At 48.1% G+C, this 72,089-nt stretch overlaps 2 protein-coding genes across 2 annotated transcripts; both read right to left on the bottom strand.

The window, feature by feature from the left end:
* Positions 1 to 9,118: 9,118 nt before the first annotated feature.
* Positions 9,119 to 10,117, bottom strand: LOC130358143 (olfactory receptor 52D1-like). The gene has a single exon (XM_056560971.1). It carries the CDS (start codon positions 10,115 to 10,117, stop codon positions 9,152 to 9,154), a length of 966 nt encoding a protein of 321 aa, XP_056416946.1. The 3' UTR covers positions 9,119 to 9,151.
* A 28,903-nt stretch (positions 10,118 to 39,020) lies between these two features.
* Positions 39,021 to 44,688, bottom strand: LOC130358142 (olfactory receptor 52K1-like). Its single transcript, XM_056560970.1, has 5 exons — positions 44,581 to 44,688; positions 44,291 to 44,470; positions 43,880 to 44,066; positions 43,682 to 43,824; positions 39,021 to 40,102 (listed from the first exon to the last, which is right to left on the bottom strand). The coding sequence occupies exons 1-5, from the start codon at positions 44,686 to 44,688 to the stop codon at positions 39,095 to 39,097; spliced, it is 1,626 nt and encodes a 541-aa protein (XP_056416945.1). The 3' UTR covers positions 39,021 to 39,094.
* Between the last annotated feature and the right edge of the window lie 27,401 nt (positions 44,689 to 72,089).

Below are 72,089 nucleotides of genomic sequence, written 5' to 3'. Positions count from 1 at the left end.
TGGGCAGTGCCTGGTTTCCTCCAGACATGATGCTGCCCCCACCATGATCACTGTAGGGATGGTATTGGGCAGGTGATGGGCAGTACCTGGTTTCCTCCAGACATGATGCTGCCCCCACCATGATTACTGTAGGGATGGTATTGGGCAGGTGATGGGCAGTACCTGGTCTCCCCCAGACATGATGCTGCCCCCACCATGATCACTGTAGGGATGGTATTGGGCTGGTGATGGGCAGTACCTGGTTTCCCCCAGACATGATGCTGCCCCCACCATGATCACTGTAGGGATGGTATTGGGCAGGTGATGGGCAGTGCCTGGTTTCCTCCAGACATGATGCTGCCCCCACCATGATCACTGTAGGGATGATATTGGGCAGGTGATGGGCAGTGCCTGGTTTCCTCCAGACATGATGCTGCCCCCACCATGATCACTGTAGGGATGGTATTGGGCAGGTGATGGAAAGTACCCGGTTTCCCCCATAAATGATTCTGCCTCCACCATGATCACTGTAGGGATGGTATTGGGCAGTGCCTGGTTTCCTTCAGACATAATGCTGCCCCCACCATGATCACAGTAGGGATGGTATTGGGCAGGTGATGGGCAGTACCCGGTTTCCTCCAGACATGATGCTGCCCCCACCATGATCACTGTAGGGATGGTATTGGGCAGGTGATGGGCAATGCCTGATTTCTCCCAGACATGATGCTGCCCCCACCATGATCACTGTAGGGATGGTATTGGGCAGGTGATGGGCAGTGCCTGGTTTCCTCCAGACATGATGCTACCCCCACCATGATCACTGTAGGGATGGTATTGGGCAGGTGATGAGCAGTGCCTGGTTTCCCCCAGACATGATGCTGCCCCCACCATGATCACTGTAGGGATGGTATTGGGCAGTGCCTGGTTTCCTTCAGACATGATGCTGCCTCCACCGTGATCACTGTAGGGATGGTATTGGGCAGGTGATGGGCAGTGCCTGGTTTCCCTCAGACATGATGTTGCCCCCACCATGATCACTGTAGGGATGGTATTGGGCAGGTGATGGGCAGAACCTGGTTTCTTCCAGACATGATGCTGCCCCCACCATGATTACTGTAGGGATGGTATTGGGCAGTGCCTGGTTTCCCTCAGACATGATGTTGCCCCCACCATGGTCACTGTAGGGATGGTATTGGGCAGGTGATGGGCAGTGCCTGGTTTCCTCCAGACATGATGCTGCCCCCACCATGATCACTGTAGGGATGGTATTGGACAGTGCCTGGTTTCCCTCAGACATGATGTTGCCCCCACCATGATCACTGTAGGGATGTTATTGGGCAGGTGATGGGCAGTGCCTGGTTTCCTCCAGACATGATGCTGCCCCCACCATGATCACTGTAGGGATGGTATTGGGCAGGTGATGGGCAGTACCTGGTTTCCCCCAGATATGATGCTGCCCCCCCCCCCCCATGATCGCTGTAGGGATGGCATTGGGCAGGTGATGGGCAGTGCCTGGTTTCCTCCAGACATGATTCTGCCCCCACCATGATCACTGTAGGGATGGTATTGGGCAGGTGATAGACACTGCCTGGTTTCCTCCAGACATGAAGCGGCCCCCACCATGATCACTGTAGGGATGGTATTGGGCAGGTGATAGACACTGCCTGGTTTCCTCCAGACATGATGCTGCCCCCACCATGATCACTGTAGGGATGGTATTGGGCAGGTGATGGGCAGTGCCTGGTTTCCTCCAGACATGATGCTGCCCCCACCATGATCACTGTAGGGATGATATTGGGCAGGTGATGGGCAGTGCCTGGTTTCCTCCAGACATGATTCTGCCCCCACCATGATCACTGTAGGGATGATATTGGGCAGGTGATGGGCAGTGCCTGGTTTCCTCCAGACATGATGCTGCCCCCACCATGATCACTGTAGGGATGGTATTGGGCAGGTGATGGAAAGTACCCGGTTTCCCCCATAAATGATTCTGCCTCCACCATGATCACTGTAGGGATGGTATTGGGCAGTGCCTGGTTTCCTTCAGACATAATGCTGCCCCCACCATGATCACAGTAGGGATGGTATTGGGCAGGTGATGGGCAGTACCCGGTTTCCTCCAGACATGATGCTGCCCCCACCATGATCACTGTAGGGATGGTATTGGGCAGGTGATGGGCAATGCCTGATTTCTCCCAGACATGATGCTGCCCCCACCATGATCACTGTAGGGATGGTATTGGGCAGGTGATGGGCAGTGCCTGGTTTCCTCCAGACATGATGCTACCCCCACCATGATCACTGTAGGGATGGTATTGGGCAGGTGATGAGCAGTGCCTGGTTTCCCCCAGACATGATGCTGCCCCCACCATGATCACTGTAGGGATGGTATTGGGCAGTGCCTGGTTTCCTTCAGACATGATGCTGCCTCCACCGTGATCACTGTAGGGATGGTATTGGGCAGGTGATGGGCAGTGCCTGGTTTCCCTCAGACATGATGTTGCCCCCACCATGATCACTGTAGGGATGGTATTGGGCAGGTGATGGGCAGTACCTGGTTTCTTCCAGACATGATGCTGCCCCCACCATGATTACTGTAGGGATGGTATTGGGCAGTGCCTGGTTTCCCTCAGACATGATGTTGCCCCCACCATGGTCACTGTAGGGATGGTATTGGGCAGGTGATGGGCAGTGCCTGGTTTCCTCCAGACATGATGCTGCCCCCACCATGATCACTGTAGGGATGGTATTGGACAGTGCCTGGTTTCCCTCAGACATGATGTTGCCCCCACCATGATCACTGTAGGGATGGTATTGGGCAGGTGATGGGCAGTGCCTGGTTTCCTCCAGACATGATGTTGCCCCCACCATGATCACTGTAGGGATGGTATTGGACAGGTGATGGGCAGTGCCTGGTTTCCTCCAGACATGATGCTGCCCCCACCATGATCACTGTAGGGATGGTATTGGACAGGTGATGGGCAGTGCCTGGTTTCCTCCAGACATGATGCTGCCCCCACCATGATCACTGTAGGGATGGTATTGGGCAGGTGATGGGCAGTACCTGGTTTCCTCCAGACATGATGCTGTCCCCACCATGATCACTGTAGGGATGGTATTGGGCAGGTGATGGGCAGTGCCTGGTTTCCTCCAGACATGATGCTGCCCCCACCATGATCACTGTAGGGATGGTATTGGGCAGGTGATGGGCAGTACCTGGTTTCCCCCAGATATGATGCTGCCCCCCCCCCCCCCCCCCATGATCGCAGTAGGGATGGCATTGGGCAGGTGATGGGCAGTGCCTGGTTTCCTCCAGACATGATTCTGCCCCCACCATGATCACTGTAGGGATGGTATTGGGCAGGTGATAGACACTGCCTGGTTTCCTCCAGACATGATGCTGCCCCCACCATGATCACTGTAGGGATGATATTGGGCAGGTGATGGGCAGTGCCTGGTTTCCTCCAGACATGATTCTGCCCCCACCATGATCACTGTAGGGATGATATTGGGCAGGTGATGGGCAGTGCCTGGTTTCCTCCAGACATGATGCTGCCCCCACCATGATCACTGTAGGGATGGTATTGGGCAGGTGATGGAAAGTACCCGGTTTCCCCCATAAATGATTCTGCCTCCACCATGATCACTGTAGGGATGGTATTGGGCAGTGCCTGGTTTCCTTCAGACATAATGCTGCCCCCACCATGATCACAGTAGGGATGGTATTGGGCAGGTGATGGGCAGTACCCGGTTTCCTCCAGACATGATGCTGCCCCCACCATGATCACTGTAGGGATGGTATTGGGCAGGTGATGGGCAATGCCTGATTTCTCCCAGACATGATGCTGCCCCCACCATGATCACTGTAGGGATGGTATTGGGCAGGTGATGGGCAGTGCCTGGTTTCCTCCAGACATGATGCTACCCCCACCATGATCACTGTAGGGATGGTATTGGGCAGGTGATGAGCAGTGCCTGGTTTCCCCCAGACATGATGCTGCCCCCACCATGATCACTGTAGGGATGGTATTGGGCAGGTGATGGGCAGTGCCTGGTTTCCTTCAGACATGATGCTGCCTCCACCGTGATCACTGTAGGGATGGTATTGGGCAGGTGATGGGCAGTGCCTGGTTTCCCTCAGACATGATGTTGCCCCCACCATGATCACTGTAGGGATGGTATTGGGCAGGTGATGGGCAGTACCTGGTTTCTTCCAGACATGATGCTGCCCCCACCATGATTACTGTAGGGATGGTATTGGGCAGTGCCTGGTTTCCCTCAGACATGATGTTGCCCCCACCATGGTCACTGTAGGGATGGTATTGGGCAGGTGATGGGCAGTGCCTGGTTTCCTCCAGACATGATGCTGCCCCCACCATGATCACTGTAGGGATGGTATTGGACAGTGCCTGGTTTCCCTCAGACATGATGTTGCCCCCACCATGATCACTGTAGGGATGGTATTGGGCAGGTGATGGGCAGTGCCTGGTTTCCTCCAGACATGATGCTGCCCCCACCATGATCACTGTAGGGATGGTATTGGACAGGTGATGGGCAGTGCCTGGTTTCCTCCAGACATGATGCTGCCCCCACCATGATCACTGTAGGGATGGTATTGGACAGGTGATGGGCAGTGCCTGGTTTCCTCCAGACATGATGCTGCCCCCACCATGATCACTGTAGGGATGGTATTGGGCAGGTGATGGGCAGTACCTGGTTTCCTCCAGACATGATGCTGCCCCCACCATGATTACTGTAGGGATGGTATTGGGCAGGTGATGGGCAGTACCTGGTCTCCCCCAGACATGATGCTGCCCCCACCATGATCACTGTAGGGATGGTATTGGGCTGGTGATGGGCAGTACCTGGTTTCCCCCAGACATGATGCTGCCCCCACCATGATCACTGTAGGGATGGTATTGGGCAGGTGATGGGCAGTGCCTGGTTTCCTCCAGACATGATGCTGCCCCCACCATGATCACTGTAGGGATTGTATTGGACAGGTGATGGGCAGTACCTGGTCTCCCCCAGACATGATGCTGCCCCCACCATGATCACTGTAGGGATGGTATTGGGCTGGTGATGGGCAGTGCCTGGTTTCCTCCAGACATGATCCTGCCCCCACCATGATCACTGTAGGGATGGTATTGGGCAGGTGATGGGCAGTGCCTGGTTTCCTCCAGACATGATGCTACCCCCACCATGATCACTGTAGGGATTGTATTGGGCAGGTGATGGGCAGTACCTGGTCTCCCCCAGACATGATGCTGCCCCCACCATGATCACTGTAGGGATGGTATTGGGCTGGTGATGGGCAGTGCCTGGTTTCCTCTAGGGCTTCTATCTGCTTAGATTGTGGAGGCTGCAGTGATGGTTCTGGACCTTCTGGAAGTCTCTCCCATCTGCACATCATCAGTGGAGGAGCGGTGCCGTTATAACAACTAATTAGATTGCTTTTTTTTTTTTTTTACTTTTAAAAAGACATGGTCAGTATGTGATACTTTTCCCTCTTCACGAGTACGCATGTCAACGTTGCATAGAATGCGATTGGGTGCACGCGATCAGCGCAGCCTGCCTCTGATTGACAGTACTGCTCTGACCTGCGCAGTTACTTTTTTGCCCCGCTCATTCAACGTGTTACAGTCCGCGATATGCTCTGTTGGGTAAGTGCTTATAATAACTTTGTACATTATGTATATACTTAAATGACGTAGATCTCAAGTATCCGCCCACATTCACCTGCACTGGGAGGAATCACTAATGAGGAATTATCGTCACCACCACTGGATCACTAATGTATGACGCACTGTTGTATACTATGTCATGCCCTATATTCACACTTATGTTAACCATTGTTGTAATTACTAAATGTATTTAAACTGCACTGAGGGGTCACTTAGTTGAGCTTGAGAAAGGCGACGAGGAGGTCGCAGAAACGTTGCTCTGTATGCACTGATGCAATAAAACCACAAACTTTTTTTGCACCGTATACCTTGTGTGCTGCTGCTTCTTTGGATTTGTTTCATTTTTAAATAGGTCTCTGAAAAATAAAAGAAGCAATCTGATTGGTTGCTATAGGCAACTGGAATACTTTTCATCTGTACAGGTTTGATAAATCACTTCCTTTGTCACTTGGTTCTTGGGAACTTTCAGCGCAGTATAAATGTTTTGTCCCCTTCTCCAGATCTATGGCTCCACACAATCCTGTCTCTGATCTCTACAGACAGTTCTTTCCCTCACATGGCTCGGTGTTTGCGCTGATATACATTGTCAGCTGTGAGACCTTATATAGACAGGGCTGTGTCTGAGCTCTACAGGCAGTTCTTTCTCCTCATGGCTTGGTTTTTGCTTTGATATACATTGTCAGCTGTGAGACCTTATATAGACAGGGCTGTGTCTGAGCTCTACAGGCAGTTCTTTCCTCCTCATGACTTGATGTTTGCTCTGATATACATTGTCAGCTGTGAGACCTTATATAGACAGGGCTGTGTCTGAGCTCTACAGGCAGTTCTTTCTCCTCATGGCTTGGTTTTTGCTCTGATATGCATTGTCAGATGTGAGACCTTATATAGACAGGGTTGTGTCTGGGCTCTACAGGCAGTTATTTCCCCCTCATGGCTTGGTGTTTGCTCTGATATCCATTGTCAGCTGTGAGACCTTATATAGACAGGGCTGTGTCTGAGCTCTACAGGCAGTTCTTTCTCCTCATGGCTTGGTTTTTGCTCTGATATGCATTGTCAGATGTGAGACCTTATATAGACAGGGTTGTGTCTGGGCTCTACAGGCAGTTATTTCCCCCTCATGGCTTGGTGTTTGCTCTGATATACATTGTCAGCTGTGAGATCTTATATAGACAGGCCTGTGTCTGAGCTCTACAGGCAGTTCTTTCCCCCTCATGGCTTGGTTTTTGCTCTGATATGCATTGTCAGATGTGAGACCTTTTATAGACAGGGTTGTGTCTGGGCTCTACAGGCAGTTCTTTCCCCCTCATGACTTGGTATTTGCTCTGATATACATTGTCAGCATATAGGCAGGGTTGTGTCTGGGCTCTACAGGCAGTTCTTTCCCGTCTCATGGCTTGGTTTTTGCTTTGATATACATTGTCAGATGTGAGACCTTATATAGACAGGGCTGTGTCTGAGCTCTACAGGCAGTTCTTTCTCCCTCATGGCTTGGTGTTTTCTCTGATATACATTGTCAGCTGTGAGACCTTTTATAGACAGGGTTGTGTCTGGGCTCAACAGGCACTTATTTCCCCCTCATGGCTTGGTATTTGCTCTGATATACATTGTCAGCTGTGAGACCTTATATAGACAGGGCTGTGTGTGAGCTCTACAGACAGTTCTTTCCACCTCATGACTTGGTGTTTGCTCTGATATACATTGTCAGCTGTGAGACCTTATATAGACAGGGCTGTGCCTGAGCTCTACAGACAGTTCTTTCCCTCTCATGGCTTGGTGTTTGCTCTGATATACAGTGTCAGCTGTGAGGCCTTATATAGACAGGGCTGTGTCTGAGCTCTACAGACACTTATTTCCTCCTCATGGCTTGGTGTTTGCTCTGATGTACATTGTCAGCTGTGAGATCTTATATAGACAGGGCTGTGCCTGAGCTCTACAGACAGTTCTTTCTCCTCATGGCTTGGTATTTGCTCTGATATACAGTGTCAGCTGTGAGGCCTTATATAGACAGGGCTGTGCCTGATCTCTACAGGCAGTTCTTTCTACCTCATGGCTTGGTGTTTGCTCTGATATACATTGTCAGCTGTGAGGCCTTATATAGACAGGACTGTGTCTGAGCTCTACAGGCAGTTCTTTCCCTCTCATGGCTTGGTATTTGCTCTGATATAGACAGTCTTTCCATATCCTGTCCAGCCCGCTGAATGTACCACAGGTGTCAGGAGAATCTTCAGCTATTAATGAGGGACGATCCAGGATTCATATGTAAGTAGGTTTTATTCTGTACCAGTCCAGGAGATCAGAACAGGTCACGTGCTTCAGCGATGAGGACGAGGACGATGATGTGGATGAGGAGGAGGATGAGGAGGATGAGGATGAGGAGGAGGATGATGAGGACGAGGACGAGGATGAGGAGGATGATGAGGACGAGGACGATGATGAGGATGAGGATGAGGAGGAGGATGAGGATGAGGAGGATGATGAGGACGAGGACGATGATGAGGATGAGGATGAGGACGATGATGAGGACGATGACGAGGACGAGGATGATGATGAGGATGATGAGGATGAGGAGGACGAGGACGATGAGGAGGACGATGACGATGATGAGGAGGATGAGCGCAGTTGTGTAAAGCTTGGGAACAGCTTTTTATGAGCAGACATTGTGGTGACTGTATATGGGCGCGCACATCCTGTTTCACTGATTTCATTTACTGTTTGTTACTCTTCATCTTTACCATACACGATACGCCAATAACTGGTTTTATTCATGCTTCACTTCAATACATTAACCATTGCTATTCTGGATACACATGTATAGCAAATCTGTTATATAACATGGATTAAACACAAATGTTTCCAACAAGGCGACTCCGATTAAGGTGACAAGAAACATCTCCAAGATGATCGAGAGAAATGGGAGGAGCTAGAGATAAATGTCACATGTCCATGAGAAATTAAAATGACTCCTTTTTAAATACATTTGCAATGATTTACCTCAAATGATAGACAATGTCGTCCTGATGCCGCCATAGGAGTTTGGAAGAAAGACTGTGTTAAAGGGGTACTCCGCCAATAGACATCTTATCTCCTACCCAAAGGATAGGGGATAAGATGTCTGATCACAAGGGTCCCGGCGATGCGATGTCCGTGCAGCACCAGGCGGTTTAAACATTATGTTTAGAATGCTGGGTTCCGGCTGCGTTAATTGTGACATCATGCCACACCCCCTCGTGAGGTCACGCCAGGCCCCTCCATTCATGCCTATGGGAGGGGGCGTGATGGTCGCCACCCCCCCCTTCCCATAGGCATGAATGGAGGGGGCATGGCGTGAGTTCACAAGAAGGTGTGGCCTGTCTCGGGGACGAGTACCCCTTTAAGAAAGATGGTGCAGACTCATGCTCTTTCGTTAAATTGTGTTCGTGAATTGCTAAATTTTTTTAGAACCACTGACCTTTCACATGTATGTTCTTCTTTAGACAAAGTCATAGTGTTTACCTGTTTGTAAATATTGTTTTCTGGTGGAATATTTTCAGCATCCGGATTCTGATCTCCTTGGCCCGTAGACCATAAATGATTGGGTTGACCAGGGCAGGAATGAGTAGGTACATGGCAGTGAGAAGGTTGTGTGTGTCTTGAGACACAGATCGGGACACCCTGTAGACAATAGACGATGACATCCTGAAGAAGTAGACGATGAGGATGACCAGGATGTGGGTCCCACATGTGTGTAGAGACTTGTGTCTTGTAGCATCGTTGGACATGGTCAGCGCCACCCTCAGGATGCTGCCGTACGAGAAGGAGAGGAGGCTCATATCGATTAGAAGGTCAATGACTCTAATGATCAACCCCATTATTTTATTTTTGGTGATATTACTACAGGCCAAACTCAGGAGGGCCATGTGCTCACAAGCGAAGTGTCGGATGATGTTTGATTTGCAGAAGTTTACCCGGGAGGCGAGATAGATGACGGGAAATACGGTAAACGTACAACGTACCAATGCCATAATACTCAGGAGGACCAACTTCTGCTTGGTCATTATTTTGGAATAACGCAGCGGCCTACATATAGCAACGTACCGATCCAGCGCCATCATCAACAGAATATTGCAGTCCAGCATGGTGGTGCAGTAAATGAAGAACATTTGAACTAAACATCCATCCAGTGATATGTGATTCTGATGGAAGAGGAATCCGAGGAGCATCTTTGGTACTATGGTGGTCGTGCTGCAGATGTTCACGGCAGACAGCGAAGAGATGAGAACGTACATTGGAGCATGCAGGGAGCTCTCCGCCCGCACCGTGTGGATGATCAGGCCATTGGTGACTAGGATGACGAGGTAGACGATAAAGAATGGGATGAACAAGAGGTGCCGAGATTTATGGAAGCCTGGGAATCCCAACAGGAGGAAGTCCCGATGAGAGAAATAGACCATAGAGATGTTTATGGCATCCGCCATCGCTGTAAGGCCGTTCAGGAGAACCGAGCACCTGTCAGGAGAAGAGGCAGGAGTCCTGTGTGAATTTGTTTGCAATTTATTATTATTTAGTATTGAAACATGATGAAATACATTCTACTCTTGTACAATCAGAGAGCGATTCCGGAGGATTACAGTCTACAGAACATTATGAATTTTTGGGTGCTGTAAGATCATGTAGTCTTCCAACAATTCCACCATGTTTCCCACTAAGGGGGTGTGAGCACACGTATGTGATCTAAACTGAGTCGGGATAAGGAGAACAGATGGGTTGTGGGGGGCAGGATAGTCAGGCTGATCATCTCACAAGATGTCGTCTTTATAGGTTGCCAGTCGTTCAAGTGGTCCCAGCTTAAAGGGGTAGTCCAGTGCTGAAAATCTTATCCCCTATCCCAAGGATAGGGGATAAGTTTCAGATCGCGGGGGGGTCTGACCGCCGGGGCCCCCCTGTGATCTCCTGTACAGGGCCCTGGCTCGCTGGCCAGATAGCTGGTGTCGACCACCGCACGAAGCGGCGGCCGACACGCCCCCTCAATACATCGCTATGGCAGAGCCGGAGATTGACGAAGGCAGCACTCCGGCTCTGCCATAGAGTTGTATTGAAGGGTCGTGTCAGCCGTCACTTCGTACGGTGGTCAACACTCCCCCTTTCCGCAGGCTGCCGGGCCCCGTACAGGAGATCATGGGGGCCCAGCGGTAGGACCCCCCCGATCTGAAACATCCCCTATCCTTAGGATTGGAATACGTTTTTCAGCACCGGATAACTACTTTAAAGGGGTACTCTGCCCCTAGAAATCTGATCCCATATCCAAAGGATAGTGGATAAGATGTCTGATCACGGGTGGCCCGCAGCTGGGGACCCCCACGATCTCTGTGCAGCACCTGGTGTTCGTTTAGAACGCTGGGTGCAGTGGGCAAGGGCAAAAGATCGTGACGTCATGGCCAGGCCCCTTGTGACGTGACATCATGCCAGGCCCCCTCAATGCAAGTCTATGGGAGGGGGCGTGGTGTACGCCACGCCCCCTCCCATAGACATGCATTGAGGGAACGTGGTGTGACATCACAAGGGGCCTGGCCATGATGTCACGATCTCTTGCCGCCGCACCCAGCGTTTGGAACAAAATGTTCCGTACGCTGTGGCAGCAGAGTACCCCTTTAATGTCTCTGGTTGTTTCCAGAAGGTGTCCTAGATTGACTAGACAGCAATAAACAAACTTGAAGGTATTTTTGGGAGTATTTTAAAAATGTATATGTTGCTGGGGCCGGGTCAAAATAAAAAAATCTATACTTACCTCCGCTGATCCCCTGCAGCTCCCGTTTGGCTTCCTCTGGTCCCCGATCTGCTATCTTCTTCTTGGCAAACGCTTGGAGAAGGACCTGTCCACCGGCCAAGACTGGCCTATTACATTCCCACAGCACCAACCAGTTTGGTATTTCTGGTGGTACCGAAACATTAATAACTCTTATTGATTCTGTATGTTACTGTAGCATAGACGTTTGACCGGCTCAAGTCTATATTATGAGCCACGTAGCTCGAGAGAGTTGTTATTATAGAATGATTCCCACTTATCCATACTCGGTAAGTAGATCTAATTGTATGGCCTGGTTGTCGGCTTATCAGGATTTAATTTGGAATAAGACCATTGGTGGAAAACCCCTGTCTTGCCTTGTCCCTCAAAAATGGTGTTTGTTGACACTAGTTTTTGATAAGAATAATGACTGCATAAAGAGAATAGGAACGCAGTAGTAAGTCAAAGGTGACCAAAGGTCCGGTCACAATGAGGGGGCAAAATTAAACCGACCGGAGTCACTGTCTTACTCCGTTCGGCGCATCAAAGGGGTACTCCGCTGCTCAGCGTTTGGAAAGAACTGTTCCAAACGCTGGAGCTCGGGACTTCATAGCCCCACCCACTCATGACATCACGCCCCGCCCCCTCAATGCAAGTCTATGGGAGGGGGTGTGACAGCCCATAGACTTGCATTGAGGGGGCGGGGCTATGGCATCACAAGCTCCCGGCGCCGGCTCCAGAGTTCGGAACAGTTTGTTTCAAACACTGAGCAGCAGAGTACCCCTTTAAAGTGAATGGACTTTGGCGCCAATCCAGCTGGGGAACGGGAGCTCCCGGTTTTGAAATTTCTTAGCCAGATCCGGCAGCCGTAGGGTGCAAACGTAGTGTGAATGCAGCCTTAGTGAGTTTGTCTAATAGCATAGGGTGAAATAGAAAACAAGTCATAGGGGGAACCTAAGAACAAGCCCCAGAACCTCAAGAAACCTGCACCCCGCAGTTGGGCATTGCAACTAGAGAAGAGAGAATTTTGATAAGGGCTGGGAGCCAACTAGATAGAATTCACCTCAGTAAAGTGACGCCAGGGACTAGTGAGTGACCACATGGGTCATCTCCGTAACACTTCAGGTTGTAGGTTACCATAGCTTGACCAAAGAACAGGAGCTGGGATTGCTTCATGCACAGTGGGACCAACCGGTGATGGCGGAGATCAGTGATCACGCTGACCCTTCAAATCCCTTGTTCAATACTGATCACAGCATCTGAAGGCGAACAGGGTCTTGGTGAGACTCAATGGACCGATTGCTGCCGTATAACGCTACATTTTTATAGTCAGCGATAAGAAGGGTCTTTGGCCTTTATTGTCTGCTCCTTTACATTCCAATATACAGTGGTCCCCCAACATACGATGGTAATCCGTTCCAAATGGACCATCGTTTGTTGAAACCATCGCATGTTGAGGGATCCGTGCAATGTAAAGTATAGGACAGTGGTCTACAACCTGCAGAACTAAAACTACAACACCCAGCATGCCCGGACAGCCAACGGCTGTCCGGGCATGCTGGGTGTTGTAGTTTTGCAACATCTGGAGGTCCGCAGGTTGAAGACCACTGATATTGGAGGTTATACTCACCTGTCCCCGCCGCTCCGGACCGTCACCGCTGCCCTGGATGTCGCTGTCCATCGCTGTCCCCGACGCTCCGGTAAGGTCTCTGCTTCCCCGGCATCTGCGCTCTCCGATGCCGCCATCACGTCGCTACCCGCGCCGCTCCTATTGGATGATGGGACAGCGTGCGCAGCGACGTGATGACGATGATGGAGAGCGATGCAGGGGATCCCGAAGAGGATGCGCCGGAGCCCCGAGGACAGGTAAGTGATCGTCACCGGACCACATGGGGCACCGTAAAGGGCTATCCGGTGGTGGCTGAAGCAGTCTGCGCTGCCGGATAGCCGTTTATGCGATGGCCCCAACATACAAAAGCATCGTATGTTGAAATGATCGTATTTTGGCGCCATCGTAGGTTGGGGGGGGGGGTCACTGTATCTTATAAATCTTACACTCTCTGTATTCGGGATTGGGACTTTGGTGGACCCTTCTCTGATGAAGTGTAAATTCATTTTTTCCCCCCTTATGATTAGTGTTGCTCGCGAATATTCGCAATTCGAAATTTATTCGCGAATATCGCGAATTCGCGAATATTCGCGAATATAGCGCTATATATTCGTAATTACGAATATTCATTTTTTTGATTTATTTATTTTTTCACAGTACATATCACAGTGATCATCCCTCTCTGCTTCCAGCTTGTGTGGTGTAAAGAAGGCTCCAATACTACTGTGTGAGACTGGTGCGCAAATTTTCGCATATGCGAATTTTCGTTTATGTTAATTTTTGTATATACAAATTTCGCATATGATAATTTTCGCACACGCGAATATTCGCATATGCGAAAATAAATCGAGAATATTACGAATATGCGAATATTCGCGAATATGACGAATATTCGTCCATATATTCGCGAATATTCGCGAATTCGAATATGGCCTATGCCGCTCAACACTACTTATGATTGAAATCATGGTCTAAAAAAACACACCACTAGGGGTCCCCATACCATCCAGGACATAATCCTGTCCAGCTGCAGCATCATCTTTGACCAAGTGCAGGCAGAGACAAAGTCCAGGAAGTGAGGGTGGGACTAGCACTCCTCTCCTCTGTGCTCACTCCTGTCCTATCAGACTGCAGCATGAAAACTGGAGGGGTAACAGAGCAGCCTGCAGTGATTGGATGAAGAGACCCAGCACAGCAGACTCAGGGAGGAAGTGAATGCCTCAAACACGCCCCTTCCTGACCAGTAGATGTGAGCAGCAAAACAGAGGGATTATTCAGCCAAATACAGAAGATAGACACATAAAAAACCATGGAAAGAACCACATGACCAAGTGAGGAACATATAGAAGTATTATTTGTATTCTGTGATATGACAGGTACACTTTAAAGGGGTATTCCAGGGAAAAATATTTTTTTACATCAACTGGCTCCAGCAAGTTTAACAGATTTGTAAATTACTTCTACTAAAAAAAAATCTTAATTCTTCCAGTAGTTATCAGCTGCTGAAGTTGAGTTGTTCTTTTCTTTCTGACCACAGTCTCAGGAACTGTCTTCAGTAGGAACAAATCCTCATAGAAAACCTCTAATGCTCCGGACAGTTCCTGAGACAAGCAGAAAATTAATTTACAAATCTGTTTAACTTTCTGGAGCCAGTTGATATGAAAAAATAAGTTTTCTCCTGGAATACCCCTTTAAAGCGTTTCATGATGCATTTCACTGGGTCTCTCATGTTTAATCTGCCTTAAAGGGGTACTCTGGTGCTTCAGCCTTCTGAACATTTTGTTCAGAACACTCGGAGCCGGAGGACACGCCCCCTCCCATAGATATGAAAGGAGGGGGCGTGGCATGACGGCACAAGGGGGCAAGACCGTGATGTCATGACCACTGCCGCAGGAACCTGGCATTTGTTTAGAACGCAGAGTGCTGCGGGAGATCGCAGGGGGCCCCAACATCGGGACCCCCGTGATCAGACATATTATGTACCCCTTTAACCCCTCAACGACCATGGACATAAATGTACGTCCTGGTGCGGATGTACTTTGCGCACCAGGACGTACATCTACGTCCTGTACATGACCGCGAGCATCATGCACTGCAGGTCCCGGCTGCTATCAGCAGCTGAGGACACGGCGGTAATGGTGGATGTCAGGGATCGCGCAGATGTCCGCCATTAACCCCTCAGATGCTGGATCAATACAGAGCACGACATCTGCGGCAATGCGCATGTTTAAATGAATGATCGGACCCACGTGGAGCTGCCACGGGATCTGATCATCTAAGATGGCGGCCAGAGGTCTCCTAACCTGCCTCCGGCCGTCTCCCGGGGTCTTATGCTCTGGTCTGAGATCGAGCAGACAATACCAGAAGATGACCGATAATACTGATCAGTGCTGTGTCCTATATATAACACTGAACAGTATAAGCAACCAAAGGATTGTTATAGATAGTCCCCTATGGGGACATAAAAGTGTAAAAAAATAAATAAAGATGTAAAAAAAAGAAAAGTGAAAAATCCCCTCCCCCAATGAAAATGTATATCGTCCCCTTTTCCCATTTTGCCCCCAAAAAGTGTAAAATTAATAAATGAATAAACATGTTTGATATCGCCACGTGCGTAAATGTCCGAACTATCAAAATATAGTGTTACTGATCCCGTACAATGAACTGTGAAAACTTTTAAAAAATTAATAAATCCAAAATTACAGCTTTTTTTTGTCATATTTTATTCCAACATTTTTTTTAAAGTGATTTAAAACTTTCATGTATGTGGTATCAATTAAAAGCTACAAATCACGGCGCAAAAAATGATCCCTCATACCGCCCGTATACGGAGAAAGGATAAAGTTATAGGTGGTCAAAATAGGGAAATTTTAAACATACTAATTTTGTTAAAAAAAAAAGTTTTTTTTTTTTAAAGCTGTACAATAATAGAAAAGTATGTAAAGATGGGGATCATTTTAATCGTATTGACCCACAGAATAAAGAACGCATAATTTTTACCGTAAATTGTACGGTGTGAAAACAAAACCCACAAAAATTTGCAAAATTGTTGTTTTCATTTAAATTTCCTTGCTAAAAAAATTATTTATAAATTATTTTAAAAATGTGGGTTCGCTGTACATAAGAGATGTCATTACAAAGTACAATTGGTCACGCAAAAAACAAGCCTCATACGGGTCTGTGGATGGAAATATAAAAGAGTTATGGATTTTGGAAGGCGGGGAGGAAAAAACGAAAATGCAAAAATTTAATTGACCTGGTCCTTAAGGGGTTATCCGGAGAAAAAAAAACTTTTTTATATATATATCAACTGGATCCAGAAAGTTAAACAGATTTGTAAATTACTTCTATTAAAAAAATCTTAATCCTTTCAGTACTTATGAGCTGCTGAAGTTGAGTTGTCCTTTTCTAAGTGCTCTCTGATGACACGTGTCTCGGGAACCGCCCAGTTTAGAAGCAAATCCCCATAGCAAACCTCTTCTACTCTGTGCAGTTCCCGAGACAAGCAGAGGTGTCAGCAGAGAGCACTGTTATCAGACAGAAAAGAACAACTCAACTTCAGCAGCTGATAATTATTGAAAGGATTAAGATTTTTTAATAGAAGTAATTTACAAATCTGTTTAACTTTCTGGAGCCAGTTGATATAAAAAAAAAAAAAAATAATAAAAAAAAAAGTTTTTTCCTGGAATACCCCTTTAACCCCTTAACCTCTTAAGGACCCATGACGTATGCATACGTCATGGGTCCCGGTCCTGCGATATAACGCGGGGTCACACGGTGACCCCGCATCATATCGCGGCGGGCCCGGCGTCATAGTGAAGCCGGGACCCGCCTCTAATAGCGCGCGGCACTGATCGCTGTGCCGCGCGCTATTAACCCTTTAGCCGCGCGCTCAAAGCTGAGCCGCGCGGCTAAAAACGAAAGTAAAAGTGCCCGGCTAGCTCAGGGAGCTGTTCGGGATCGCCGCGGTATAATCGCGGCATCCCGAACAGCTGTAGCACAGGAGGAAGGTCTCTTACCTTCCTTCCTGCAGTCCGATCGCCGAATGAATGCTTCAAGCCTGAGATCCAGGCTTGAGCATTCAATCGCCTAAAACACTGATTGATCCATTCCTATGGAGATGGATCAATCAGTGTAAAAGATCAGTAAATGCAATGTTATAGCCCCTTATGGGAGCTATAATGTTGCATAAGAAAAGTGTAAAAAAATCATTAACCCTTTCAATTATCCCTTCCCCTAATAAAAGTTTAAATCACCCGGCATTTCCAAAAATAAAAAAAAATTATGTAAATAATAATAAAAATAAACATATGTGGTATCGTCGCGTGCGGAAATGTCCGATTTATAAAAATATACCGCTTTTTAAACCGCTCGTTCAATGGCGTACGCGCAAAAAAATTCCAAAGTCCAAAATAGCGCATTTTTGATCACTTTTTATACCACAAAAAAGTGAATAAAAAGTGATCAAAAAGTCTGATCAGAACAAAAATGGTACCGCTAAAAACATCAGATGACGGCGCAAAAAATGAGTCCTCAAAACGCCCTGAACACAGAAAAATAAAAAAGTTATAGGGGTCAAAAGATGACCATTTTAAACGTATAAATTTTCCTGCATGTATTCATGATTTTTTTCGGAAGTGATACAAATTCAAACCTATACAAGTAGGGTATCATTTTAACCGTATGGACCTACAGAATAAAGATAAGGTATCATTTTTGACAAAAAATGTACAGCGTAAAAATAGAAGCCCCCAAAACTTACAAAATAGTGTTTTTTCATCAATTTTGTCGCACATTGATTTTTTTTCCCGTTTCACCGTAGATTTTTGGGTAAAATGACTAATGTCATTACAAAGTAGAATTAGTGACGCAAAAATTAAGCCATTATATATAATTTTAGGTGAAAATTTTTAAGAGTTATGATTTTTTAAAGTTAAGGAGGAAAAATTGAAAATGAAAAAACGGAAAAAGCCCGGGTCCTTAAGGGGTTAAGGACGCAGGACGTAAATGTACGTCCTGGTGCGGTGGTACTGATCGCAACCAGGGACCCGCCGGCAATGGCCGACGCCCGCGATCTCGCGGGCGTCCGCTATTAACCCCTCAGATGCCAGGATCAATACAGATCCTGGCATCTGCGGCAGTACGCGATTTCAATGAATGATCGGATCGCCCGCAGCGCTGCTGCGGGGATCCAATCATTCATAACGCCGCACGGAGGTCCCCTCTCCTTCCTCCGTGCGGCTCCCGGCGTCTCCTGCTCTGGTCTGAGATCGAGCAGACAATACTAGAAGATGACCGATAATACTGATCAGTGCTGTGTCCTATACATAGAACAGATCAGTATTAGCAATCATGGTATTGCTATGAATAGTCCCCTATGGGGACTATTCAAGTGTAAAAAAAAATGTAAAAGTTAAAAAAAAAGTGAAAAATCCCCTCCCCCAATAAAAAAGTAAAACGTCCGTTTTTTCCTATTTTACCCCCAAAAAGCGTAAAAAATAAATTTTATAGACATATTTAGTATGGCCGCGTGCGTAAATGTCCGAACTAATGAAATGTTAATGATCCCGTACGGTGAACGGCGTGAACATAAAAAAAAAAATACATTTTATTTAAAAAAATTATTAAAAATGTATTAAAAGTTTTTTATATGCAAATGTGGTATCAAAAAAAAAGTACAGATCATGGCACAAAAAATGACCCCCATACCGCCGCTTATACGGAAAAATGATAAAGTTAGAGGTCATCAAAATAAAGGGATTATAAACGTACTAAGTTGGTTAAAAATGTTGTGATTTTTTTTAAGCGCAACAATAATATAAAAGTATGTAATAATGGGGATCATTTTAATCGTATTGACCCTCAGAATAAAGAGCACACGCCATTTTTACCGTAAATTGTACGGCGTGAAAACGAAACCTTCCAAAATTAGCAAAATTGCGTTTTTCGTTTTAATTTCCCCACAAAAATATTGTTTTTTGGTTGCGCCATACATTTTATGATATAATGAGTGATGTCATTACAAAGGACAACTGGTCGCGCAAAAAACAAGCCCTCATACTAGTCTGTGGATGAAAATATAAAAGAGTTATGATTTTTAGAAGGCGAGGAGGAAAAAACGAAAACGTAAAAATTAAATGGTCTGAGTCCTTAAGGGGTTAAAGCCACATTACATTGTTACTAAACTGCCGACTGCTTATCAATTATTTACTCAGGATCCTCTCATTTATTTTGGTCTTTTTTGGCTTCTTTCTGACCCACATGAACCGGTCTCCCTGATGGGGGTTGCCATTTTTGGGTGTGAATCTATCCCTCAATAATATACGTATAATAGTATCATGTTTACACAAAGTTATTAACCCCTTAAGGACTCAGCGTTTTTCCGTTTTTGCATTTAAGTTTTTTTCCTCCTTACCTTTAAAAAATCATAACTCTTTCAATTTTGCACCTAAAATTCCATATTATGTCTTATTTTTTGCGCCACCAATTCTACTTTGTAATGACGTCAGTCATTTTACCCAAAAATCTACGGCGAAACGGAAAAAAAAATCATTGTGAGCCAAAATTGAAGAAAAAAATACCCAATTTTGTAACTTTTGGGGGCTTCCGTTTCTACGCCGTACATTTTTCGGTAAAAATGACCCCTTCTTTTTATTCTGGTCCATACGATTATAATGATCCCGACTTATATAGGTGATTTTGTCGCACTTCTGGAAAAAATCATAAATACATGCAGAAAATTTATACATTTAAAATTGTCATCTTCTGACCCCTATAACTTTTTTATTTTTCCGTGTATGGGGCGGTATGAGGGCTCATTTTTTGCGCTGTGATCTGAAGTTTTTAGCGGTACCATTTTTGCATTGATAGGACTTATTGATCGCTTTTTATTCATTTTTTCTTGATATAAAAAGTGACCGAAAATGCTCTATTTTGGACTTTTGAATTTTTTTGCGCGTACGCCATTGATCGAGCGGTTTAATTAACAATATATCTTTATAATTCGGACATTTCCGCACGCGGCGATACCATATATGTTTATTCTTATTTACGCAGTTTTTTTTTATGGGAAAAGGGGGGTGATTCAAACTTTTATTAGGGAAGGGGTTAAATCATCTTTATTGACTTTTTTTTCAAATTTTTTTTTTTGCAGTGTTATATAGAGGGACCTACAACACTGCACACACTGGATAATGTTCTCTCTATCGGTCCCATATGTAGTGGACTATTATATATATATATCTTATTATTGTTTTCGGATCCTATGGATAATGTTCTCTCTATCGGTCCCATATGTAGTGGACTATTATATATATTTATATATCTTATTGTTTTCGGATCCTATGGATAATGTTCTCTCTATCGGTCCCATATGTAGTGGACTATTATATATATATATCTATAGATCTTATTGTTTTCGGATCCTATGGATAATGTTCTCTCTATCGGTCCCATATGTAGTGGACTATTATATATATTTATATATCTTATTATTGTTTTCGGATCCTATGGATAATGTTCTCTCTATCGGTCCCATATGTAGTGGACTATTATATATATTTATATATCTTATTGTTTTCGGATCCTATGGATAATGTTCTCTCTATCGGTCCCATATGTAGTGGACTATTATATATATTTATATATCTTATTATTGTTTTCGGATCCTATGTATAATGTTCTCTCTATCGGTCCCATATGTAGTGGACTATTATATATATATATATATATATATATATATATATATATCTTATTATTGTTTTCGGATCCTATGGATAATGTTCTCTCTATCGGTCCCATATGTAGTGGACTATTATATATATATATATATATATCTTATTATTGTTTTCGGATCCTATGGATCATGTTCTCTCTATCAGTCCCATATGTAGTGGACTATTATATATATATATATATATATATATCTTATTATTGTTTTCGGATCCTATGGATAATGTTCTCTCTATCAGTCCCATATGTAGTGGACTATTATATATATTTATATATCTTATTATTGTTTTCGGATCCTATGGATAATGTTCTCTCTATCAGTCCCATATGTAGTGGACTATTATATATATATATATACACCTTATTATTGTTTTCGGATCTATGTCTCCCACCTTTTAGCTTGTTCAGTGGACAGTCGGTATTTGCGCTTCGTCCACCTCAGCCCTTTATATCTTTCTTTTCTCATTGTTGTTATTTTCTTTATTATTTTACCTCTGTTTCTCTTTTTATACCTATAATGTATCATGTGTCTTGTGGGGCACATTATGTGATTTCATGTACAGCTCTACCCTGGGGATAGTCGTATGTAGACTGCGGCCATCCGATTATATCAGTCTAGGACTACAGCCGTACCCTCTGGTCATGTGTCCGATGTGATGTACCACAAGTACCAGCATAGAGCAGAGCTCTGTAATCTCACTCCTTTATAGTCAGTCACACTATACCTAAATATTATATTAGTTATTATAATACACAATGGGGGGAGATTTATCAAAACCTGTCCAGAGGAAAAGTTGCCCATAGCAACCAATCAGATCAGAAAAGACCTCTGATAAATGAAAGCAGTGCACACAAATTTTGATAAATATCCCCCCATATGTTTTATAGGAGGGTCTTTAACGCCTTAAAGGGTGCAGCCAATTTCCATTTTTGCTTTTTTGTTTTTTACTCCTTACTTTTTAAGAGGCAAAACTCTTATCCCCCCCCCCCCCACAGACCCATATGAGGCTTGTTGTTGTGGTTGTTGTTGTGGTGGTTGTTGTTGTTGTGGTTGTAGTTGTGGTTGTTGTTGTGGTTGTGGTGGTGGTGGTGGTTGTTGTGGTGGTTGTTGTTGTGGTGGTGGTTGTTGTTGTGGTTGTTGTTGTGGTTGTTGTTGTTGTGGTGGTTGTGGTTGTTGTTGTGGTTGTTGTGGTTGTTGTTGTGGTGGTTGTTGTGGTGGTTGTGGTGGTGGTTGTTGTGGTGGCTGTTGTGGTGGCTGTTGTGGTTGTGGTGGTTGTGGTGGTGGTTGTTGTTGTGGTGGTGGTTGTGGTTGTTGTTGTGGTGGTTGTTGTGGTGGCTGTTGTGGTGGCTGTTGTGGTTGTGGTGGTTGTGGTTGTTGTGGTGGCTGTTGTGGTTGTTGTGGTTGTTGTTGTGGTGGTTGTTGTGGTGGTTGTTGTGGTGGTTGTTGTGGTGGCTGTTGTGGTGGCTGTTGTGGTTGTGGTGGTTGTGGTGGTGGTTGTTGTTGTGGTGGTGGTTGTGGTTGTTGTTGTGGTGGTTGTTGTGGGGGTTGTTGTGCTTGTTGTTGTGCTTGTTGTTGTGCTTTTTGTTGTGGTTGTTGTGGTGGTGGTTGATGTGGTGGTTGTTGTTGTGGTGGTTGTGGTGGTGGTGGTGGTTGTTGTGGTGGTGGTGGTTGTTGTTGTGGGGGTTGTTGTGCTTGTGGTGGTGGTTGTTGTGGGGGTTGTTGTGCTTGTGGTTGTTGTTGTGGGGGTTGTTGTGCTTGTGGTGGTGGTTGTTGTGGGGGTTGTTTTGCTTGTGGTTGTTGTTGTGGGGGTTGTTGTGCTTGTGGTGGTGGTTGTTGTGGGGGTTGTTGTGCTTGTGGTTGTTGTTTAGTTGTTGTGGTGGTTGTTGTTTAGTTGTTGTGGTGGTTGTTGTTGTGGTGGTTGTTGTTTTTTGCGCAACCAATTTTACCTTGCAATTAACTTTTTATCATGCCATAAAATATACAGCAAAACCCAAACTTATCAAGTTCCGTAGTAGATATTTTTGCGTAAAGTAGTTACATATACTTGCGCACATGCGACTTTTCTATACATTTTTGATTCATGCTTATTCCAAATCACATTTCTGAAATCTGTTCACGTAGTAATATTGTATTTATCAAATGCGATAGTCACTATTTATGTCACCCGATGCGGTACGCCCCCCCCCCCCCCCGTCACTCTCCAGCAATGCTACTGGTAATAAAGGGTAGATAAAGAACCTACATAAGGGAAAACTTTTCTTTTTTGTCATATAAAAGCCACACGTTTGAAAAGAATAATACATTTCTTTCATTATGTTTGGAGGGAAGTTTAAAGGGGTACTCCGGTGGAAAACTTTTTTTTTTTTTTAAATCAACTGGTGGCAGAAAATTAAACAGATTTGTTTGTAAACGACTTCTATTAAAAAATCTTAATCCTTCCAATACTTAATAGCTGCTGAATGCTACAGTGGAAATTCTTTTCCATTTGAAACACAGAGCTCTCTGCTGACATCTCTGTCCATTTTAGGAACTGTCCAGAGTAGGAGAAAATCCCCATAGCAAACATATGCTGCTCTGGACAGTTCCTAAAATGGACAGAGATGTCAGCAGAGGGGTAATCCGCCCATAGCATAGGGGACAAGATGTCTGATTGCAGACCCCCCCCCCCCCCCCGCGAGATATCCGTGCAGCACCCAACATTCTATGTTGGGTGCTGCTCCAGTCTCAGAAAAAGCCGGGACTGGAGATGTGCCATCGCACCTCACCCCTTTGTGATGTCACGCCCCCTCCATTCATGTCTATGGGAGGGGGCGTGACGGCCGTCACGCCCCCTCCCATAGACATGAATGGAGGGGGCATGGCGTCACGTCCCGTCTACAGTCCCGGAAACCCAGATTTTTCCAAGACTGGAGCAGCACAGAATGCCAGGTGCTGCGCGGAGATCGCGCATGCGCAGGAGGATTGGCGGCCGGACTCTCGCGATCGTACATCTTATGCCCTAGCCTTTGGATAGGGGATATAAGATGTTTATGAGCGGAATACCCCTTTATTAAAGACCTTACTAAAAAAAACAATGGCTCACATACTGTAGTAAGACTATAAACCTTCTCAGTGTGAACGCGCATCTACCCGGGAGAAAGGAAATATAAGGATTGCTAAAAATGCTAAAGAAAGAAAATAAACGAGACGGATAGAATAAAAGAACATTCCTGGTTCTACGTCCCATCATGTGCGCACGCGGTGTCCTGACCGACCTGGGAGGGTTGTAGTTTCGGCATCGACGCTGGTTACTTGTAACGTGGAGACGATAACAGGTTTATGTGCGGAGGCGTCTCCTGCGGGATCGTGACGTCACTTGTGTCCTGGGTCTTCTCCTCTCCGGGTGGATTTCGACTGATTTCTACGATTTACTTACAGGACCCACAGGACGCCGGGGATCTGCTCCTCCGTGTCAGGATCCGAAAACACATGATATAAACTTCATTAGGGAATATTGAGTTAATAGATGGGGGGGGGGGGGGGGGGGGGGGGGGGGCGGAATCATCATCACTTTGCCAGCTGGTGTAGAAAGCAAATGTAGCATTGGTTTCAGGAACAGTAAAGGTCAGGGATAGGGTGCACCGGCCTGAGGACCATATTATACAGCTTGACCTCCCAACCTATACGAGCACTGATCTCCTTAAAGGGGTACTCCGGTGGAAAACTTTTTTTTTTTTAAATCAACTGGTGCCAGAAAGTTAAATGGATTTGTAAATGACTTCTATTAAAAAATCTTAATCCTTCCAGTACTTATTGCCTGTTGAATACTACAGAGGAAATTCTTTTCTTTTTGGAACACAGAGCTCTCTGCTGACATCATGACCACAGTGCTCTCTGCTGACATCTCTGTCCATTTTAGGAACTGTCCAGAGCAGCATATGTTTGCTATGGGGATTTTCTCCTACTCTGGACAGTTCCTAAAATGGACAGAAATGACAGCAGAGAGCACTGTGCTCGTGATGTCAGCAGGGAGCTCTGTGTTCCAAAAAGAAAAGAATTTCCACTGTATTATTCAGCAGCTAATAAGTACTGGAAGGATTAAGATCTTTTAACAGAAGTAATTTACAAATCTGTTTAAAGGGGTACTCCGGTGGAAAACTTTTTTTTTTTTTTTTCAACTGGTGCCAGAAAGTTAAATGGATTTGTAAATTACTTCTATTAAAAAATCTTAATCCTTCCAGTACTTATTACCTGTTGAGTACTACAAAGGAAATTCTTTTCTTTTTGGAACACAGAGCTCTCTGCTGACATCTCTGTCCATTTTAGGAACTGTCCAGAGAAGCATATGTTTTCTATGGGGATTTTCTCCTTCTCTGGACAGTTCCTAAAATTGACAGAGATGTCAGCAAAGAGCACTGTGTTCGAAAAAGAAAAGAATTTCCTCTGCAGTATTCAGCAGCTAATAAGTACTGGAAGGATTAAGATTTTTTTTTATTAGAACTAATTTACAAATCTGTTTAACTTTCTGGCACCAGTTGATAAAAGAAAAAAAAAAAAAAGAAAATAGTTTTCCACCGGAGTACCCCTTTAAACAGATTTGTAAATTACTTCTTTTAAAAGATCTTAATCCTTCCAGTACATATTAGCTGCTGAATACTACAGAGGAAATTATATATTTTTTGGAACACAGAGCTCTCTGCTGACACCTCTGTCCATTTTAGGAACTGTCCAGAGTAGGAGAAAATCCCCATAGAAAACATATGCTGCTATGGACAGTTCCTAAAATGGCCAGAGATGTCAGCAGAGAGCACTGTGCTTGTGATGTCATCAGAGAGCACTGTGCTTGTGATGTCAGCAGAGAGCACTGTGCTCGTGATGTCAGCAGAGAGCTCTGTTTTCCAAAAAGAAAAGAATTTCCTCTGTAGTATTCAGCAGCTAATAAGTACTGGAAGGATTAATAATTTTTAATAGAAGTAATTTACAAATCTGTTTAACTTTCTGGCACCAGTTGATTAAAAAAAAAAGTTTTTCACCGGAGTACCCCTTTAATATGTCTTTGATATGGAGACTGTACGAGCCATTCACCCGAGAGTCCATCACATGACCAAGACATATTAAAGGGGTACTCTGGTGGAAAACATTTTTTTAAATCAACTGGTGCCAGAAGGTTAAACAGATTTGTAAATGACTTCTATTAAATAATCTTTATCCTTCCAGTACTTTTTTAGCAGCTGTATGCTACAGAGGAAATTCTTTTCTTTTTGAATTTCTTTTTTGTCTTGTCCACAGTGCTCTCTGCTGACACCTCTGTCCGTGTCAGGAACTGTCCAGGTTAGCATAGGTTTGCTATGGGGATTTTCTCCTGCTCTGGACAGTTCCTGATACGGGCATCAGGTGTCAGCAGAGAGCACTGTGGACAAGACAAAAAGGAAATTAAAAAATAAAAGAATTTCCTCTGTGGCATACAGCTGCTAAAAAGTACTGGAAGGGTAAAGATTTTTTTTTTTTTTTTATAGAAGTCAAATCTGTTTAACTTTCTGGCACCAGTTGAGTTAAAAAAAAAAGAAAAAATGTTTTCCACCGGAGTACCCCTTTAAAGGAGTTATCCAGGAATCGAAAAACAGAAATAATTTCTTTCAAAGACCTCTCCCTGTCTGTCTCCAGGTTGGGTGCGGTTCTGCAGCTCAGTTCCATTGAAGTGAATGGAGCCAAGTTGTAATACCACACACAAAGTGGAGACAGACAGGGAACGGTCTTTAAAAGAAATGAGGTCTGTTGTATGATTCCTGGATAACCCCTTTAACGTGACCTCTGCACGGGACATCGGCATGTGTCAGTAAATTGCTCTAGATCAGTGATGTCCAAACTGCGGCCCTCCAGATGTTGCAAAACTACAACTCCCAGCATTCCCGGACAGCCGTTGGCTGTCCGGGCATGCTGGGAGTTGTAGTTTTGCAACATCTGGAGGGCCGCATTTTGGACACCACTGCTCTATATGAATCTGGTTATCAATCATGATCGACTATTTCAGTTCATTTCTATTATTTTTGCCAAGTTGTTTCTTGACATCCCAGTTATTGTCCCCCTGATGAAGCCGAGACCACCCAGGGGAAACTCGTTGGGATGTTTTGTGTTGTGTATGGTTCAGTTGATTGTACAGCATACTGGGTTTTTCAGTTCAAACCTAACATATGATCCCCTGTAATTTGGGTGTCAATTTGTCTTTGTCATTTTTGGATATTCTTTTGTGGCCTGTGAGCAGTGTATTTGGTTGGCATCTTCTGGTTGTTTGGTTTATGTCTTGTAATATATCTGAATAAAAGTTATGTTTAAAATCTCTCTCTCACGTGACACCAGTAATGAGGTTCCTGGGGGCCCCTCACATGTGTAAGTTTATCACTAAGTGAGTGTGGGGATAGTAAAGCACGTGAAACCTGTTGTGAGAACGAGAAGAGGTCCGGGCCAAAGCCAATTGCAGCTGAGAGGATAGAGAACCAAGAGTGGTAGAGAGGCCTGAGAAAAGAGAGTGCTGGTCCAGGAGACACCTCATATGATTATTGGGACCCATGGTTGTGAGAGATGTTGTGCGACCTCCTGTCCTGGGGGGCTAGAGGTGTTCTTAGTCTTCTGAGCCCTAGATCCCAGGGGTCAAGTCCTGGGAAAAAAGTGTAGGAACTCACTCAAGGGCTGGTCCTACAGGACTCCTGCTAATGAAAATGGTGTACAGTGGAAAAAGTGCAGGAACTCAGTTCCCATGCGTTCCTGCAGGGCTTGAGCCTTGTACATACCTAAACTTATGCTCACAAACCTCAACAGTGACTATTCATTATGGAGCCCACAAGACTTGTGATATCTGACACCAAGATGTCAGCAGCAGATCCTGTACGGTGCGGCCTCCATGGCCTTGTTTCTCCAGCAGATCCTGTACGGTGCGGCCTCCATGGCCTTGTTTCTCCAGCAGATCCTGTGCAGTGTGGCCTCCATGTTTTTCCAGTAGATCCTGTACGGTGCGGCCTCCATAGCTTTGTTTCTCCAGTAGATCCTGTACGGTGCGGCCTCCATAGCCTTGTTTCTCCAGCAGATCCTGTACGGTGCGGCCTCCATAGCCTTGTTTCTCCAGCAGATCCTGTACGGTGCGGCCTCCATAGCTTTGTTTCTCCAGCAGATCCTGTGCGGTGCGGCCTCCATGGCCTTGTTTCTCCAGCAGATCCTGTGCAGTGTGGCCTCCATGTTTCTCCAGTAGATCCTGTACGGTGCAGCCTCCATAGCTTTGTTTCTCCAGTAGATCCTGTACGGTGTGGCCTCCATAGCCTTGTTTCTCCAGCAGATCCTGTACGGTGCGGCCTCCATAGCCTTGTTTCTCCATTAGATCCTGTGTGGTGCGGCCTCCATAGCTTTGTTTTTCCAGCAGATCCTGTGTGGTGCGGCCTCCATGGCCTTGTTTCTCCAGCAGATCCTGTACGGTGCGGCCTCCATAGCCTTGTTTCTCCATTAGATCCTGTACGGTGCGTCCTCCATAGCTTTGTTTCTCCAGTAGATTCTGTACGGTGCGGCCTCCATAGCCTTGTTTCTCCAGCAGATCCTGTGTGGTGCGGCCTCCATGGCCTTGTTTCTCCAGCAGATCCTGTACGGTGCGGCCTCCATGGCCTTGTTTCTCCAGCAGATCCTGTACGGTGCGGCCTCCATAGCCTTGTTTCTCCAGCAGATCCTGTACGGTGCGGCCTCCATAGCCTTGTTTCTCCAGCAGATCCTGTGTGGTGCGGCCTCCATGGCCTTGTTTCTCCAGCAGATCCTGTACGGTGCGGCCTCCATTGCCTTGTTTCTCCAGCAGATCCTGTGCGGTGCGGCCTCCATGTTTTTCCAGCAGATCCTGTACGGAGTGGCCTCCATGTTTTTCCAGCAGATCCTGTATGGTGCGGCCTCCATAGCTTTGTTTCTCCAGTAGATCCTGTACGGTGCGGCCTCCATAGCCTTGTTTCTCCAGCAGATCCTGTGTGGTGCGGCCTCCATGGCCTTGTTTCTCCAGCAGATCCTGTTCGGTGCGGCCTCCATGGCCTTGTTTCTCCAGCAGATCCTGTACGGTGCGGCCTCCATGGCCTTGTTTCTCCAGCAGATCCTGTACGGTGCGGCCTCCATAGCCTTGTTTCTCCAGCAGATCCTGTACGGTGCGGCCTCCATAGCCTTGTTTCTCCAGCAGATCCTGTGTGGTGCGGCCTCCATGGCCTTGTTTCTCCAGCAGATCCTGTACGGTGCGGCCTCCATTGCCTTGTTTCTCCAGCAGATCCTGTGCGGTGCGGCCTCCATGTTTTTCCAGCAGATCCTGTACGGTGTGGCCTCCATAGCTTTGTTTCTCCAGTAGATCCTGTACGGTGCGGCCTCCATAGCTTTGTTTCTCCATTAGATCCTGTACGGTGCGGCCTCCATAGCTTTGTTTCTCCAGTAGATCCTGTACGGTGCGGCCTCCATAGCTTTATTTCTCCAGTAGATCCTGTACGGTGCGGCCTCCATAGCTTTGTTTCTCCAGTAGATCCTGTACGGTGCGGCCTCCATAGCTTTATTTCTCCAGCAGATCCTGTGTGGTGCGGCCTCCATAGCTTTGTTTCTCCAGTAGATCCTGTATGGTGCGGCCTCCATAGCTTTGTTTCTCCAGTAGATCCTGTACGGTGCGGCCTCCATGGCCTTGTTTCTCCAGCAGATCCTGTGTGGTGCGGCCTCCATGGCCTTGTTTCTCCAGCAGATCCTGTTCGGTGCGGCCTCCATGGCCTTGTTTCTCCAGCAGATCCTGTACGGTGCGGCCTCCATGGCCTTGTTTCTCCAGCAGTTCCTGTGTGGTGCGGCCTCCATGGCCTTGTTTCTCCAGCAGATCCTGTGCGGTGCGGCCTCCATAGCCTTGTTTCTCCAGTAGATCCTGTACGGTGCGGCCTCCATAGCTTTGTTTCTCCAGCAGTTCCTGTGTGGTGCGGCCTCCATGTTTTTCTAGCAGATCCTGTACGGTGCGGCCTCCATAGCTTTGTTTCTCCAGCAGATCCTGTGTGGTGCGGCCTCCATGGACTTGTTTCTCCAGCAGATCCTGTACGGTGCGGCCTCCATGGCCTTGTTTCTCCAGCAGATCCTGTGTGGTGCGGCCTCCATAGCCTTGTTTCTCCAGCAGATCCTGTACGGTGCGGCCTCCATAGCCTTGTTTCTCCAGCAGATCCTGTGTGGTGCGGCCTCCATAGCCTTGTTTCTCCAGCAGATCCTGTGTGGTGCGGCCTCCATGGCCTTGTTTCTCCAGCAGATCCTGTGTGGTGCGGCCTCCATAGCCTTGTTTCTCCAGCAGATCCTGTACGGTGCGGCCTCCATAGCCTTGTTTCTCCAGTAGATCCTGTACGGTGCGGCCTCCATAGCTTTGTTTCTCCAGCAGTTCCTGTGTGGTGCGGCCTCCATGGCCTTGTTTCTCCAGCAGATCCTGTGCGGTGTGGCCTCCATGTTTTTCCAGCAGATCCTGTACGGTGCGGCCTCCATAGCTTTGTTTCTCCAGTAGATCCTGTACGGTGCGGCCTCCATAGCTTTGTTTCTCCAGTAGATCCTGTACGGTGTGGCCTCCATAGCTTTGTTTCTCCAGTAGATCCTGTGCGGTGCGGCCTCCATGTTTTTCCAGTAGATCCTGTATGGTGCGGCCTCCATAGCTTTGTTTCTCCAGTAGATCCTGTGTGGTGCGGCCTCCATAGCTTTGTTTTTCCAGCAGATCCTGTGTGGTGCGGCCTCCATGGCCTTGTTTCTCCAGCAGATCCTGTGTGGTGCGGCCTCCATGGCCTTGTTTCTCCAGCAGATCCTGTACGGTGCGGCCTCCATGGCCTTGTTTCTCCATTAGATCCTGTACGGTGCGGCCTCCATAGCTTTGTTTCTCCAGCAGATCCTGTGTGGTGTGGCCTCCATGGCCTTGATTCTCCAGCAGATCCTGCACGGTGCGGCCTCCATGGCCTTGTTTCTCCAGCAGATCCTGTACGGTGCGGCCTCCATGGCCTTGTTTCTCCAGCAGATCCTGCACGGTGCGGCCTCCATGGCCTTGTTTCTCCAGCAGATCCTGTACGGTGCGGCCTCCATAGCTTTGTTTCTCCAGTAGATCCTGTACGGTGCGGCCTCCATAGCTTTATTTCTCCAGCAGATCCTGTGTGGTGCGGCCTCCATAGCTTTGTTTCTCCAGTAGATCCTGTATGGTGCGGCCTCCATAGCTTTGTTTCTCCAGTAGATCCTGTACGGTGCGGCCTCCATGGCCTTGTTTCTCCAGCAGATCCTGTGTGGTGCGGCCTCCATGGCCTTGTTTCTCCAGCAGATCCTGTTCGGTGCGGCCTCCATGGCCTTGTTTCTCCAGCAGATCCTGTACGGTGCGGCCTCCATGGCCTTGTTTCTCCAGCAGTTCCTGTGTGGTGCGGCCTCCATGGCCTTGTTTCTCCAGTAGATCCTGTGCGGTGCGGCCTCCATAGCCTTGTTTCTCCAGTAGATCCTGTACGGTGCGGCCTCCATAGCTTTGTTTCTCCAGCAGTTCCTGTGTGGTGCGGCCTCCATGTTTTTCCAGCAGATCCTGTAAGGTGCGGCCTCCATAGCTTTGTTTCTCCAGCAGATCCTGTGTGGTGCGGCCTCCATGGACTTGTTTCTCCAGCAGATCCTGTACGGTGCGGCCTCCATGGCCTTGTTTCTCCAGCAGATCCTGTGTGGTGCGGCCTCCATAGCCTTGTTTCTCCAGCAGATCCTGTACGGTGCGGCCTCCATAGCCTTGTTTCTCCAGCAGATCCTGTGTGGTGCGGCCTCCATAGCCTTGTTTCTCCAGCAGATCCTGTGTGGTGCGGCCTCCATGGCCTTGTTTCTCCAGCAGATCCTGTGTGGTGCGGCCTCCATAGCCTTGTTTCTCCAGCAGATCCTGTACGGTGCGGCCTCCATAGCCTTGTTTCTCCAGTAGATCCTGTACGGTGCGGCCTCCATAGCTTTGTTTCTCCAGCAGTTCCTGTGTGGTGCGGCCTCCATGGCCTTGTTTCTCCAGCAGATCCTGTGCGGTGTGGCCTCCATGTTTTTCCAGCAGATCCTGTACGGTGCGGCCTCCATAGCTTTGTTTCTCCAGTAGATCCTGTACGGTGCGGCCTCCATAGCTTTGTTTCTCCAGTAGATCCTGTACGGTGTGGCCTCCATAGCTTTGTTTCTCCAGTAGATCCTGTGCGGTGCGGCCTCCATGTTTTTCCAGTAGATCCTGTACGGTGCGGCCTCCATAGCTTTGTTTCTCCAGTAGATCCTGTGTGGTGCGGCCTCCATAGCTTTGTTTTTCCAGCAGATCCTGTGTGGTGCGGCCTCCATGGCCTTGTTTCTCCAGCAGATCCTGTGTGGTGCGGCCTCCATGGCCTTGTTTCTCCAGCAGATCCTGTACGGTGCGGCCTCCATGGCCTTGTTTCTCCATTAGATCCTGTACGGTGCGGCCTCCATAGCTTTGTTTCTCCAGCAGATCCTGTGTGGTGTGGCCTCCATGGCCTTGATTCTCCAGCAGATCCTGCACGGTGCGGCCTCCATGGCCTTGTTTCTCCAGCAGATCCTGTACGGTGCGGCCTCCATGGCCTTGTTTCTCCAGCAGATACTGTACGGTGCGGCCTCCATGGCCTTGTTTCTCCAGCAGATCCTGTACGGTGCGGCCTCCATAGCCTTGTTTCTCCAGCAGATCCTGTGTGGTGCGGCCTCCATAGCCTTGTTTCTCCAGCAGATCCTGTACGGTGCGGCCTCCATGTTTTTCCAGCAGATTCTGTACGGTGCGGCCTCCATAGCTTTGTTTCTCCAGTAGATCCTGTACGGTGTGGCCTCCATAGCTTTGTTTCTCCAGTAGATCCTGTACGGTGCGGCCTCCATAGCTTTGTTTCTACAGCAGATCCTGTGCAGTGCGGCCTCCATATTTCTCCAGCAGATCCTGTACGGTGCGGCCTCCATAGCCTTGTTTCTCCAGCAGATCCTGTACGGTGCGGCCTCCATGGCCTTGTTTCTCCAGCAGATCCTGTGCGGCCTCCATGTTTTTCCAGCAGATCCTGTGCAGTGCGGCCTCCATAGTCTTGTTTCTCCAGCAGATCCTGTACGGTGCGGTCTCCATAGTCTTGTTTCTCCAGCAGATCCTGTACGGTGCGGCCTCCATGTTTTTCCAGCAGATCCTGTGTGGCCTCCATGTTTTTCCTGCAGATCCTGTGCAGTGCGGCCTCCATGTTTCTCCAGCAGATCCCAGAGATGATCGATCGGAGGAGATCTGGAGAATCTGGAGACCGAGTCATCTCCTTCATCTCTTTGTCATGTTCCCAATTCCTGAACAATGTCTGCAGTGAGGTCGGGGGCATTATCCTGCTGATAGAGGCCGCTGCCATTAGGGGGTCCTGCTGCCATGAAGAGGGTACTTGGTCCGTACAATGGTCAGGTGGGTGGGACGTGTCACATTACTCTCCACATGATGCCAGGACCCAAGGTCTCTAGCAGAACGTTGCCCATCACACTGCCCCCGCCGGCTTGTCTTCTTCCCATAATGCATCCTGGTGCCATTTGTACCCCAGCAGCTCGTCTGTGGGATGGGACTGGATGGGCTAGCCTTCACCCCTCAAACATTGATGAGTCTTGGGCCCTATGATCAGAAACCGCCTCATCTTCAACAAGGAGGACATGCCTGTCTGGGACTGCCGGAGGCCGATCCACAGCCGGCTTAGAGACTTCCATCTTGGACAGTCCGGACGTTGATGAAGAAGAAGACTAGCGCCCCTCTACTTCCCCACCTCATCACATGTTTGCTGAGTAGTTTGGCCCTGTGATCCGCCCCTACCTATCCCCATATACCTCACACCGCTCCCCCATCACAGATTATAATGCATTGGTTTTTTTGTTTGTTTCTTCGATAATGAGTGATGGAGCGGAATGTTAGTGCAGCATGTGGTACGGTGTATAGCGTAGGGAACCTGTATATTGTACTGTCATATATAATTGTAAGTTATTGTATGATTTGTAATGATGACTGAACAGTTGCCCAAGCTCTTTCAATAAACTTTGATCCTGTCCCTGGGCCCTGGTTGTCCCTCCGTCGACCACTCTTGGTAGGTAATAACCCCTACCACCCCACAAGACCGGCCATTCTGGAGATCACCTGACCCCATCGTCTACACATCACTATTCGGCCTTTGATCAGTGTCCGAGTTCTCCTGATCTTCCTCCTGTCATGTCCTCAGGTCACCACCAGAGGTCACTGCTGTCCTGTGGATAACATGGATCAGTCACCAGGGCAGAGGTCTTCCATACTTATTTACAGGGTCTGAGGTTCCTGGACCACACATCTTATGTACAGCGCTGCAGGATATGTTGGTGCTATATAAAGAGCTGGAAATAAATGAATCATAAATGCATTGATCAGGTGGTGGCCGTGACAGATATAATACAGGACACCATCTTCTCCTCTTCATGCTGTTATGTATGTTAATAAAGGGGGCGTGGCTTTCACGTTTCACATTTCTGTACTTTTTAGTTTTTTGCTGCATCAAATCCTCCCCATTTGTCATAATTCACTGTTTCCATCACGATTCTGATAAATAGATCTGCTCAAAAAGCTGAGGTTTCGCTGCAATGTTCCAGGGCAGAAGATTCTTTACACAAATCTTTCTCCTGATCTGAGAACTTGTGGTTGTTACCTGCACTGAGACATTAAAACAAACCTGACAGCTGTGCAAGGACCAGGGCTACATGGAGATTCAACATTTTAATCCATTAATCCGCCCCTCCTCCTCTCCAACAGTATGTCGTCCTACAGACCTATATAGAGAACCTGCAGCTGCATCCCCCCTCCTCTCCAACAGTATGCTGTCCTACAGACCTATATAGAGAACCTGCAGCTGCATCCCCCCTCCCCCCAACAGTATGCTGTCCTACAGACCTATATAGAGAACCTGCAGCTGCATCCCTCCTCCTCTCCAACAGTATGCTGTCCTACAGACCTATATAGAGAACCTGCAGCTGCATCCCCCCTCCCCCCAACAGTATGCTGTCCTACAGACCTATATAGAGAACCTGCAGCTGCATCCCCCCTCCTCTCCAACAGTATGTCGTCCTACAGACCTATATAGAGAACCTGCAGCTGTATCCCCCCTCCTCTCCAACAGTATGCCATCCTACAGACCTATATAGAGAACCTGCAGCTGCATCCCCCCTCCTCTCCAACAGTATGCCATCCTACAGACCTATATAGAGAACCTGCAGCTGCATCCCCCCTCCTCTCCAACAGTATGCCGTCCTACAGACCTATATAGAGAACCTGCAGCTGCATCCCCCCTCCCCCCAACAGTATGCCGTCCTACAGACCTATATAGAGAACCTGCAGCTGCATCCCCCCTCCTCTCCAACAGTATGTCGTCCTACAGACCTATATAGAGAACCTGCAGCTGCATCCCCCCTCCTCTCCAACAGTATGTCGTCCTACAGACCTATATAGAGAACCTGCAGCTGCATCCCTCCTCCTCTCCAACAGTATGCCGTCCTACAGACCTATATAGAGAACCTGCAGCTGCATCCGCCCTCCTCTCCAACAGTATGCCATCCTACAGACCTATATAGAGAACCTGCAGCTGCATCCCCCCTCCTCTCCAACAGTATGCCGTCCTACAGACCTATATAGAGAACCTGCAGCTGCATCCCCCCTCCTCCCCAACAGTATGCCATCCAATAGACCTATATAGAGAACCTGCAGCTGCATCCCCCCCTCCCCAACAGTATGCCATCCTACAGACCTATATAGAGAACCTGCAGCTGCATCCCCCCTCCTCTCCAACAGTATGCCGTCCTACAGACCTATATAGAGAACCTGCAGCTGCATCCCCCCTCCTCCCCAACAGTATGCCATCCTACAGACCTATATAGAGAACCTGCAGCTACATCCCCCCTCCTCCCCAACAGTATGCCGTCCAATAGACCTATATAGAGAACCTGCAGCTACATCCCCCCTCCTCCCCAACAGTATGCCGTCCAATAGACCTATATAGAGAACCTGCAGCTACATCCCCCCTCCTCCCCAACAGTATGCCGTCCAATAGACCTATATAGAGAACCTGCAGCTGCATCCCCCCTCCTCTCCAACAGTATGCCGTCCTACAGACCTATATAGAGAACCTGCAGCTGCATCCCCCCTCCTCTCCAACAGTATGCCGTCCAATAGACCTATATAGAGAACCTGCAGCTGCATCCCCCCTCCTCTCCAACAGTATGCCGTCCTACAGACCTATATAGAGAACCTGCAGCTGCATCCCCCCTCCTCCTCTCCAACAGTATGCCGTCCAATAGACCTATATAGAGAACCTGCAGCTACATCCCCCCTCCTCCCCAACAGTATGCCGTCCAATAGACCTATATAGAGAACCTGCAGCTGCATCCCCTCCTCCTCCCCTACAGCATGCCGTCCTACAGACCTATATAGAGAACCTGCAGCTGCATCCCCCCCTCCCCAACAGTATGCCATCCAATAGACCTATATAGAGAACCTGCAGCTGCATCCCCCCTCCTCCCAAACAGTATGCCGTCCTACAGACCTATATAGAGAACCTGCAGCTGCATCCCCCCTCCTCCCCAACAGTATGCCATCCTACAGACCTATATAGAGAACCTGCAGCTACATCCCCCCTCCTCTCCAACAGTATGCCGTCCAATAGACCTATATAGAGAACCTGCAGCTGCATCCCCCCTCCTCTCCAACAGTATGCCGTCCTACAGACCTATATAGAGAACCTGCAGCTGCATCCCCCCTCCTCCTCTCCAACAGTATGCCGTCCAATAGACCTATATAGAGAACCTGCAGCTACATCCCCCCTCCTCCCCAACAGTATGCCGTCCAATAGACCTATATAGAGAACCTGCAGCTGCATCCCCTCCTCCTCCCCTACAGCATGCCCTCTTACAGAGCCACATAAGGCTGCATCCCCCTCCTTTCCCTTCTTCCCAGCATTTATCTATAGATCTAGCATCTGAAATAAAGAAAAATTTCCATAAAATAAACCTTTATTTCCGTATCATGGCTCAAATACGATCAGCAGGTGTCCTGATGGGAGTTATACTCCTCTGCCCCCTATTACAGGTGTTACATTGTTCCTATGACTGAAATATAACACTGACTGAAGGTCCGTCCCCCGAGGTTCTCATGGCTCTAGTGTGTCAGGGGTTTTCTCCAGGTCAAAATGAACTAGAGGAACATGAGTCTCCCTGTTGACTCTGGTGGCCATCTATAAAGGAGATATATCATGAACAAAAACTTATTCCCTATCTGCAGGGAATAAGTTTTAGACTGCGGCGGGGACCAACCACTGGTGACCCCCCTCTATCTCCTGTACAGGGCCCTGGCTCTTCCCTGCATGAAGCAGCCCCGCATGAAGCAGCGTCTGACACGCCCCCTCCGTATATCTTTATGAGAGAGCCATCGCTACGTGTGGGGGTTGTGATGCTGCATTCCCAGGTAGAGCCGGGACCCTGTACAGGAGGGGGGATAAGATGTCTGATAGGGGATAAGATGTCTGATTGTGGGGGTCCAACTACTGAGGACCCCCACGATCTCCCTGCTGCATCCGCATTTGTTTAGAGCATTGAGTGCAGTGTTGGAGGCACGTGACCCCACCCCTTCAATGCAAGTCTATGGGAGGGGACATGATGGCTGTCACGCCCCCTCCCATAGACTTGCATTGAGGAGGCCTGGCCATGACCTCATAAGCAGTGCTTGCCGTGACGTCAAGAGCCTCCATTCTGCATTGCCAGTCATCCAGCACAGATTGAATTTCGCTCTGCCTATTCCTGGATAGGGAATAAGATGTCTAGGGGCGGAGTACCCCTTTAAGGACACAGCCAGCCTTAATTTTTGCGTTTTTATTTTTTCTCTTCGCCTTTTAACACCCACACTTATTTTTCCATCCACATATCCTTATGAGACCCTTATACCAAATGTGTTTATTTTTTTTTCCACTTTTTCGTAAAATGGGAATAGAGGGATTAAAATTTTTATTAGGGAAGGGGCTTATTCACATTTTGAAATTTTTTTCTTTTACTGACTTTTTAATGTCTCCATATAGGACTATCTATAGCAATGGCGTTAGATTGTTACTACTGTTCAGTGCTATGCAAAGGGATAGCACTGATCAGTTCTCGGGTCTACTGGAATGCTAGAAGGCAGACCAGAGGAGGAGATCGTCAGGAGAGGCAGGTGAGGGTCGTCCAGCGGCCATCTTGACTTATCGGACCCCGCAATATTTTCCATATTTATCTTCCCTCCCTGATGACCACTTCTGTATATAATTCTTAGATGAATGGAATCAGAGACCAATGAAGATGCTTTAGTTTATTTCTGGTCAGTGCTGTAAGTAAAACCTATTGAAGCCATCAATATTAGTGGAGGTCCGACACTGGGCAGCCACAACCGATCAGCTGACTGAAGGAACCATAGCTCTCTGGCAGAGGCCACATCCCCTTCATTACTTACAGGATGGTTTTCTATAATTTTTTATTCTAATTCAAAAAGTGTGATGCGGTGCCCCACTGATCTGATATTGATGGCCATATACTTCAAAAACATTTTTAGCTTAAAGGGGTACTCCACCCCTAGACATAATGATGCCCCTTGACATAGATAAGATGTCTGATCACAGGGGGTCCCACCGCTGTGGACCCCTGTGATCTCCCTGCTGCACCTGGTGTTCGTTTAGAGTGTTGGGTGGAGTGCTGGAGGCTCGTGACATCACGGCTGTGCCCTGCCTGTGACGTCATGGCTATGCTCCCTCAATGCAAGTCTATGGGAGGGGGCTTGATGGCTGTCATGCCCCCTTCCATAGATTTGCACTGAGGGGGCGTGGCCGTCACGAGAGGGCGTGGCCGTGTCATCACGGGCCTCTGGACCCACATCGCCAGTCATCCGGCACGGAGCCAAGTTTGCTCCGTGCACCGGTTGTCTGGGGTGCCACAGCCGAGATTGCGGGGGTCCCCAGCGCAGGGTTTCCCGCAATCAGACTTCTTATGCCCTATCCTTTGGATAGGGATAAGATGTCTGGGGGCGGAGTACCCCTTTAAGGACAGACCATCAATATCAAAGTCTAGGAAACTCTTGAATGGTACGAAGTCTACGCTTGGTTGGGATCCGTCACTTTTGATACTGGACACTGGCCTGAATTAATCTATGATCAGAACTGATAATATTGGTGTAAACCACGGAATAGCGGGGTTCCTACTGAAGGGACATTTTATGAACCTCTAACAAAGGATATCAGCATTGAGGAACACAGTACAGCATAAATCTAACATGTAATCCTAGGCTATGTCCTCGACATATGCAGTGACTCAGTGTTCTCTTAGTTCTTGTTGGGTCCCACCTGTGTAGTAGTTGGGCCGATCCCCTCTCTCTTATACCCAAACATTTTCTGTAAGCTTAGCCGGATCTCCTTCACTCTTACACCATAAATTATGGGGTTGATGGTGGCCGGGAGCAGGAAGTAGATGGCACTGGTTAAGTTCTGTATATCTATGGCGACTGAGGTCTTCAGCCGATATATGAGGGCCGATAAGACACTACTGGCATAGATCATTAAGGCCACCATGATGTGGGAGCTGCAGGTGTTGAGGGCCTTGTTTCTTGACTGTTTAAGGACAAACTTTGTAGTATGGAGGATCGTGAGGTAGGAGACCAGGAGAATCCCTCCGTCCACCACGGTGATCACCATCCTCACCATCAAGCCTATGGCCTGGATTCTGGAGACGTCCTCACAGGCCAATGTCAGGAGCCCCATGTTTTCACAAACAAAATTATGAATAATGTTGGAATTACAAAACCTGACCCTGGAGCCGAGATAAACAATCGGGGTCATGAGGAGGACGCTTCTCCCCAAACTGGCCAAAATCAGTCGGTTTAGAAAGAGATCGGTCATGATGTCGTGGTAGCGTAGGGGTCTACGGATGGCCATGTATCTGTCCAGAGCCATCAACAGGACGACGGTGGACTCAAATGTGACTATGACGTAGATGAACCACATCTGCACCAGGCAGCCAATCAGGGTGATCTCGTAAAGGTCAAAGGCCAAACCCAAAAGAAATTTTGGCATGAACGTGGTTGTGCAGAGAAGGTTGACTAGAAACAGGAGACAGATGAGCAGATACATGGGAGATTGTAGGGTCGTGTCCACCCAGATCCTGTAGATCATGGCACCATTACTAAACAGTATATGGGAGTATATAAGAAGGAAGGGGAGGAACAGAAAGCCGCGGTGGTCTGTGATCCCGGAAAAGCCAATGAGAAGGAAGCTGGTATGAGAATGGCTCCCATTGGGGTGAGCGGTGAAGATCTCCATGGAGGATGATGGGTCCTTTAGAGACAAAAACAAGACTGACATTAAATATGGCTGACACAGAAACATTTCATCTTATATAACATGAACTTAGGACATCTCCTTCTGGACTCTCCTCACCAAGAAAACGTCCAAGGAGCTGAACATGGGAGATGGACACTCTATAGGTTGGCTGGATGCTCTATAGGTTGGCTGGGCGCTCTATAGGTTGTCTGGACACTCTATAGGTTGGCTGGATGCACTATAGGTTGGCTGGATGCTCTATAGGTTCGCTGGATGCACTATAGGTTGGCTGAACACTCTATAGGTTGGCTGGACGCACTAAAGGTTGGCTTGACACTCTATAGGTTGATTGGATGCACTATAGGTTGGCTGGACGTACTATAGGTTGGCTGGACACACTATAGGTTGGCTGGACACTCTATAGGTTTTCTGGACGCACTATAGGTTGGCTGGATGCTCTATAGATTGGCTGGACGCTCTATAGGTTGGCTAGATGCCCTATAGGTAGGCTGGACACTCTATAGGTTGGCTGGAGGCTCTATAGGTTTGCTGGACGCTCTATAGGTTGGCTGGACACTGTATAAGTTGGCTAGATGCTCTATAGATTGGCTGGATGCTCAGTAGGTTGGCTGGATGCTCTATAGGTTGGTTGGATTAACTTACATTGACTACAGATAATGAAAGAGACCATGGACTGAAGCGCCTGTGACCTGTGCGGTCCCATAGAGGCAGGCCTCTATACAGAGACCTGCCTATATATACAGAGACCTGCCACTATACAGAGACCTGCCTATATATGCAGAGACCTGCCACTATACAGAGACCTGTCTATATATATATATATATATATATATATATATATATATACAGAGACCTGCCTATATACAGAGACCTGCCACTATACAGAGACCTGCCACTATACAGAGACCTGCCTCTATACAGAGACCTGCCACTATACAGAAATCTGCCTATATACAGCGACCTACCACTATACAGAAATCCTGCTACTATACAGAGACCTGTCTATACACAGAGACCTGCCACTATACAGAGACCTGCTACTATACAGAGACCTGCCACTATACAGAGACCTGTCTATATACAGAGACCTGCCTATACACAGAGACCTCCCTATATACAGATGCAGGGTCCCTCGTGCCCCAGGAATTCCTGCCTTAATTTGTATTAGGGTTATTGAAAATGATCTTGTATTACTGTCTTTTTGTATAGTGCTCTGCCATTTCAGTATACACTAAGGTGTAACACAAGACTGTAAGGGTTAACATTCTCATTTTCTGTACTACATGAGTGGATCGTTGGTCACATGACACTCACCTCAGTTAGTTTCTATGTAGAAGCTTCTGAAAAGGCTGAGGGAGGAGTTCTCTAGACCCCACTACCTCTCCCCAGAGGTCCAGCCCTAAAACATCTAAGGTTTAGTTAGTTTTGTTAAGAATGTTTTGTTTTATTAGATATCTGCATCTCATTCCCCCATAATGACAACAGAATATTACAAATCTGTAATAAATCTGACATAAGTATTCAGACCCTTTGCTATGACACATGACATTTAGCTCTGGCTCCTTCCATTTCTCTTGATCAGTTCTGAGATGTTTCTGCACCATAATTGGAGTCACCTGTGATAAATTCCTCTGATTGGACAAGACACAGCCCTGTCTATATATGGTCTCACAGCTAACAATATATAGTAGAGCAAACAACAAGAGGGGGAAAGAACTGCCTATAGAGCTCAGACACAGCCCTGTCTATATAAGGTTTTTGTAATGCAGCTGGATGTGGATCCTCTAACCTGTGTGGCTGTCGACTTGTACCTTATCAGGGAGCGGAGCCTAAGGTGCCGCTGGTCTTCACCAGAGCCCGCCGCAAGGCAGGATGGGTTTGATGAGGCAGGTGACACCCAGGTCGATACCTCCGACACGGCTCGACCACACAGATAACTGGGCAGGCAAGGTACCGGAGGATGAGGCAGAAGCATAATCAAACTTAGAGGTCAAGGCAGGTGGCAAAGGTGCGTAGTCAAATAACTTAGCAGGAAGGTCTGGATACATGGGTAAGGCTTACAGTCAATAGGGAACACTTAATCTCAGGCTAGGGGCACTGAAGATCCAGCAGGGAAGAGGGGGAGGTGCAGAACATAATTATGGGCGCACTGGCCCTTTAAATTTTAGAGCTCCGGCGCGTGCGCCCTAGAGGACGGGGACACACGCTCCGGAGCTGAGACACAGCGGAGGCAGCAGCAGGAGAGCGTGGTAAGTGACGGGCTGGGATTCGCATGCGGGCCCGTCCTGTGATGCGAATCGCAGCCCCGCCGGCAGCCAGGGAGAGAGGGAGAATGCACTTGCAGCCGAAGCGCGAAGTGTAACAGTACCCCCCCCCCTCCTTTTGCAGCTGAGAAAATTCCTGAGAAGGTCCTGATCCAGGATATTGCCCTGCGGTTCCCAAGGCCTCTCCTCCGGACCGAATCCTTCCCAATCCACAAGAAAAAAGCGCTTTCCTCTGACCACATTGGAGTCCAAGTCAACAACAAAAACATCATGGGAACCAGAGCTGGGAGAGGGCGAGATGTCCCTTTGAGAAAAATTATTGTGGATGAAAGGCTTCAAGAGGGAGAAATGGAAGGAATTCGGGATCCGAAGAGAGGAGGGTAGATGGAGGGTATAAGTCACGGGATTGTCGTTTCTTTACCATATAGGGAGCCAGATAGCGTGGGCCCAGTTTATAACAGGGTACCTTAAAGGGGATATATTTGGAAGATAACCACACTTTCTCTCCGGGAGAGAATTCGGGAGGAGGGTGTCTTTTCTTGTCCGCTTGCGACTTCATACAGGTCGTGGCATTTAAATGGGCACTGTCATGAAATAATAAAAATTGATATGTTGTAGTACTTAAGTACTACAACATATCTCTAATATACTTTAATTAAAAAAAGTGATTTTAAACCAGCTTAAAATCACTTTTAAATTCGGCCACTAGGGGTCGCCCTCCTAGTGGCCGAATGCATTGGGCAGTGGCGTCACTACAGAATTTCGACTCATTTAAGCCTGGCAATGAGTCGAAATTCAGTCACTGCGTTGCTCGCTCCCGCCTGTCAATCAGACGGGGGGGGGGGGGGGGGGGTTGCGTGTTCACCTAATACAGTATGCCTCCAGTTTCCCCACTACAACTCCCAGCATGCCCTGACAGCCAAAAGATGTCAGGGCAAGCTGGGAGTTGTAGTGGGGAAACAGCTGGAGGGACACTGAATAGGTGACCTAAGGGGATTGGGGAGTGAGTTGAGCGGCGCGACGGGGTGGGGGGGTTGCGTGTTCACCTATACAGTATGCCTCCAGTTTCCCCACTACAACTCCCTCCCAGCATGCCCTGACAGCCAAAAGATGTCAGGGAAAGCTGGGAGTTGTAGTGGGGAAACAGCTGGAGGGACACTGAATAGGTGACCTAAGGGGAGTGGGGAGTGAGTTGAGCGGCGCGGGGGGGTTGCGGGCTGCTGTCACTGTACTTTTGCCGGGGGGGGGGGGGGGGGGGAGGAGGAGGTGGGTTCCATTTCAAGACTCGTAGTCTTAGACGTGGAGTTACGTAAGTCTTCCCAGGAAGCAGGTGCTGAAGAGTTGCTGGCGCTGCGGAAATGAGACGATCAGGAGGAACAATATGTTGAGGGAGAGATTCTTGGTCTTGTACATCGGAGGATCTAGATAGGGCATCAGCTCGACGATTCTTCTCTGCAGGACGGAAGTGAATAAAAAAAGTCAAATCTGGAGAAGAACAGAGACCAACGAGCCTGCCGAGGGTTGAGACGGGGGGCAGTCTGTAGATGTAGCAGGTTCTTGTGGTCAGAATAAATAGTAAGCGGACGACAGAGACCTCCAAGAGATGCTACGGGCAGTAAGTCGATAGGACAATCATAGGGACGATGTGGTGGTAAGACGTCAGATTGTTTTTCACTGAAGACATCTGCAAAGTCCTGAAGGAACGGAGGCGAACCGGGCAGAGGAATAGAAGAGGGCTCCAACTTAGTTGGACGTATATGAATACAGTGATTGTTGCAATACGGTCCCCAACGGAGAATTCTCCAGACTTCCAATCCAGCTGCGGGGCATGGAGTTGTAACCATGGTAGACCAAGCAGGAGAGAAGTACAATGAGGAAGTACATAGAAGGACAAGTTCTTCTTCTGCGAGACTCTGACCTGCATAGATAAGGGTTCAGAGCGATACAGCACAGTACAGTCCAGATTTTCTCCATTGACCATTGAGATATAAAAGGACTTTAACCGGCGAGACACCAGCAGATGATACCTATGTACTAGGGAGGCATCAATAAAGTTTCCCACGGAACTAGAGTCCAGGAAGGCGAGAACAGAGATAATCTATTTGGAGGGAAGAAAAAGCTGGACCATTAAATTCAAGCGTGGAGAGGTGGTATTCACACCTAAGGAGGCCTCTAGGTGCGAGCGTTTCCCTGTGACTGTGGACATACAGGACATTCTCTGAGGAAATAATCTGCCCTGGCGCAGTATAGGCAAAGATTCTCAGTTAGTCGGTGAGTTCTTTCCTGCTGGGTCAGGCAAGACTGATCCACCTGCATAGCCTCCACTGCGGGAGGCAACGTAGAAGGTTGTGGTGGTTGCTGGAAGACAGGTGCCAGATGAGGAAAGTGCCAAGGTCGTGCAGTTCCCCTTTCTTGGCGAAGTTCCTCTCATCGCTCAGAGAAACGGATGTCAATCTGGGATGCCAACTGTATAAGATCATTCAGGTTAGTGTCACGATTCGGCTTGGCTGGAGGTGGATCCTTTGTGCCAAAGAGGGATTGGCGTGGACCGTGTTGGTGGACCGGTTCTAAGTTGCTACTGGTATTCACCAGTAGTGTTGCTCGCGAATATTCGCAATTCGAATATTATTCGCGAATATCGCATATTCGCGAATTCGCGAATTTCGCGAATATAGCGCTATATATTCGTAATTACGAATATTGGTTTTTTTTTTTTTTTTTTTTTTTTTTTCTTCACAGTACACATCCCAGTGACCACCCCTCTCTGCTTCCAGCTTGTGTGGTGTAAAGAAGGCTGTAATACTACTGTGTGAGACTGGCGTGCGAAAATTCGCATATGCGAACATTCACATATGTTAATTTTCGCATATGCGAATGTTCGCATATGCTAATTTTTTATATGCTAATATTCACATGGTAATTTTCGCATACGCGAATATTCGCATATGCGAAAATAAAACGAATATAACGAATATGCGAATATTCGCGAATATATGACGAATATTCGTCCATATATTCGCGAATATTCGCGAATTCGAATATGGCCTATGCCGCTCAACACTATTCACCAGAGCCCGCCGCAAAGCGGGATGGTCTTGCAGCGGCGGTAGCAACCAGGTCGTATCCACCGGCAACGGCTCAACCTCTCTGACTGCTGAGATAAGCGCGGTACAAGGGAGAAGACAAGAGCAAGGTCGGACGTAGCAGAAGGTCAGGGGATCGTAGTCAGGGGCAACGGCAGGAGGTCAGGAACACAGGCTAGGAACACACAAGGAAACGCTTTCACTGGCACAATGGCAACAAGATCCGGTGAGGGAGTGCAGGGGAAGTGAGGTATAAGTAGGGAAGTGCACAGGTGAAGGTACTGATGAAAACCGGATGCGCCAATCAGTGGTGCACCGGCCCTTTAACCCCTTCAGGACGGAGCCCATTTTGGCCTTAAGGACCGGAGCGTTTTTTGCACATCTGACCACTGTCACTTTAAACATTAATAACTCTGGAATGCTTTTAGTTATCATTCTGATTCCGAGATTGTTTTTTCGTGACATATTCTACTTTAACATAGTGGTAAAGTTTTGTCGATACTTGCATCCTTTCTTGGTGAAAAATCCGTAAATTTGATGAAAAATTTGAAAATTTTGCATTTTTCTAACTTTGAAGCTCTCTGCTTGTAAGGAAAATGGATATTATGAATACATTTTTTTTTGGTTCCCATATACAATATGTCTACTTTATGTTTGCATCATAAAATTGACGTGTTTTTACTTTTGGACGACATCAGAGGCTTCAACGGTCAGCAGCAATTTTCCACAAAATTTTCAAACTCAGTATTTTTCAGGGACCAGTTCAGGTTTGAAGTGGATTTGAAGGGTCTTCATATTAGAAATACCCCATAAATGACCCCATTATAAAAACTACACCCCCCAAAGTATTCAAAATGACATTCAGTCAGCGTTTTAACCCTTTAGGTGTTTCACAGGAATAGCAGCAAAGTGAAGGAGAAAATTCACAATCTTCATTTTTTACACTTACATGTTCTTGTAGACCCAATTTTTGAATTTTTACAAGGGGTAAAAGGACAAAATTTTTACTTGTATTTGTAGCCCAATTTCTCTCGAGTAAGCACATACCTCATATGTCTATGTAAAGTGTTCGGCGGGCGCAGTAGAGGGCTCAGAAGGGAAGGAGCGACAAGGGGATTTTGGAGAGTACGTTTTTCTGAAATGGTTTTTGGGGGGCATGTCACCTTTAGGAAGCCCTTATGGTGCCAGAACAGCAAAAAAAAAAAACACATGGCATACCATTTTGGAAACTAGACCCCTCGGGGAATGTAACATGGGATAAAGTGAACCTTAATACCCCACAGGTCTTTCACGACTTTTGCAAATGTAAAAAAAAAAAAATTTTTTACCTAAAATGCTTGTTTTCCCAAAATGTATTAATTTTTAAAAAGGGTAATAGCAGTAAATACCCCTAAAAATTTGAAGCCCAATTTCTCCCGATTCAGAAAACACCCCATATGGGGGTGAAAAGTGCTCTGCTGGCGCACTACAGGTCTCGGAAGAGAAGGAGTCACATTTGGCTTTTTGAAAGCAAATTTTGCTCTGGGGGCATGCCGCATTTAGGAAGCCCCTATGGTGCCAGAACAGCAAAAAAACCACCACATGGCATACCATTTTGGAAACTAGACCCCTCGGGGAACGTAACAAGGGGTTAAGTGAACCTTTATACCCCACAGGTGTTTCACGACTTTTGCATATGTAAAAAAAAAATTTTTTTTTTACCTAAAATGCTTGTTTTCCCAAAAATTTTACATTTTTAAAAAGGGTAAAAGCAGAAAATACCCCCCAAATTTTGTAACACAATTTCTCCCGAGTACGGCGATACCCCATATGTGACCCTAAACTGTTGCCTTGAAATACGACAGGGCTCCAAAGTGAGAGCGCCATGCGCATTTGAGGCCTGAATTAGGGACTTGCATAGGGGTGGATATAGGGGTATTCTACGCCAGTGATTCCCAAACAGGGTGCCTCCAGCTGTTGCAAAACTCCCAGCATGCCTGGACAGTCAACGGCTGTCCGACAATACTGGGAGTTCTTTTGCAACAGCGGGAGGCTCCGTTCTGGAAACAGTGGCGTACCAGACGTTTTTCATTTTTATTGGGGAGGGGAGGGGGGCTGTGTAGGGGTATGTATATACGTAGTGTTTTTTACTTTTTATTTTATTTTTTGTGTTAGTGTAGTGTAGTGTAGTGTTTTTAGGGTACAGTCGCACGGGCGGGGGTTCACAGTAGTTTCTCGCTGGCAGTTTGAGCTGCAGCAGAAAGTTTGCGGCAGCTCAAACTTGCAGCCAGATACAGATACCCTGTACGTTCACATTGGGGGAGACATCCAGCTGTTGCATAACTACAACTCCCAGCATGCCCATTGGCTGTCGGTGACTGCTGAGAGTTGTAGTTTTGCAACAACTGTAGGCACACTGGTTATGTATCACTGAGTTTGTGACCCAACTCAGTGTTTCACAACCAGTGTGCCTCCAGCTGTTGCAAAACTACAACTCCCAGCATGTACGGTGCATGGTGTACGGTGACTGCTGAGAGTTGTAGTTTGCAACAGCTGGAGGCACACCGGTCGTGAAACACTGAGTTAGGTAAAAAAAAACTCTGAGTTTCACAACCAGTGTGCCTTCAGCTGTTGCAAAACTACAACTCTCAGCAGTCACCGACAGCCAACGGGCATGCTGGGAGTTGTAGTTATGCAACCAGCAGATGCACCACTACAATTCCCAGCATGCACTTTAGCTGTTTGTGCAAGCTGGGAGTTGTAGTTATACAACAGCTGAAGGTACACTTTTCCATAGAAAAAATGTGCCTCCAGCTGTTGCAAAACCATAAGTCCCAGCATGACCATAAGGGAATGCTGGGAGTTGTGGTGGTCTGCCTCCTGCTGTTGCATAACTACAGCTCCCAGCATGCCCTTTTTGCATGCTGGGAGCTGTTGCTAAGCAACAGCAGGAGGCTGTCACTCACCTCCAACGATCCACGCCGGAGAGTCAGTCCCTCGTCGTCAACGCCGCCGCCGCTGCTCCTGGGGCCCTGATCCCAACATTGACGCCGGGGATCGGGGTCCCCAGCACCCGGGGTGCACGTCCCGCACCTGCTCACGCCCTCCGGAAGAGAGGCGGAGCGGGTGCGGGAGTGACACCCGCAGCAGGAGCCCTGATTGGTCGGCCGGTAATCCGGCCGACGAATCAGGGCGATCGTGAGGTGGCACCTCATCCCTGCAGGCTCTGGCTGTTCGGGGCCGTCAGAGACGGCCCCGAACAGCCAGTAATTCCCGGTCACCGGGTCACTGGAGACCCGATTGACCCGGAATCGCCGCAGATCGCTGGACTGAATTGTCCAGCGATCTGCGGCAATCGCCGACATGGGGGGGCATAATGACCCCCCTGGGCGATATGCCGGGATGCTTGCTGAACGATTTCAGCAGGCATCCGGCTCCGGTACCCAACCGGCTAGCGGTGGGGGCCAGAATTCCCACGGGCGTATGGATACGCCCTCGGTCCTTAAGGACTCGGGATGCAGGGCGTATCCATACGCCCTATGTCCTGAAGAGGTTAAATCGCAAAGACCCCGCGCGCGCGCACCCTAAGGAGCGGGGCCGCGCGCGCCGGGACAGCACAGAAGGGGAACGGGTCTGGTAAGGTAATCGAGATGCGCATCGCGAGCGGGCGCGTCCCGCATCGCGAATCGCATCCTGGCTGGGAACATTATCGCAGCACACCCCGTCGGCAGTTCTGACCGGGGTGCTGTGAATAAGAGAATGCCGTGAGCGCTCCGGGGAGGATCGGGGACCCGGAGCGCACGGCGTAACAGTACCCCCCCCCCCCCCTTGGTTCTCCCCCTCTTCTTGGAACCTGAGAACCTGAGGATAAGACTTTTGTCTAGGATGTTGTCCTCAGGTTCCCATGATCTCTTCTCTGGGCCGCAATTCTCCCAGTCAACCAAAAATAATTTTTTACCTCTGACCGTCTTGGATGCCAGAATTTCCTTCACCGAAAAAACGTCAGAGGACCCGGAAACTGGAGTGGGAGAAACAACTTTGGGAGAGAAGCGGTTAAGGATGAGTGGTTTAAGGAGAGAGACATGGAAAGCATTGGGAATACGGAGAGAAGGGGGAAGAAGGAGTTTGTAAGAGACAGGGTTGATCTGGCACTTGACTTTGAAAGGACCAAGATAACGTGGTCCCAGTTTATAACTGGGGACACAAAAGAGGACATACTTAACGGAGAGCCATACCTTATCTCCGGGAGAAAAAAAGGGGGGAATTCTTCTTTTCTTATCGGCATATTTTTTCATCCGGGATGAAGCCTGCAAAAGAGAATTTTGAGTCTCTTTCCATATGGTGGAGAGGTCCCGAGTCACTTCATCAACAGCGGGCAAACCAGAGGGCAAGGGAGTGGGGAGGGGGGGGGGGGGAAGAGGGTGACGGCCGTACACCACGAAGAATGGGGATTTAGCAGAGGATTCGGAGACTCTGAAATTGTACGAAAATTCGGCCCATGGTAGAAGATCTGCCCAGTCATCCTGGCGGGAGGAAACAAAATGTCGCAAATAGTCACCCAGAACCTGATTAATTCTTTCTACTTGTCCATTGGATTGGGGATGATAAGAAGAAGAGAAGTTTAATTTGATCTTGAGCTGTTTACAGAGGGCCCTCCAGAATTTAGACACAAATTGAACGCCTCTATCCGAGACGATATGCGTGGGCAACCCGTGAAGGCGAAAAATGTGTATAAAAAATTGCTTCGCCAACTGAGGCGCCGAAGGAAGACCTGGAAGAGGGATAAAATGTGCCATCTTGGAGAATCGATCAACGACCACCCAAACAACTGTGTTGCCATGGGATAAAGGTAAGTCAGTAATAAAGTCCATACCAATCTGAGACCAAGGTCGTTCAGGAACAGGCAGAGGATGAAGAAGACCAGCAGGCTTCTGGCGAGGGGTCTTGTCCCGGGCACAGACTGTACAAGCCCGCACGAAATCAACAACATCAGTTTCCAGGGTAGGCCACCAATAAAATCGAGAGATGAGTTGGATGGATTTTTTGATGCCAGCATGGCCTGCGAGGTGGGAGGAGTGTCCCCACTTGAGAATCCTGAGGCGCTGGCGTGGAGAGACGAAGGTCTTCCCTGGAGGAGTTTGTCTGATGGAAGCTGAAGAAGTGGAGATCAGACAGTCCGGAGGAATGATGTGTTGCGGGGAAGCTTCCACTTCAGAGGCATCCGATGAACGAGAGAGGGCATCGGCCCTAATGTTCTTGTCAGCAGGGCGAAAATGAATTTCAAAGTTAAAACGGGCAAAGAACAATGACCACCTAGCCTGGCGAGGGTTCAGCCGTTGGGCAGACTGAAGATAAGAGAGATTCTTGTGATCAGTGTATATAATAACTGGATATTTGGATCCCTCCAGCAGGTGCCTCCATTCCTCAAGCACCAATTTTATGGCCAGTAGTTCTCGATCACCAATGGAGTAGTTTTTCTCCGCCGGAGAGAAGGTCCTAGAAAAAAACCCACAAGTAACAGCATGCCCGGAAGAATTTTTTTGTAGGAGAACTGCTCCAGCTCCCACCGAGGAGGCGTCTACCTCCAATGAGAAGGGTTTGGATGGGTCAGGTCTGGAGAGTACCGAAGCAGAAGAAAAGGCAGTCTTGAGATGTTTGAATGCGTCTTCCGCTTGAGGAGGCCAGGACTTAGGGTTGGCGTTTTTCTTGGTTAGGGCCACGATAGGAGCCACAATAGTAGAGAAGAGTGGGATAAATTGTCTGTAATAATTGGCGAACCCCAAAAAACGTTGGATAGCACGGAGTCCGGAGGGGCGTGGCCAATCCAATACGGCAGATAGTTTATCTGGGTCCATTTGTAGTCCCTGGCCAGAGACTAAGTATCCTAGGAAGGGAAGAGACTGACATTCAAAGAGACATTTTTCCATTTTGGCATATAATTGATTGTCCCGAAGTTTCTGAAGAACCATGCGGACATGCTGGCGGTGTTCTTCTAGGTTAGCAGAAAAAATCAGGATATCGTCTAGGTAAACCACAACACAGGTATATAGAAGATCATGAAAAATTTCATTTACAAAGTCTTGGAAGACGGCAGGGGCGTTGCAAAGGCCAAAGGGCATAACCAGATATTCAAAGCGTCCATCTCTGGTGTTAAATGCAGTCTTCCACTCGTCCCCCTCCCTGATGCGGATGGGATTATAAGCACCTCTTAAGTCCAGCGTCTTTCCTGGCATGGAGGTAGGATAGGACAATCCTTCAGGAAGTGTTCGGTACCGGCACAGTACAGGCAAAGGTTCTCCATGCGGCGGCGTGTCCTCTCTTGAGGTGTCAAGCGAGACCGGTCAACTTGCATAGCCTCCACGGCGGAAGGCACAGAAACGGATTGCAGTGGACCAGAGGAGAGAGGAGCCGGGGAGAGAAACCGCCTCGTGCGAACAAAGTCCATATCCTGGCGGAGCTCCTGACGCCTTTCGGAAAAACGCATGTCAATGCGGGTGGCCAGATGAATAAGTTCATGCAGGTTAGCAGGGATTTCTCGTGCGGCCAGCACATCTTTGATGTTACTGGATAGGCCTTTTTTAAAGGTCGCGCAGAGGGCCTCGTTATTCCAGGACAATTCGGAGGCGAGAGTACGGAATTGGATGGCGTACTCGCCAACGGAAGAATTACCCTGGACCAGGTTCAGCAGGGCAGTCTCGGCAGAAGAGGCTCGGGCAGGTTCCTCAAAGACACTTCGAATCTCCGTGAAGAAAGAGTGTACAGAGGCAGTGACAGGATCATTGCGGTCCGAGAGCTGTGTGGCCCATGACAGGGCTTTCCCAGACAGAAGGCTGACTACGAAAGCCACCTTTGACCTTTCAGTTGGAAACTGGTCCAACTACATCTCCAAATGCAGGGAACATTGCGAGAGAAAACCACGGCAAAATTTAGAGTCCCCATCAAATTTAACCGGCAAAGATAATCGGAGACTGGCTGCGGCCACTCGCTGCGGAGGAGGTGCAGGAGCTGGCGGAGGAGATGATTGTTGAAGCTGTGGTAGTAGCTGCTGTAGCATCACGGTCAGTTGAGACAGCTGGTGGCCTTGTTGCGCTATCTGTTGTGACTGCTGGGCGACCACCGTGGTGAGGTCGGCGACAACTGGCAGTGGGACCTCAGCGGGATCCATGGCCGGATCTACTGTCACGATTCGGCTTGGCTGGAGGTGGATCCTCTGTGCCAGAGAGGGATTGGCGTGGACCGTGTCGGTGGACCGGTTCTAAGTTGCTACTGGTATTCACCAGAGCCCGCCGCAAAGCGGGATGGTCTTGCAGCGGCGGTAGCAACCAGGTCGTATCCGCCGGCAACGGCTCAACCTCTCTGACTGCTGAGATAAGCGCGGTACAAGGGAGTAGACAAGAGCAAGGTCGGACGTAGCAGAAGGTCAGGGCAGGCAGCAAGGATCGTAGTCAGGGGCAACGGCAGGAGGTCTGGAACACAGGCTAGGAACACACAAGGAAACGCTTTCACTGGCACAATGGCAACAAGATCCGGCGAGGGAGTGCAGGGGAAGTGAGGTATAAGTAGGGAAGTGCACAGGTGAAGGTACTGATGAAAACCGGATGCGCCAATCAGTGGCGCACCGGCCCTTTAAATCGCAAAGACCCGGCGCGCGCGCGCTCTAAGGAGCGGGGCCGCGCGCGCCGGGACAGCACAGACGGGGAACGGGTCTGGTAAGGGAATCGAGATGCGCATCGCGAGCGGGCGCGTCCCGCATCGCGAATCGCATCCCGGCTGGGAACATTATCGCAGCGCACCCGGTCGGCAGGTCTGACCGGGGCGCTGTGAATAAGAGAATGCCGTGAACGCTCCGGGGAGGAGCGGGGACCCGGAGCGCACGGCGTAACAGTTAGATGGCAATTCCTGGGCAGCGAGGACATCCTTGATATGACTAGATAGTCCTCTCTTGAAGGTGGCGCAAAGAGCTTCATTGTTCACTCTGATGCCAGGGTGCGGAAACAGATGGCATACTCACCCACAGAGGAGTTACCCTGAGAAAGATTCAGCCATGCCGTCTCAGTGGAAGAAGCTCGAGCAGGTTCTTCAAAGACTCCCCGAAATTCCGTCAGAAAAGACTGGAGATTGGTTGTGAGGGAATCACTGTGATCCCAAAGTGGGGTTGCCCAGGCCAAGGCCCTCCTAGTTAAGAAACTGATGAAGAAGGCCACCTTTGCTCGTTCTGTAGGGAACTGTTCCGCCATGAGTTCAATGTGTATGGAGCACTGATTCACAAAACCACGACAGGACTTGGGATCCCCCTCATACTTCTCCGGAAGAGACAGGCGGAGTTTAGATCCGGAGACAACTGCAGGAGCAGGAAGCAACACCGGGGCAGGAGGAGGGTGTGGCGGTTGTGGCGGTTGCGATTGTTGTTGAGCAGTTAGCAACTGCTGCATCATGGCGGACATCTGGCTCAACTGCTGTGTCTGCTGGGCCAACTGCTGTGACTGGAGCGCCACGATGGAAGCGAGAACTGGTTTATCTGGCAGAGGGACCCCAGCAGGATCCATGGCTGGATGTGGATTCATGGCTGGATGTGGATCCTCTAACTTGTGTGGCTGATGACTCAGACCATATAGGGGAGTGGAGTCTAAGGTGCCGCTGGTCTTCACCAGAGCCTGCCGCAAGGCAGGATGGGCTTTATGCGGCAGACAACTCCCAGGTCGCTACCCCGATATGGCTTGACCACACACGTGGCTGGTCAGGCGAGGTACCGGGGGATGAGGCAGAAGCAAAATCAAACTTAGCAGGAGGTCAAGGTGTGTAGTCAAATAACGTAGCAGGAATGTCTGGATACACGGGTAAGGCTGTCAATAGGGAACGCTTAATCTCAGGCTAGGGGCACTGAATATCTGGCAGGGATGAGGGGGAGGTGCAGAAACTTATAGAGTGGTGACAGGTGCAGAACATAATTATGGGCGCACTGGCCCTTAAAATTTTAGAGCTCCGGCGCGCACGCCCCAGAGGATGGGGACAAGCGCGCTGGAGCTGAGACACAGCGGAGGCAGCAGCAGGAGAGCTTGGTAAGTGACGGGCTGGGATTCCCAGCCCCGCCGGCAGCCGGGGAGAGAGGGACAATGCGCTCGCGGACGGTGAATGTGGCCGGAGCGCGAAGTGTAACAGTCTCACAGCTGACAATGTATATCAGAGCAAACGCCAAGCCATGAGGAGAAAGAACTGCCTGTAGAGCTCAGACACAGCCCTGTCTATATAAGGTCTCACAGCTGACAATGTATATCAGAGCAAACACCAATCCATGAGGTTGAAAGAACTGTCTATAGAGCTTAGACACTGCCCACAGGGGGGGCCATTTCTATGGATACACCTTAATACAATGGGAATGGTTGGTGATAGTAACTTCCTGTTTGTGGCACATTAGTATATGTGAGGGGGGAAACTTTTCAAGATGGGTGGTGACCATGGTGGCCATTTTGAATCCAACTTTAGTTTTTCAAACTTATTGGAAATTTCACAAGAAAAACAATGATGTGCTTGGTTTTAACGTAACTTTATTCTTTCATGAGTTATTTACAAGTTTCTGACCACTTATAAAATGTGTTCAATGTGCTGCCCATTGTGTTGGATTGTCAATGCAACCCTCTTCTCTATATACTGCTATATACTACTATATACACCGCAGGAGAAATGCCAGCACAGGCTTCCAGTATCCGTATACACTGCTATATACTACTATATACATCGCAGGAGAAATGCTAGCACAGGCTTCCAGTATCCGAATACACTGCTATATACTACTATATACACCGCAGGAGAAATGCTAGCACAGGCTTCCAGTATCCGAATACACTGCTATATACTACTATATACACCGCAGGAGAAATGCTAGCACAGGCTTCCAGTATCCGGAGTTTCAGGTGCTGCAGAATGGGAAAAACAAAAATTGGAACAGGACCCTCAGTTTATGCAGAAGATTTTGTTCAGTGATGAGGAAACTTTTATGTGAATTGTGAAGTTACCAAACAAAACCAGCGCTATTGGTCTGACACTAACCCACATTGGATAGATCCCTCCAAGACTGTTGGGACACAAACATTGATGGTCTGGTGTGGTATATGGGGTACAAAGATAGTGGGGCCATTCTTCATCAATGGAAACCTCAAGGCCACTGGATATGTGAAATTGCTCCATGATGATGTTTCCCTCTTTATGCCCTGAAGCTGCACGTTCCCGGAGTTTTTCCAACAAGATGGCGACCACCACATTATGGGTGTCAGGTCCGAGCATTCCTAGAGGAACAGTTTCCTGGAAAGTGGATTGGTTGTCGTGGGCCAGTTGAATGGCCCCCAAGGTCTCCCGATCTGACCTCCTTAGACTTTTATCTTTGGGGTCATCTGAAGGCAATTGTCTATGCTGTGAAGATACGAGATGTGCAGCACCTGAAACTCCGGATACTGGAAGCCTGTGCTAGCATTTCTCCTGCGGTGTATATAGGTAGTATATAGCAGTGTATACGGATACTGGAAGCCTGTGCTAGCATTTCTCCTGCGGTGTATATAGTAGTATATAGCAGTGTATGCGGATACTGGAAGCCTGTGCTAGCATTTCTCCTGTGGTGTATATAGTAGTATATAGCAGTGTATACAGATACTGGAAGCCTGTGCTAGCATTTCTCCTGCGGTGTATATAGTAGTAGTATATAGCAGTGTATACGGATACTGGAAGCCTGTGCTAGCATTTCTCCTGCGGTATATATAGTAGTATATAGCAGTGTATCCGGATACTGGAAGCCTGTGCTAGCATTTCTCCTGCGGTGTATATAGTGGTATATAGTAGTGTATACGGATACTGGAAGCCTGTGCTGGCATTTCTCCTGCAGTGTATATAGTAGTATATAGCAGTGTATACGGATACTGGAAGCCTGTGCTGGCATTTCTCCTGCAGTGTATATAGTAGTATAGAGCAGTGTATACGGTTACTGGAAGCCTGTGCTAGCATTTCTCCTGCGGTGTATATAGTAGTATATAGCAGTGTATACAGATACTGGAAGCCTGTGCTAGCATTTCTCCTGCGGTGTATATAGTAGTATATAGCAGTGTATACGGATACTGGAAGCCTGTGCTAGCATTTCTCCTGCGGTGTATATAGTAGTATATAGCAGTGTATACAGATACTGGAAGCCTGTGCTAGCATTTCTCCTGCGGTGTATATAGCAGTGTATATGGATACTGGAAGCCTGTGCTGGCATTTCTCCTGCGGTGTATATAGTAGTATATAGCAGTGTATACAGATACTGGAAGCCTGTGCTAGCATTTCTCCTGCGGTGTATATAGCAGTGTAATACGGATACTGGAAGCCTGTGCTAGCATTTCTCCTGCAGTGTATATAGTAGTATATAGCAGTGTATACGGATACTGGAAGCCTGTGCTGGCATTTCTCCTGCAGTGTATAAAGTAGTATATAGCAGTGTATACGGATACTGGAAGCCTGTGCTAGCATTTCTCCTGCGTTGTATATAGTAGTATATAGCAGTGTATACAGATACTGGAAGCCTGTGCTAGCATTTCTCCTGCGATGTATATAGTAGTATATAGCAGTGTATACGGATACTTTAAGCCTGTGCTAGCATTTCTCCTGTGGTGTATATAGTAGTATATAGCAGTGTATACGGATACTGGAAGCCTGTGCTAGAATTTCTCCTGCGATGTATATAGTAGTATATAGCAGTGTATACGGATACTGGAAGTCTGTGCTAGCATTTCTCCTGCGGTGTATATAGCAGTGTATAACGGATACTGGAAGCCTGTGCTAGCATTTCTCCTGCGGTGTATATAGTAGTATATAGCAGTGTATACAGACACTGGAAGCCTGTGCTAGCATTTCTCCTGCGGTGTATATAGTAGTATATAGCAGTGTATACGGATACTGGAAGCCTGTGCTGGCATTTCTCCTGCGGTGTATATAGTAGTATATAGTAGTGTATACGGATACTGGAAGCCTGTGCTAGCATTTCTCCTACGGTGCATATAGTAGTATATAGCAGTATATAGAGAAGAGGGTCGCATTGACAATCCAACACAATGGGCAGCACATTGAACACATTTTATAAGTGGTCAGAAACATGTAAATAACTCATGAAACAATAAAGTTATGTTAAAACCAAGCACATCATTGTTTTTCTTGTGAAATTCCCAATAAGTTTGATGTATCACATGACCCTCTTCCTATTGAAAAAACAAAAGTTGGATTCAAAATAGCCGACTTCAAAATGGCCGCCATGGTCACCACACATCTTGAAAAGTTTTCCCCCTCACATATACTAATGTGCCACAAACAGGAAGTTAATATCACCAACCATTCCCATTTTATTAGGGTGTATCCATAGAAATGGCGCACCTGTATAAGATCTCACAGCTGACAATGTATATCAGAGCAAACACCAAGCCATGAGGGGGAAAGAACTACCTGTATAGCTCAGAAACGACCCTGTCTATATAGGAACCCAATGGGACATATCTGTAGGGCAGAGGTCTTAAATTGTGGCCCTCCAGATGTTGGAAAACTTCAATTCCCAGCATGCCTGGACAGCCATTGGCATCTGTTCCTCAGCTTCTACTGAGTGTTGGGTAGAGTTCCTCCTTAGGATAGGCTGAGTCCATGTGAGGGAACGCTATCTCCACATCTGATCCTCGGCTCCTCCTGGGGGTTGGCTGCAGTTGTTTGGCACTAATCTTCCCTCTCCAAGGACCTCAATGTTTTCTTGGCTCCGCTCCCCGGGGGTCTCCATCTTGTTAACAGGATGATAATGAGCGGATAATTCTACACATTACCCAGAACTGGAAATGAACGAGCAGCTGTGAGATGAGACAGTCGGGTGTATAATAATCCCACAATATACGAGGGCACCCACGAGCTACAAGGGGTTGAACAGGATTTATATACAGACTATATGGACCTGCTCTGCTTTTATAGGGACTTCATGAGGACATAAATATCTGGGTGCAGCAATCTCACCGATCCCTTGGTAGAGCACCAATCTCACCTATGCCATGGTAGAGCACCAATCTCCCCTATGCCATGGTAGAGCACCAATCTCCCCTATGCCATGGTAGAGCACCAATCTCCCCTAAGGCATGGTAGGGCACCAATCTCACCTATGGAATGGTAGGGCACCAATCTCACCTATGCCATGGTAGGGCACCAATCTCACCTATGCCATGGTAGGGCACCAATCTCACCTATGCCATGGAAGGGCACCAATCTCACCTATGCCATGGAAGGGCACCAATCTCACCTATGACATGGTAGGGCACCAATCTCACCTATGTCATGGTAGGGCACCAATCTCACCTATGCCATGGTAGGGCACCAATCTCACCTATGCCATGGAAGGGCACCAATCTCACCTATGACATGGTAGGGCACCAATCTCATCTTTGCCAAGGTAGAGCACCAATCTCACCTATGCCATGGAAGGGCACCAATCTCACCTATGTCATGGTAGGGCACCAATCTCACCTATGCCATGGTAGGGCACCAATCTCACCTATGCCATGGAAGGGCACCAATCTCACCTATGCCATGGAAGGGCACCAATGTCACCTATGACATGGTAGGGCACCAATCTCACCTATGCCATGGTAGGGCACCAATCTCACCTATCGCATGGTAGGGCACCAATCTCACCTATGCCATGGAAGGGCACCAATCTCACCTTTGCCATGGTAGGGCACCAATCTAACCTATCGCATGGTAGGGCACCAATCTCACCTTTGCCATGGTAGGGCACCAATCTCACCTGTGCTATGGTAGGGCACCAATCTCACCTGTGCTATGGTAGGGCACCAATCTCACCTATGCCATGGTAGGGAACCAATCTCACCTATGCCATGGTAGGGTACCAATCTCACCTATGCCATGGTAGGGCACCAATCTCACCTATGCCATGGTAGGGCACCAATCTCACCTATGCCATGAAAGGGCACCAATCTCACCTATGCCATGGTAGGGCACCAATCTCACCTATGCCATGGTAGGGCACCAATCTCACCTGTGCTATGGTAGGGCACCAATCTCACCTATGCCATGGTAGGGCACCAATCTCACCTATGCCATGGTAGGGCACCAATCTCACCTGTGCCATGGTAGGGCACCAATCTCACCTATGCCATGGTAGGGCACCAATCTCACCTATGCCATGGAAGGGCACCAATCTCACCTATGACATGGTAGGGCACCAATCTCACCTTTGCCATGGTAGAGCACCAATCTCACCTATGCCATGAAAGGGCACCAATCTCACCTATGACATGGTAGGGCACCAATCTCACCTATGCCATGGTAGGGCACCAATCTCACCTATGCCATGGAAGGGCACCAATCTCACCTATGACATGGTAGGGCACCAATCTCACCTTTGCCATGGTAGAGCACCAATCTCACCTATGCCATGGAAGGGCACCAATCTCACCTATGACATGGTAGGGCACCAATCTCACCTATGCCATGGTAGGGCACCCAATCTCACCTATGCCATGGAAGGGCACCAATCTCACCTATGACATGGTAGGGCACCAATCTCACCTTTGCCATGGTAGGGCACCAATCTAACCTATCGCATGGTAGGGCACCAATCTCACCTATGGCATGGTAGGGCACCAATCTCACCTATGGCATGGTAGGATGCAAATCTCACCTTTGCCATGGTAGGGCACCAATCTCACCTATGGCATGGTAGGGCACCAATCTCACCTATGCTATGGTAGGGCACCAATCTCATGGCATGGTAGGGCACCAATCTCACCTATGCCATGGAAGGGCACCAATCTCACCTATGCCATGGTAGGGCACTGATCTCACCTATGGCATGGTAGGGCACCAATCTCACCTATGCCATGGTAGGGCACCACTCTCACCTATGGCATGGTAGGGCACCAATCTCACCTATGGCATGGTAGGACGCCAATCTCACCTTTGCCATGGTAGGGCACCAATCTCACCTATGGCATGGTAGGGCACCAATCTCATGGCATGGTAGGGTACCAATCTCACCTATGCCATGGAAGGGCACCAATCTCACCTATGGCATGGTAGGGCACCAATCTCACCTATGGCATGGTAGGGCACCAATCTCACCTATGGCATGGTAGGGCATCAATCTCACCTATGCCATGGTAGGGCACCAATCTCACTTATGGCATGGTAGGGCACCAATCTCACCTTTGCCATGGAAGGGCACCAATCTCACCTATGCCATGGAAGGGCATCAATCTCACCTATGCCATGGAAGGGCACCAATCTCACCTATGCCATGGTAGGGCACCAATCTCACCTATGGCATGGTAGGGCACAAATCTCACCTATGGCATGGTAAAGCACCAATCTCACCTATGGCATGGTAGGGCACCAATCTCACCTATTCCATGGAAGGGGACCAATCACACCTATGCCATGGTAGGGCACCAATCTCACCTATGCCATGGTAGGGCACCAATCTCACCTATGCTATGGTAGGGCACCAATCTCATGGCATGGTAGGGCACCAATCTCACCTATGCCATGGAAGGGCACCAATCTCACCTATGCCATGGTAGGGCACTGATCTCACCTATGGCATGGTAGGGCACCAATCTCACCTATGCCATGGTAGGGCACCAATCTCACCTATGGCATGGTAGGGCACCAATCTCACCTATGGCATGGTAGGACGCCAACCTCACCTTTGCCATGGTAGGGCACCAATCTCACCTATGGCATGGTAGGGCACCAATCTCACCTATGCTATGGTAGGGCACCAATCTCATGGCATGGTAGGGCACCAATCTCACCTATGCCATGGAAGGGCACCAATCTCACCTATGGCATGGTAGGGCACCAATCTCACCTATGGCATGGTAGGGCATCAATCTCACCTATGGCATGGTAGGGCACCAATCTCACCTATGCCATGGTAGGGCACCAATCTCACCTATGGCATGGTAGGGCATCAATCTCACCTATGGCATGGTAGGGCACCAATCTCACCTTTGCCATGGAAGGGCACCAATCTCACCTATGCCATGGAAGGGCACCAATCTCACCTATGCCATGGAAGGGCATCAATCTCACCTATGCCATGGAAGGGCACCAATCTCACCTATGCCATGGTAGGGCACCAATCTCACCTATGGCATGGTAGGGCACAAATCTCACCTATGCCATGGTAGGGCACCAATCTCACCTATGGCATGGTAGGGCACCAATCTCACCTATTCCATGGAAGGGGACCAATCACACCTATGCCATGGAAGGGCATCAATCTCACCTATGCCATGGAAGGGCACCAATCTCACCTATGCCATGGTAGGGCACCAATCTCACCTATGGCATGGTAGGGCACAAATCTCACCTATGGCATGGTAAAGCACCAATCTCACCTATGGCATGGTAGGGCACCAATCTCACCTATTCCATGGAAGGGGACCAATCACACCTATGCCATGGTAGGGCACCAATCTCACCTATGCCATGGTAGGGCACCAATCTCTCACCTATGCTATGGTAGGGCACCAATCTCATGGCATGGTAGGGCACCAATCTCACCTATGCCATGGAAGGGCACCAATCTCACCTATGCCATGGTAGGGCACTGATCTCACCTATGGCATGGTAGGGCACCAATCTCACCTATGCCATGGTAGGGCACCAATCTCACCTATGGCATGGTAGGGCACCAATCTCACCTATGGCATGGTAGGACGCCAACCTCACCTTTGCCATGGTAGGGCACCAATCTCACCTATGGCATGGTAGGGCACCAATCTCACCTATGCTATGGTAGGGCACCAATCTCATGGCATGGTAGGGCACCAATCTCACCTATGCCATGGAAGGGCACCAATCTCACCTATGGCATGGTAGGGCACCAATCTCACCTATGGCATGGTAGGGCATCAATCTCACCTATGGCATGGTAGGGCACCAATCTCACCTATGCCATGGTAGGGCACCAATCTCACCTATGGCATGGTAGGGCATCAATCTCACCTATGGCATGGTAGGGCACCAATCTCACCTTTGCCATGGAAGGGCACCAATCTCACCTATGCCATGGAAGGGCACCAATCTCACCTATGCCATGGAAGGGCATCAATCTCACCTATGCCATGGAAGGGCACCAATCTCACCTATGCCATGGTAGGGCACCAATCTCACCTATGGCATGGTAGGGCACAAATCTCACCTATGCCATGGTAGGGCACCAATCTCACCTATGGCATGGTAGGGCACCAATCTCACCTATTCCATGGAAGGGGACCAATCACACCTATGCCATGGTAGGGCACCAATCTCACCTATGCCATGGTAGGGCACCAATCTCACCTATAACCTGGAAGGGCATCAATCTCACCTATAACCTGGAAGGGCACAAATCTCACTGAGCCCTTGGCAGAATACAATATCACTGATCCTTTGGAAGTGCACCAATTTCACCTATACTTTTGTAAAATACCTATCTCACCAATCCCTTGGTAGTGCACCAACCACTCTGATCCCTTGGTAGTGCAACAATCTCACCGATTCCTTGGTAGTGCACCAGTCTCACTGATCCGTTGGTAGGGCACCAGTTTCACCAATCCCTTGGCAGGGCTTCAGTCTCTCTGTTCCCTTTGCAGTGTATCAATATAACTGACCCCTTGGTAGAGCACCAATCTCACCTATACCTTGGTAGAGCACCAATCTCACCTATACCTTGGTAGTGCAACAATCTCACCTATACCTTGGTAGAGCACCAATCTCAATCTCACCTATATCTTGGTAGAGCACCAATCTCACCCATACCTTGGTAGAGCACCAATCTCACCTATACCTTGGTAGTGCAACAATCTCACCTATACCTTGGTAGAGCACCAATCTCACCTATACCTTGGTAGAGCACCAATCTCACCTATACCTTGGTAGAGCACCAATCTCACCTATACCTTGGTAGAGCACCAATCTCAATCTCACCTATATCTTGGTAGTACAACAATCCAAATTATGTCTTTGTAGTGGACAAATGTCATCTATCTCTTGGTAAAGTAAAGATCTCACCTATCCCTTTGTAGAACACCGATCTCACCTATCCCTTTGTAGAACACCGATATCACCTATCCCTTTGTAGAACACCGATCTCACCTATCCCTTTGTTGAACACCGATCTTACCTATCCCGTTGTAGAACACCGATCTAACCTATCCCTTTGTTGAACACTGATCCCACCTATTCCTTTGTAGAACACTGATCTCACCTATCCCTTTGTTGAACACCGATCTTACCTATCCCGTTGTAGAACACCGATCTAACCTATCCCTTTGTTGAACACTGATCCCACCTATTCCTTTGTAGAACACTGATCTCACCTATCCCTTTGTAGAACACCGATCTCACCTATCTCTTGGTATTGCACTGATCTCTTAATAGTGCACTGATCTCACCTATCTCTTGGTATTGCACTGATCTCTTAATAGTGCACTGATCTCACATATTCCCTGATCTCTTCAATCCTTTGTTATTGCACCGATCTCAATTATCCCTTGGTAATCCAGAAGAAGACTCAAACACGCAGACCTCTAACATGTTTTACGCTCAATGCGCTTAATTATAATTATTTGACTCTATGATTAAGCGCATTGAGCGTGAAACAACGTTCTTTAATAAATCTTCGGCATTAAAGATTTTACCCCTAAGTGCTGGACATCCTTTCTTCTGTGTGAGCTGTTTCCTTGTGTTTTGCTATCCTTTTGTAATATACCAGTCTCACCTGTCCCTTGGCATTTCACCGATCTCACCTATTCCTTGGTATTATACTGATCTCACCTGTCCCTTGGCATTTCACTGATCTCACCTATTCCTTGGTATTATACTGATCTCACCTATTCCTTAGTATTATACTGATCTCACCTATTCCTTGGTAGTATACTGATCTCACCTATTCCTTGGCATTTCACTGATCTCACCTATTCCTTGGTATTATACTGATCTCACCTATTCCTTAGTATTATACTGATCTCACCTATTCCTTGGTATTATACTGATCTCACCTATTCCTTGGTATTATACTGATCTCACCTATTCCTTAGTATTATACTGATCTCACCTGTCCCTTGGCATTTCACTGATCTCACCTATTCCTTGGTATTATACTGATCTCACCTATTCCTTGGCATTTCACTGATCTCACCTTTTCCTTGGTATTATACTGATCTCACCTATTCCTTAGTATTATACTGATCTCACCTATTCCTTGGTATTACACTGATCTCACCTATTCCTTGGTATTATACTGATCTCACCTATTCCTTAGTATTATACTGATCTCCCCTATTCCTTAGTATTATACTGATCTCACCTATTCCTTGGTATTATTCCGATCTCACCTATTCCTTAGTATTATACTGATCTCACATATCCCTTAGTATTATACTGATCTCACCTATTCCTTAGTATTATACTGATCTCCCCTATCCCTTAGTATTATACTGATCTCACCTATTCCTTAGTATTATACTGATCTCCCCTATTCCTTGGTATTATACTGATCTCACCTATTCCTTGGTATTATACTGATCTCACCTATCCCTTAGTATTATACTGATCTCACCTATTCCTTGGTATTATACTGATCTCACCTATTCCTTGGTATTATACTGATCTCACCTATTCCTTGGTATTATTCCGATCTCACCTATTCCTTGGTATTATACTGATCTCACCTATCCATTAGTATTATACTGATCTCACCTATTCCTTGGCATTTCACTGATCTCACCTATTCCTTGGTATTATACTGATCTCACCTATTCCTTGGTATTATACTGATCTCACCTATTCCTTGGTATTATACTGATCTCACCTATTCCTTGGTATTATACTGATCTCACCTATTCCTTGGTATTATACTGATCTCACCTATTCCTTGGTATTATACTGATCTCACCTATTCCTTAGTATTATACTGATCTCACCTATTCCTTGGTATTATACTGATCTCACCTATTCCTTGGTATTATACTGATCTCTCCTATTCCTTGGTATTATACTGATCTCACCTATTCCTTGGTATTATACTGATCTCACCTATTCCTTAGTATTAGACTGATCTCACCTATTCCTTGGTATTATACTGATCTCACCTATTCCTTGGTATTATACTGATCTCCCCTATTCCTTGGTATTATACTGATCTCACCTATTCCTTAGTATTATACTGATCTCACCTATTCCTTAGTATTATACTGATCTAACCTATTCCTTGGTATTATACTGATCTCCCCTATTCCTTGGTATTACACTGATCTCACCTATTCCTTGGTATTATACTGATCTCACCTGTCCCTTGGTATTATACTGATCTCACCTATTCCTTAGTATTATACTGATCTCACCTATTCCTTGGTATTACACTGATCTCACCTATTCCTTGGTATTACACTGATCTCACCTATTCCTTGGTATTACACTGATCTCACCTATTCCTTGGTATTATACTGATCTCCCCTATTCCTTGGTATTATACTGATCTCACCTATCCCTTGGTATTATACTGATCTCCCCTATTCCTTGGTATTATACTGATCTCACCTATCCCTTGGTATTATACTGATCTCCCCTATTCCTTAGTATTATACTGATCTCCCCTATTCCTTGGTATTACACTGATCTCACCTATTCCTTGGTATTACACTGATCTCACCTATTCCTTGGTATTATACTGATCTCCCCTATTCCTTGGTATTATACTGATCTCACCTATCCCTTGGTATTATACTGATCTCCCCTATTCCTTAGTATTATACTGATCTCACCTATTCCTTGGTATTACACTGATCTCACCTATTCCTTGGTATTATACTGATCTCCCCTATTCCTTGGTATTTGTTACGCCGAGCGCTCCGGGTCCCCGCTCCTCCCCGGAGCGCTCGCTTCACTCTCCCCGCGGCAGCGCTCCGGTCACGTCCTCTGACCCGGGGCGCTGCGATTCCGCTGCCAGCCGGGATGCGATTCGCGATGCGGGTAGCGCCCGCTCGCGATGCGCACCCCGGCTCCCCTACCTGACTCGCTCTCCGTCTGTTCTGTCCCGGCGCGCGCGGCCCCGCTCCCTAGGGCGCGCGCGCGCCGGGTCTCTGCGATTTAAAGGGCCACTGCGCCGCTGATTGGCGCAGTGGTTCCAATTACTGTGTTCACCTGTGCACTTCCCTATATCACCTCCCTTCCCCTGCACTCCCTTGCCGGATCTTGTTGCCTTAGTGCCAGTGAAAGCGTTCCTTGTGTGTTCCTTGCCTGTGTTTCCAGACCTTCTGCCGTTGCCCCTGACTACGATCCTTGCTGCCTGCCCCGACCTTCTGCTACGTCCGACCTTGCTTCTGTCTACTCCCTTGTACCGCGCCTATCTTCAGCAGCCAGAGAGGTGAGCCGTTGCTAGTGGATACGACCTGGTCACTACCGCCGCAGCAAGACCATCCCGCTTTGCGGCGGGCTCTGGTGAATACCAGTAGTGGCTTAGAACCGGTCCACTAGCACGGTCCACGCCAATCCCTCTCTGGCACAGAGGATCCACTACCTGCCAGCCGGCATCGTGACAGTAGATCCGGCCATGGATCCCGCTGAAGTTCCTCTGCCAGTTGTCGCTGACCTCACCACGGTGGTCGCCCAGCAGTCACAACAGATAGCGCAACAAGGCCAACAGCTGTCTCAACTGACCGTTATGCTACAACAGTTACTACCACAGCTTCAGCAGTCATCTCCTCCGCCAGCTCCTGCACCTCCTCCGCAGCGAGTGGCCGCTCCTGGGATACGCTTATCCTTGCCGGATAAATTTGATGGGGACTCTAAGTTTTGCCGTGGCTTTCTTTCCCAATGTTCCCTGCATCTGGAGATGATGTCGGACCTGTTTCCCACTGAAAGGTCTAAGGTGGCTTTCGTAGTCAGCCTTCTGTCCGGAAAAGCCCTGTCATGGGCCACACCGCTCTGGGACCGCAATGACCCCGTCACTGCCTCTGTACACTCCTTCTTCTCGGAAATCCGAAGTGTCTTTGAGGAACCTGCCCGAGCCTCTTCTGCCGAGACTGCCCTGTTGAACCTGGTCCAGGGTAATTCTTCCGTTGGCGAGTATGCCGTACAATTCCGTACTCTTGCTTCAGAATTGTCCTGGAATAATGAGGCCCTCTGCGCGACCTTCAAAAAAGGCCTATCCAGCAACATTAAAGATGTTCTGGCCGCACGAGAAATTCCTGCTAATCTACATGAACTTATTCACCTAGCCACTCGCATTGACATGCGTTTTTCCGAAAGGCGTCAGGAACTCCGCCAAGATATGGACTCTGTTCGCACGAGGCGTTTCTTCTCCTCGGCTCCTCTCTCCTCTGGTCCCCTGCAATCTGTTCCTGTGCCTCCCGCCGTGGAGGCTATGCAGGTCGACCGGTCTCGCCTGACACCTCAAGAGAGGACACGACGCCGTATGGAGAACCTCTGCCTGTACTGTGCTAGTACCGAACACTTCCTGAGAGATTGTCCTATCCGTCCTCCCCGCCTGGAAAGACGTACGCTGACTCCGCACAAAGGTGAGACAGTCCTTGATGTCTACTCTGCTTCTCCACGTCTTACTGTGCCTGTGCGGATGTCTGCCTCTGCCTTCTCCTTCTCTACAGTGGCCTTCTTGGACTCTGGATCTGCAGGAAATTTTATTTTGGCCTCTCTCGTCAACAAGTTCAACATCCCGGTGACCAGTCTCGCCAGACCCCTCTACATCAATTGTGTAAATAATGAAAGATTGGACTGTACCATACGTTTCCGCACGGAGCCCCTTCTTATGAGCATCGGATCTCATCATGAGAGGATTGAACTTTTGGTCCTCCCCAATTGCACCTCGGAAATTCTCCTTGGACTTCCCTGGCTTCAACTTCATTCCCCTACCCTGGATTGGTCCACTGGGGAGATCAAGTGTTGGGGGTCCTCTTGTTCCAAGAACTGTCTAAAACCGGTTCCCAGTAACCCTTGCCGTAACTCTGTGGTTCCTCCAGTAACCGGTCTCCCTAAGGCCTATATGGACTTCGCGGATGTTTTCTGCAAAAAACAAGCTGAGACTCTACCTCCTCACAGGCCTTATGATTGCCCTATCGACCTCCTCCCGGGCACTACTCCACCCCGGGGCAGAATTTATCCTCTCTCTGCCCCAGAGACTCTTGCCATGTCCGAATACGTCCAGGAGAATCTAAAAAAGGGCTTTATCCGTAAATCCTCCTCTCCTGCCGGAGCCGGATTTTTCTTTGTGTCCAAAAAAGATGGCTCCCTACGTCCGTGCATTGACTACCGCGGTCTTAATAAAATCACGGTTAAGAACCGCTACCCCTTACCCCTCATCTCTGAACTCTTTGATCGCCTCCAAGGTGCCCACATCTTCACTAAATTGGACTTAAGAGGCGCCTATAACCTCATCCGCATCAGAGAGGGGGACGAGTGGAAAACGGCATTTAACACCAGAGATGGACACTTTGAGTATCTGGTCATGCCCTTTGGACTGTGCAACGCCCCTGCCGTCTTCCAAGACTTTGTCAATGAAATTTTTCGTGATCTGTTATACTCCTGTGTTGTTGTATATCTGGACGATATCCTAATTTTTTCTGCCAATCTAGAAGAACACCGCCAGCATGTCCGTATGGTTCTTCAGAGACTTCGTGACAACCAACTCTATGCCAAAATTGAGAAATGTCTGTTTGAATGCCAATCTCTTCCTTTTCTAGGATATTTGGTCTCTGGCCAGGGACTACAGATGGATCCAGACAAACTCTCTGCCGTCTTAGATTGGCCACGCCCCTCCGGACTCCGTGCTATCCAACGCTTTTTGGGGTTCGCCAATTATTACAGGCAATTTATTCCACATTTTTCTACCATTGTGGCTCCTATCGTGGCTTTAACCAAAAAAAATGCTGATCCCAAGTCCTGGCCTCCTCAAGCAGAAGACGCCTTTAAACGACTCAAGTCTGCCTTTTCTTCGGCTCCCGTCCTCTCCAGACCTGACCCTTCCAAACCCTTCCTATTGGAGGTTGATGCCTCCTCAGTGGGAGCTGGAGCTGTTCTTCTACAAAAAAATTCTTCCGGGCATGCTGTCACTTGTGGTTTTTTCTCTAGGACCTTCTCTCCAGCGGAGAGGAACTACTCCATCGGGGATCGAGAGCTTCTAGCCATTAAATTAGCACTTGAGGAATGGAGGCATCTGCTGGAGGGATCAAGTTCTCCTGTTATTATCTACACCGACCACAAGAACCTCTCCTACCTCCAGTCTGCCCAACGGCTGAATCCTCGCCAGGCCCGGTGGTCTCTGTTCTTTGCCCGATTTAATTTTGAGATTCACTTTCGTCCTGCCGATAAGAACATTAGGGCCGATGCTCTCTCTCGTTCCTCGGATGCCTCAGAAGTTGAACTCTCTCCGCAACACATCATTCCACCTGACTGCCTGATCTCCACTTCTCCTGCCTCCATCAGGCAGACTCCTCCAGGAAAGACCTTTGTTTCTCCTCGCCAACGCCTCGGAATCCTCAAATGGGGTCACTCCTCCCATCTCGCAGGTCATGCGGGTATCAAGAAATCTGTGCAACTCATCTCCCGCTTCTATTGGTGGCCGACTCTGGAGACGGATGTTGTGGACTTTGTGCGAGCCTGCACTATCTGTGCCCGGGATAAGACTCCTCGCCAGAAGCCCGCTGGTTTTCTTCATCCTCTGCCTGTCCCCGAACAGCCTTGGTCTCTGATTGGTATGGATTTTATTACTGATTTACCCCCTTCCCGTGGCAACACTGTTATTTGGGTGGTCGTTGATCGATTCTCCAAAATGGCACATTTCATCCCTCTTCCTGGTCTTCCTTCTGCGCCTCAGTTGGCTAAACAATTTTTTGTACACATTTTTCGTCTTCACGGGTTGCCTACGCAGATTGTCTCGGATAGAGGCGTCCAATTCGTGTCTAAATTCTGGAGGGCTCTCTGTAAACAACTCAAGATTAAATTAAATTTTTCTTCTGCATATCATCCCCAGTCCAATGGACAAGTAGAAAGGATTAACCAGATCTTGGGTGATTATTTGCGACATTTTGTTTCCTCCCGCCAGGATGACTGGGCAGATCTCCTCCCATGGGCCGAATTCTCGTATAACTTCAGGGTCTCTGAGTCTTCCTCCAAATCCCCATTTTTCGTGGTGTACGGCCGTCACCCTCTTCCCCCCCTCCCTACTCCCTTGCCCTCTGGTCTGCCCGCTGTGGATGAAATTTCTCGTGACCTTTCCATCATATGGAGAGAGACCCAAAATTCTCTCTTACAGGCTTCACGCATGAAGAAGTTCGCGGATAAGAAAAGAAGAGCTCCCCCCGTTTTTTCCCCTGGAGACAAGGTATGGCTCTCCGCTAAATATGTCCGCTTCCGTGTCCCTAGCTACAAGTTGGGACCACGCTATCTTGGTCCTTTCAAAATTTTGTGTCAAATTAATCCTGTCTCTTATAAACTTCTTCTTCCTCCCTCTCTTCGTATCCCTAATGCCTTTCACGTCTCTCTTCTCAAACCACTCATCCTCAACCGTTTTTCTCCCAAATCTGTTCCTCCCACTCCTGTTTCCGGCTCCTCGGACATCTTCTCGGTCAAAGAAATTTTAGCTGCCAAAAAGGTCAGAGGGAAAAATTTTTTTTTAGTGGACTGGGAGGGTTGTGGTCCTGAAGAGAGATCCTGGGAACCTGAGGACAACATCCTAGACAAAAGTCTGCTCCTCAGGTTCTCAGGCTCTAAGAAGAGGGGGAGACCCAAGGGGGGGGGTACTGTTACGCCGAGCGCTCCGGGTCCCCGCTCCTCCCCGGAGCGCTCGCTTCACTCTCCCCGCGGCAGCGCTCCGGTCACGTCCTCTGACCCGGGGCGCTGCGATTCCGCTGCCAGCCGGGATGCGATTCGCGATGCGGGTAGCGCCCGCTCGCGATGCGCACCCCGGCTCCCCTACCTGACTCGCTCTCCGTCTGTTCTGTCCCGGCGCGCGCGGCCCCGCTCCCTAGGGCGCGCGCGCGCCGGGTCTCTGCGATTTAAAGGGCCACTGCGCCGCTGATTGGCGCAGTGGTTCCAATTACTGTGTTCACCTGTGCACTTCCCTATATCACCTCACTTCCCCTGCACTCCCTTGCCGGATCTTGTTGCCTTAGTGCCAGTGAAAGCGTTCCTTGTGTGTTCCTTGCCTGTGTTTCCAGACCTTCTGCCGTTGCCCCTGACTACGATCCTTGCTGCCTGCCCCGACCTTCTGCTACGTCCGACCTTGCTTCTGTCTACTCCCTTGTACCGCGCCTATCTTCAGCAGCCAGAGAGGTGAGCCGTTGCTAGTGGATACGACCTGGTCACTACCGCCGCAGCAAGACCATCCCGCTTTGCGGCGGGCTCTGGTGAATACCAGTAGTGGCTTAGAACCGGTCCACTAGCACGGTCCACGCCAATCCCTCTCTGGCACAGAGGATCCACTACCTGCCAGCCGGCATCGTGACAGTATTATACTGATCTCACCTATCCCTTGGTATTATACTGATCTTCCCTATTCCTTGGTATTATACTGATCTCACCTATTCCTTGGTATTATACTGATCTCACCTATCCCTTAGTATTATACTGATCTCCCCTATTCCT

This window comes from Hyla sarda, chromosome 2 (assembly GCF_029499605.1).
Source record: "Hyla sarda isolate aHylSar1 chromosome 2, aHylSar1.hap1, whole genome shotgun sequence".
NCBI classification, from domain to species: Eukaryota; Metazoa; Chordata; class Amphibia; order Anura; family Hylidae; genus Hyla; species Hyla sarda.
The sequence above is the reverse complement of the archived record's forward strand: the minus strand, read 5'-3'. Positions and strand labels throughout refer to the sequence as shown.

Excerpts from the sequence above, each read along its gene's own strand:
- LOC130358143 (XM_056560971.1), bottom strand. The coding sequence starts at position 10,117 with ATGGCGGATGCCATAAACATCTCTATGGTCTATTTCTCTCATCGGGAC.
- LOC130358142 (XM_056560970.1), bottom strand. The coding sequence starts at position 44,688 with ATGCAGGTGGATCAGTCTTGCCTGACCCAGCAGGAAAGAACTCACCGA. Across the intron at positions 43,825-43,879 it reads TCTCAACCCTCGGCAGGCTC|AGAAGAATCGTCGAGCTGAT; the intron begins GTTGGTCTCTGT and ends TCCGTCCTGCAG. Across the intron at positions 40,103-43,681 it reads TGCTTCCTGGGAAGACTTAC|GACCCATCATCCTCCATGGA; the intron begins GTAACTCCACGT and ends TTGTCTCTAAAG.